The sequence below is a fragment of the Amphiura filiformis genome, chromosome 4, assembly GCF_039555335.1.
Source record: "Amphiura filiformis chromosome 4, Afil_fr2py, whole genome shotgun sequence".
Taxonomy (NCBI): Eukaryota; Metazoa; Echinodermata; class Ophiuroidea; order Amphilepidida; family Amphiuridae; genus Amphiura; species Amphiura filiformis.
Window position 1 is genome coordinate 73,938,728 of NC_092631.1, and position 72,089 is coordinate 74,010,816.

Consider the following 72,089-nt stretch of genomic DNA (forward strand, 5'->3'; position numbering starts at 1 on the left):
TTGAGGAAGTCAATTTAGTGCAGTTGGTAGGGCATCAGGCTGAATTCAGTGCAAGAGGTCCTGGGTTTGAGCCCTGGTGTGATTGGAAAATGTTCTTGTGAAAATAACAGCGCTAACTTAAAATTCCCCTGGATAAGGAACTAGCTTCCAAATTGTGGTCAGTGAAAATCGGTAAAGTGTGCAAGAGGGCATCGTGCATCAAGAGATACGTGTGCTGTATAAATCAACTTACATGACAAGAGTGTTAAACTAAATAAATATATATAGAAGATAATATATTAAAAATTATGGTGTTTCTGAAAATCATCTGAAATTTCTGAAGCCTCTATGGCCTCAAAAATATCATTGAAAAGTCTTGGTGCAAATTTGCAACAGATATGTACGTTGTACACAACCCCTCACATTTTCTGGTCTGAACGCATAGCTACCATTGTTACATACTGATCGCGGTATAGACTTTGTCAACTTACCATATAGTGTCTTCATTCAGGTTGTCCAGAGCATTACCATCCTCATCATAATGGTAATCCAGGGTCAGGTTGCTGTCTGTGTCGTGAGCCGACTCAAAGTTGGTCACAGTACGTGTAGGGACACCCAGGGCCCGCATAACTAGAAAGAAATGACAGAAACGTCATGAAGCATTGCTGACATATGTGACCCGTTCTGACAAAACCAAGAACAAGTCACATTTTTGACATTTAATGATTTGAATACAAATGTAAGCACAGGACAATAACCTTCAAAATGATACCAAAATGATATGCATAGCATCAATACTTTTTAAGATATGGATAATTTGGTAAATGATACCTTGATATTTTTGCCGAACTGCTATTCTGAGAAATTGGATAATTAGTTTCCTGCTTTACACAGGATTGAATAGGGATTATCATAGTTCAACTATCAATTATTGATTAAATAAAGTAACCTCTTTTAATAAGAACTTACAAGGGTTTGAAAGTCCACTCAGTCCCAAGGTCAAATACCATGAAATTAAGAATTCCAAAATTTGATTTTGTTTTTATGGGAATGTCATGTTGGAATGTTTTGTTGGACTGGGAGCTGGTATGTATTTAATGAAGATAAACAAATACAATGCTATGCAAATATGACACTGACAACTGGACATTAATACACCACTTGGGAGTTTTCACCATCCAACCAAAGACACACACACATTGTATTCAATTTACCAATGAACCTTAAAGCTGTTTTGACCATGCAGTGAGGACCCTACATCCCCCAACTGCAGTCGTTGTTTTTAAATTGTTTCCATGCTGTTTTTGATCTTACAGTCCACGGTACTTGTGCGTCTGCTCTTACACAGAGATTTTTCAAGTGTGTCCTCAAATTGGTGTTTACAAAAGCAAATACACCCTACACATACACACTCAATACTTGCAAAGACCTGGGGGTGTGTGGGTGTGTGTAACGTGTTGGGTGTGTGGTTGTGAGGTGAGGAAAGTCAATCTCTTTGCATATATTGTTTGTTGTAGTACTAATTTTGGTAGTTGTAGGTCAATTATTTATTGGTGATATTTGGTGAGTGTGATGGATGTAAGTGGGTGTGAATGTGTGTTGCAGTTGTGTAAATGTGAGTGGCAGCTTGTATGAGCGAGCAAGGAAGGTTATTTGCATTTGATGTGTCTTTGCTTAAAAATATTGTCAATTTATATTTATATGCCATTTATTATTTAGCTTATATATTTTTATATGTGCAATATATGTAATTCAGCCTTTGGCTGCGAAGTGCATTTTTTCTAATAAACCTTGAATAAATAATAATAATGAGGACCCATAACCTTTTTCTATCTAAACGAGGACCTTGCACACCTGGAGCTAGGCTCCAAACCGTTACACTGGCAAATAAGACATGGCTTTACAGGCATTTTTATGTTATTTGCAATATGCTGGTAGGTAAAGGGAACCATGGCCATCCTCTTTTGCTGGGTGTCCTCGGTTACTCTACTATTTTTGATTGTGCATCCTCGTCTACAGGTCTTTACAAATACACCAATTCAACTCACACTAATACTTACTAGTAGTAAAGAGACTTCCAAACACCCAGCATTGAGCATATTCTACTGGTTTTCCAGTCTCCATATATTTCTTGAGGATAGCAATGCTACCAGTCCACAGCGATGGATCCACACCATCCGCATAATCACCGCTCCAACTGCCAACGAGTACACCATCTTCATCCTGACTGTTAAGCTACAGAGGCAAACGCCCAGGACAAACGGTAAATTGATGGTGAAAATCTGCACATTATCACACATTTAATTATTTTTTTAAATGCAGTGTTAGAAGGAAGTCAAGATTTATAAGGGTCCTGAAGTCTAAAAATCAACAGCCCATGTCATTTTAACTGGCTTTTTGTCCGAGAGCCCGCCTTATTACGAATACTATACCTACCAGTGCAGACATGGTGCGAGCTATCATGACAGGATTTCGGCGATGCCGGTAAGCCAGTCCAGATTTTTTGAGCAGATGGAATGCACACTCCAGGACGACATCCTCAAACTACAATGAGAAAAACAAATTAACACATTGCTGTATGACTTCTTACATTGTGCTGAGGCTTGTGGGTGTATGGTTGTGCGTAGTGCACTATATACATCACTGGGCTTTCTGTAATTATTTTGTTTTTTAGATAAGACACTGATTCAGTTATCATTATTATCATTCCTCATTGAGAAAGCTTCATGATGCTGAAAGTTTAGGAATTGTCGTGTTTCACCACCCCATGACGTCATCAATAAATTTGACCTCCTAGTGAAAAAAAAGTAATGAGATAAAATCGCATTGAATGCCCTGTCAGAAATAAAATTTCTCTTAAAAAAGTACAAGTAGCGACCAAGATGATTCATTAGTCTCTATAATACTAATCATGTTTTACCACCAGTTACATATTATCATTGTACGTAGTAAACCTCTGTAAAAAAGTATAGTGACAGGTGGTGAAACACGATTAGTGTCTGGGATAGTATCAAGCTTGATGTTTCATAATTATTAAATAAACACAGTTTAGTCAAAACAAGAATTTATTTATTTTTTTAATTAAAACTATATAACATTCTGTCATATTTTGGTTTATTCTGTATGCATTTCAACTAGGATATTGCTGCATCTCACCTGACCCTGATACCAAGGGAAGTTGCCAATCTTGTACCGGGTGCCTTCATATACAAGGTTGGTCTCATTCATCACATACTCATCTCTCTTAGCTACGTCTGCCATGTATACTCCATCCTCTATGAAAAGAAATACAAAAGCTTTTTATGACTGGAACTAAACATTCTCGTGGTCAGCCTGATGTCTTGAAACAGCGGAAAATGCTCTGAAAACCCTGCATGGGGAATTTCAAGCTAACTCAATATTTTTCACAAGAGCATACTAGGCACCGCCAGAGTTCGAACCTGCAACCTGTCGCACCATAGTCGAACGCCTTAACGAGTTATAGAGTTAATAGAGTTATATATAGTGCAATTTTTAGTCGGTAATCTTTCAATATAATATCGCTGGGTGAGCCAGAGTGATCACACTCTGGTCAAGTTAATTCAATCAAGTTAGTTCAATTAACAAGGCATTCGACTATGGTGCGTGAGGTTGCGGGTTCTATAACCCTGGCGGTGGTTTATTATGATCTCGTGGAAAAAGTTACCTAAGAATTCCCCTGGAAAAGGAACTTACTGCCAATTGTCTTGTTGTAACCCATACGAAACTCAGGGAACTGATCCTAGCTGCGAAGGTCAAATATGGATGTCTATGGTGTGAGCTTCTAAGCAGCAAAGTTCCCGAGTTGTTATAAATGGTATATGGAATGATGTGGGGCCAAATAGTGGTCAGTGACAACCTGGCCTTCACAAAAAAAGGGGTGAATATACCCAATCTGGACCTTTAAAAAACCTTACAATCCAGGGGCTTCTGGGGGCGCTGCCTCCTGGACCCCCGATAAAGTCACCACTGCACCGTACCCATTATGCTACTGCTCTAACTCAGAGAGTCCTCAGGCTCCCTTAACATGTTAGCACTTCATGATCAGTGAAATTTTCCAGTTGGCGCTTCAAATAAACTAGTTGAGAAGACCTGGTCTAGACGTTGTGCCTGTGTGCAGCACACAAAAAATGACTCATAATTTGTGTATTGATATAGAATGGCATGCACACAGTAGGCGCAGTACTTACGCTAGTTGCGTAATGCATGACTAGCATGTGCTTATCTGAATTTACACAAGCATAAATTGGAACCGAATCATTTTCACTTAAGCTGACCAGACTATATATCGTGAATTTGTTTTTATGATAGCAACATCTTGGTTTTGAAGTGAATGAATTGAAAATAAACCTACGTTTGCACCATGGATTGAAGATCATGAACACCTCGGTTGGATGCTCAAACTCAAATTCAATCCCCGATTCAGTGGCGGTGTTGACTTCCAGCTTATATGGCCCAATCAGACTATCAGCTGATGAATACACAGTGAGACAAACTTTACTACCCTCAATGCTTGTGATCTGCAGACCCCAATCCAAGTTGTCTTTAGGGGGTGCATCAACGGCGTAGACTGGGACACGAGTTCCGTGACTGATAATTGGACGGCCACCTGAAAACAAGTAATACAATTGGGATATAAGGGATGAGGATCAGAGAACTATTTGACTCATTTCGTTTTGAAAAGTTGCCCCTTGCATGGGATTGTAAGATTTTAGCAGAATGTGAGTTCTAGTCTAAATTTAATGATACTTACCCATACGGAACTCCAATGAGATCTTGTCTGAATCCTTCATGAAGTCTCGGTGCAATGTGACCTCCATGTCAAATGACCGGCCACGTCTCAGTACCATTTCTTCTGTTTCATACTCATCCGTATGGTGAGCCTCCATGTTCTTCTCCATCAGGACGTCAAGTTGAAGCACCTTTAACTGCTTTTCTGGTAGACAAAAAAACAAAACAATCAGAAATGAAAAAAAAAATAGATTCTATTTTTGACAGTTAAACTTCATCCTTATTCTAACCATAGTCATAAAATTAAACATAACTGTTATCCAAAGTACCTCCCAGTCCCCTGATCATCAAGATATTCCATCTAAATATTCAAAATAAGAGGTCAAAGGTCAACTTTCATTATATACTGACCGACCCTAGTGTGCTTGATGATCTCATCAAATAATGGACTCATTGAATTACTTCATCCAATATCCTTTCATGTAAAGTAAAATGAAATTGTTTCAATGTATCTCACAGGAAGCACTGAATAAAGTGACAATAGTCAAGGGAAGTTTTAGTCATGGACTTGGATATTCGTCTAATCTATATTATATACTTCATTAATATATTCTTGTTCATTGATTGGTTAAAAGTGGATCACATGACCAAAAATAGTTCTACCATCATATCCTTATCCGTAAATAGTACCTCTAAGCCGTAAATAGTATTTTCATACATGTCCCGGATGAGCCGTAAATAGCACATGTACCTCCAAGCCGTAAATAGTACTTTTGACCATGCCTTCCGCATGCGCGCATTCGATGCGACGGAACAGTTCACGCACGCGAAACTGCCATAGCGTCATTTCGCGCTGCTGTAAATGGTTAGCCCGATTTTCGGGCTATTCGATTTTTTGAAGGGTAGGTTATGCTTAAATTGGTCGTGCTGTTCACTCAGGATAGAAGCGGGAGAGTCAAAACGTCGAATGATTTTCTTTTAACAAATCAATGAACAAAGAACATATTAATGAAGTATATAAAACAAATATATACTGCCTTTATTCGAAGTTCTGGTTAAAACTATGGTCCCTCGTTGAGATCAATTAATACTATTTTCCTTAGTACTATTGATCTCACCTCGGGCCCATTATTTTAACCAGAACCTCTCATGGCAGTATATATTTGTACCGTATACACTTTTCGTCATATACAGTACATTTCCAGCTGTTACAAAGCCAACTTTCTTTGAATATCAATCAACCATAATCAACTAACTACTGCTCCTCTGTTAGAAATTCTTACATGTAGGGGACAAACCAAAAGTTTGATGACATCCTATAAATGAAAGTCCTGGGGGTCAGAAAGTCTGATTATGTTTGTAAAAAAATAGTTAAAATATTGGTCAAAGTTGATCTTTTCAGGCTGGAACTTACGTTTGAACAAAACCCAAACTTTTCACCCACTATTGACAGTTCACCTATCATGGTCGTCGGTCGATAGGCAATAGGCATATTCAGAATCATACTTCCAGACATATCCCAATGTCATGAGCAGAGATGAGGGCCCACTATGTAAGTCACATGTATAAACCTCTCCTGATTGAAAATATACCCTTGATTAGTTACCCTCAAGGATATCAACAATCATCATTCTGATGATGCCTATTGACCATGATATGTGAAACCGTCGGAAGTGAGGTATGTGATGTATGAACATCTCAAAGTTCAGTCTTAATATAAAACCATCATATTATTCATAATTGAATTACATGTATTATTCTGTTGATCACCCTAAAGTGGTCAAATAAAATCATTCCTACAATATAGGTCTATTTTACATTGTTTAACCATGAAAGAAAAATAATTTTGAATTATTATATTAATTCACCTTTCTTTGGTGGCTTCTCAATAATGACAGGCTCTTCAGGAACCACTCTGCGTCCCGGTTGGCGAAGCGCCCTCGCAGATACTTGTTGGGAACCAGTTGGGTATGGTTCACCATCTGCATTATAGCCAAAGCGGACTGGCTTATTTCTGGTTCTTGAAGATGAACGAGGCATGTTGAAGTAATGCTGAAATTAGTAGCAAAACACAATTTATGCATAAATAGTTTTATAGCCTACATGCTCATTGATTGGGGAGAATCAAAGATTCTCATAAAATGCTGTTGCCAGAATCCATTTACAGATTCTAGCAGGTGAAACAAACCCCTGCTAAACACGCATTTAAAATAAAAATTAAAAAAAAAAATTGTGCCAGTTTGCCGGAGCTCCATTTCTTTCTTTTTTTTTTAAATCACTAAAAATCACATAATTCACTGTGAATAAATTAATGAAACTTTGCAGCACAGAAGTGATAGAAAACAAAGACTCTCACTGAGTCACTGATGACAGAATGTTAGGGCTCATATTGAAATACCCTACCACGTTTTCACACAGAAAGAAGGCAGGATTCCCCTCGCTAAGCGCGCGCCTCAGGAAAGCTTGGTCATAAAACGGATGGATTATATGCATCAGTGATACACCCTGCCCAGGATTTTAATAAAAGAAGGCTAGCATAGGAAAGCTGCAGGATGGCACACACCTTCCTGTGTAAGGGAATTTCAATATGAGCCCTTAAAATTCATCATTTTTATACAGAAAATATTTGAAACTGAAAGTGATACTTTCCTTTTCACTTTTCTATTGTTCAATACCGTACTTCAATTAAATGTCTGCATGAATAAATAATTTTAGATAAATGTAGTCATGATGAAAGATATTCATGTTATCTTTGTGTAAACAGTAATACAATAAAAGCAACTCCTACATGTAGGGGCAAGTTGCCTTATAATGAACGCCTCCAAAGACTTAGATGTCACCAAGTGTCTCTGTGGTGTGTACGATGTTGATCCCTTCAAATATATCAAGATTAATTTGCGTCATGCAGACACTCTTAAGGGATCTGGAATGGCGTTTCGACAGTATTTTTGTGGGACATGAGAGCACATCAGACATATCGAATTGCATTCTGAATACTGAAGAATGTCTTTCTGATATCAAATAATTTTCATTTTTGAAATTCACAATATAATACAAATTTTATGACAAATTATTAAAATTTGATATTTTTCACATTTTGATATATAACAGTCCTCAAGTAAATTTTATAAATCTAATGACATATTCTTAAAGTGTATGTAGCTGGGAGGAAAAGCCGACAATCAATTGAAAATTTTGACCTTTCATATTGAAAATATGGATTTTTTTCACAAAAAGACCTAATTTTTTTTTGTTTTTTGGAAAAAATCCATATCTTCAATACGAATGGTCAAAATTTTCAATTGATCGTCGGCTTTTCATCCCACCTACATACACTTTAAGTGTAAATCATCAGATTACTGATAAAAATATCAATTTTTAATCATTTGCCATAAAATGTGTACTACATTGCTAATTTCAAAAATGAAAATTATTTGATATCAGAAGGACATTCTTCAGTATTCAGAATGCAATTCGATATGTCTGATGTGCTCTAATGTCCCACAATAAATACTGTCCAAACGTTCATACCCCACCCCTTAAGTTCATCATTCATATGCCAGAACTGACTTTTTTAATTCACTGTTTTCAATAGATTTCCTGTTATTTACCCTCTCATGTCAAGGACCAACTCTTGATGAGTCTTCCTAGTTTTTTACAAGCTACTAAAAATACTTAAATGAAATCAGGTGGCAGGTCCAGAACTAATCCTGGTTTCTTTTTTACCTTTTTGGGTGCAATAACTGTATTTACTTTCTATACTTTTGTTCTTTTTATAGTTTACATAATTTTTATTTTAAATTTTTATATGTTCATCAGTCAGTGGCCATGCACGGAGATACCGCTCTGTTTTGTATGCTACAACTCCGCGTGCACAGGTCATTTACCGGGCGGTCAATTTTTCAGACCTATTTTCATTCAACGAATGTGGCCGATTGTGTTGGTCAGATTTCACAATTTTGGTATCAATTTGAAGGGAAAACATTTTTTACTATGAAATGTTCATAATTTAGTAAAAATCGTGAATTTACTTGCCATTTATGTGAAATATATATCTTGTTATTTACATGACGACGAAAATGTTAATTTCACCATTTCTCGCCATCCAAGCACATCGAAACAAATATCACACTTTTGGTAGAGTTTATACTTCCATATAATTCCATTTTAAACGGTCATAATCTAATCATATGAGCTGCCTGGCCTGGTGGGAGTTTTGCTCTTTCGTCCGGGAGGGGGGTGTCTCTCAGCACTTTTTGTTGTTTGTGTGTTTATTGTAGAGAGCCATAAGGTTAGCCACTTTGAAAGTTGACTTGTCATACGTCACTGTTTGGCTTTCCCTGTCAGGGTTCTCTTGTTTTCCGTCCTGTTTTGTCAATTTCCTGCTCCGAACCACCCTCTTGGGGGGTTGGCATCTGCCCAACAGCCCATGTTGCTCAGTTCCCACTGTATGTAGTGCTTATAAAATACTATTGGTGAATTTTGTTTTGCGGGTCCAGTAGTTTGCTCGCGCTTTGGACGTAACATCGGGAGACGTCATTGGTGATGCGGTGTGGGCTGGCAGCACTCCTACTCTCATTCCGGATTGTGCAGTACTTTGCGGTGGTTGGTCATCATGATGTGGTGAGTGTGTCCCTTCATCGCAGTTGTTGGCGTTGGCTCAGCTCCCTTCCAATCGGTTTCTTGGTTTTGCTACGACGCGGGGTCTGTGATGGCGGCTTGTTTATGAAGGGACATGATCACTAAGTCATGTGTCTGGCTGGCTGCTGCGAGGAGCTGTGCGCTCTGGAGGTGGGAGTGGGGGTGTTGCTGGTTTGTCACGTTGCTGATAGGGTCTTCCGGTCGGGGGACGGGAGTGAATTGTTGGACCTGTGAAGCAGGGTTTGCCAATAGTAGTATGATGATATCTAACAGTCCTGATCATGAACTTATTCAAGGGGCTTATTTAAACATTTCTAAATATCTAAATTGTATTTTGATGTAGTGCTTTTGAATGTGCAATATATGTATTTTATGTTTTCTGGTGAATAAAATGAAATGAAATGAAAGTAATAAATACATAAAAGCATGTCAAAAAATTTTGGTTGTGCCTGACTCGTCGCCCACCCTGCACGCTGTGTCCGTCTATTGATCATAATCGGATAAAGATCAATATAATGGTAAATTGCCGAGCCGGCAGACCTTTGAAACTTCCTATGAGCCCACCTCTTGAAGGGATTATCTTGGATGACTACTTTATTATCATAATTCATATGAAGGGATTACCATACAATACAATTACAAATCAAATACTCAATGGGCAATGAGTCAGGTTTGAACGTGATTATCATGTGATTCATGGCATTATGTCTGTTTAAGCATGGTAGGTATTATAGAAGGAGGTTCCACAGAAAAATCCTAATCCACTCAATAGGCTTAAGCCGATTACGCTATTCAACGCGAGTCATCACTTGAATGGATTTAATCAGTGCAGTCCCTCAAACACGGCCTTTGATGTTTATGATCGTTATGTGACAATATCGATCATCTATTTTAAAATTTAATTTAAACAGACCCCCCCCTAGGTGAACCATTACCGGAAATGGATGGTATTAGTGCCCTTTTGCATCGGTCACATGATCTTCGATTGCGTCATTGTGTTTCCGAGTTCAAGTTGATTTACTAGCGAAAACCTGATCGAATTCCCTCATTTCCTTTTTTTGTTTTTTTTGTTTTTGGTTGATTTGTATGGCGCTTTCAACTACTGAGGTTATTTGCGCCAGTACTCACTCCTTTGTCAAGTTGCACCTGTATAACTCCATTCAGTCACAATACATAATTTTCTGCTTCACTGCATCTTATTTATTTCTATCCTCTTCATGCCTAGCACGTTGATATCTCCTAAGTATCTGCTCGTACACTAAAATCCAGATTGTTCCTCTGTCTGCGTGGTAAAAACCAAACGGTGTCTCTTCAGAGCCACACCAGGCTGAGTCAGCCGAGGAAGGGCTAAAGCGTGGTCAAATTGCTTTGCATGATCCTACGCTAGCTTGACTTCCTCGCATCCAAGCCTGTTCCCCAGAGCCCAAGTTAGCGTTATCCATCCGACACCACGTGGAGGTTTGGGTTGAGTTGCCCGCGAGCAATTACTTTGCCAGCTCTACGGACCTTGCCGGACCCTCATTTCCTTCCAAAGTCACGGTGAATTTATGTATTTTTTCTGATCATGATTAGTAATATGTGGCGGGTGTCTGTGGGACTTTTAAACCAGTGGAAATGATTTGGCAAGGTTTTCCAAGACTGGCAATGTTGTTTCTATGATCCGCCAAGCTTGACCATTTTCCTTTGTTTATGGTCACGTCCACAATGCTTTGTGGGTAAAAATGACGTCATTCTGCTTAGAAGTCGCGATAACGGTGGTTTATAACCGGCCAAGCTCAATAGATAAGAAGCTTAGCAAATCGATAGTGCACAATTCATACCTGATTGCTCAGTATCGACTCATATAACGATCATAGTACAAAGGGAACTGGGTTTGTGAATTCTCCTTCTATACAATAATACCTACCAACCATGGTTTAAGCCTCGATAGACATGTTCACATTCCTTATTATAGAGGGTGACATTCAATCCAAAAAGTTTGGACCAAAGCAGCTCAAAGTCAATGGCTTAACTGTGTAATCCCCATAGGGAAATACAAAAATGTTCAATTTGGACACCAGAAACTTGACGACGCAGTCTAAAAAGTGCCGGTACTTTATATCCTTGAAAAAGAATTAGTCAGCATGCAGTGAAAGTTAGATTTCATAAAATAAATTCGCCTTTGTGTAAAATGGATCGCCGTGGTGAAAAATGATGCATTACATGCTTTTTTTGTACAGTAAGTAATTGTAAGGCATTGTCAATGATGGTCGCAGAAAAGTGCAGTTTTTAAAACAGACATTTGCCCATAACTTCGCTAATTTTTGACCTACAGACATGGTTGACCCCTCATTTTTTAAGTTAAATAATCACCTTTTTAAACAAAATAATTTCGATGTGAAATATCCTACTTGAAAATTTTGTGAACATGCCTAGCCTCGAACTAATACTCATGAACTTTAAAAAACTTATAGATGGCATTCGATACATTAGAAGATTCCATAAAATGTTTGGAGTTTGGACGCATGAAAGCACGTTTGTATTAAGCATGGTCATGAGGTCATGATAGTATACTAAAATGCAGAAAACCTTTGACGAGCGCGTATTGTAAGGATACATGTACATCGCGTATTTACTGCGTTGCACGCACTTGTCTCTGATTGGCTGCTGAGGCGATCTGTTAATTGTTGCCAGTGGAAATTTATGAATGAACTGTGCGCCGACGCGTTGTTAGCGCCGAATTTGCAACATCACGGTAGTCGCGCTCGTAAAAGGTTTTCTGCATTTTAGTATACTATAGTGATGGTATGGTATTACAATGATTAAGCTTACCTGTCCTGGGGGGCAGAAGTGCTGCAGCAATGAGTTACACAGAACAGGTGCTATGGTCTTACCTCTAATATTCGCGTCACGTCACGTCACGTCACGTTCACTTCACATTCACTTTTATTTCGGGTTAGTGACTACAAAAGTTCCAATTTAAAAAGATATGATAATTTTATTGAAAAAGTTATGATAAAATCTTTGAACTCATTTTTTGAAATCCACAGCCTGTCTCCCAGGGCGCACACCACTAAATATAGCTCCTATTGAAATACACGTAAGGGGTGGTGCAATAATTATGTGTAACCCGGTCTGGTGAATTATAGGGGGGGGGGGGGGAGGGGAAAAAAATTTTTTGAGGGTCAAAAGGGGGGTCAAGCGATTTTTGGCGGGTCAAAAGGGGACAGCGATTTTTGGCACAGATATTTGGGCACCATTTCTATCAGTTCTATATTACGCCCCAAAAAGGTGTAGGAAAACGTTAGGAACACATTCAAATATGCAAATTTTCCTGCTCGCTGCGGTCGCATTAGGCCTATATCATAAGACAATTTAAGGTTTTAAATTCAGGTTCCCCAAAATCTTGCATGTGTAAATGGGGGCAAAGAATTTTTGGCACGTCAAAAGGGGGGGGGGCAAAGGTTTTTCGGCACATCAAAAGGGGGCAAAGTTTTTTGGCATGGCCAAAGAGGGCAAGCGATTTTGGCAGACCATTTTGAAAATTCAACACCTGGGGTACACATAATTATTGCATAGCCCTAAATGAAGCGCGATATATAAATGTCTTTATCTTCATTGTTACAGTAATTATTAAAGAGTCTTTTATTGCCTCAACTGGTTTATCTTTTTTTTAGTTCTTTGTATTTTTTTTTTTAACCCAAAAACTCAATACTTTTATTTTACATATTTATTTGGAGTGGTGGTAATGACAGGTTGAAAAAAATTTACTTTGCAATGATTATTCTAGGAAGCACACCACTAAATCAATGCGCCATTTGTGTAACCCTAATGAGTTCCGGTAAAATAATAGAAACTTTTCGAGGTATTTTGGGCTGGTCTTTAGTGTAAAGCCTATGCATAAATTTGAGTCACCAGAAAAGTCGCATTTTTATAATTATGGAGAAAATAGGTCCACGAATTAAAAAAAAAAATAGTAGAAACGGGTTTGCAGTCTTGAGAGCATGTCGAAAACAGTGAGGGTGCTGTTCGCGGCTTCGTAGCGGGGAAATGAGGTGGAAGACTACTCATACATTGAAACATATGTTAAACTTTCATCGATTTGCAATTCACTGGTTATCATAAAATATTTTAAAACAAGCCCAAAAGGCCTCAAAATGAGCAAAGAAAACTGGTGTTTTTACACATATTTCAATGGGGCGATTATTTAGTGGTGTGCGCCCTTCGAATGCTGGCCTTCACATGATGGTTTGGGCAAAGAATTTTCTTGATCTAAATTATGTTTATAGTACAAGGAAGAGTTTGGAAATTATTAAGGTTCTTTCTCAAATTCAGAAGATATATTTTTTGGAAAAAATGCCCACAAATCACCAAGTTGCCATTTCCATAGCAGATTTAATATGCTTCCAGTTAGCCTTTTTTTTGCAATACAGACAATTTCTGCATAAATGTCTTTTGAAGAAGGCATTTTATTAAAAAACATTCTTGATCCAACTTCAATTTGGTTTACTTATCTTATGTGTTCTTTGTGGATACATCATAACATTTTTTCGGGGGGAGGGCATAGGGGCTAAGTGAATTTGGGGGGAGGGCGAAATCGACAAATTTTGCCCAAAATTGCTGCAAAAAGTGGAAATTTACGTAATTTTGGAGGTTTTGCCTCAATAGTGACAAACTGGGGGTGGGGGGAGAGAAAAATATTTGGGGGAGGAAATGCCCCCCTTGCCCCTTTTGTTCAGAACAAAACTACTTCATCTACATGTATATACTATCTACTCTGCTGATACTACTTCATTATCTATCTACTGATGATAACACACTACTTTCCATTATCTAGTCCTGATAGCACACTACCTCATCATCTACTGCCGATAGTTCAATATTTCGACCACTATCTACTACTGAAAACACATTACTTCATTCACTATCTACTGCTGATAGCGCACTTCGTCTTCACCTATTTGTCCCTGACATTCTACTATGTCACAAAAAAGGTGCTGGGTTCAATTTTATACAACCCCATCCCCCAATGTCAAAAAGAAATCTACGCCACTGGCTGATAGCTCTCTATATAGCCTACTTCATCCACTGTCTGCTTCTGCTGTAGACTGGCCCCCAGTCTCGGTTCGGTTCCATCTCTGGATAATGTAACAATAAATAATTACATAATGCCCTATGAAAAAAATATGAAAAGTCCTGTACCCCCCCCCCCCCCCCTTATTTTCTTCAATGCCAAAAACCCATTCCTCTTCATCCACAAATCGGCGCCACTAATTACACCCACCACAGTCAACCATGCAGCAATATAGAAATATACTCGTATTATAAGTGAATGCGAAAGTCCATTGGCGCTGATTCGAGACTGGTCCAATCTGTTAGAGATCTCCTTCCAAATATTTGTTCAACGAAGCACGTTGTTTCCGATGTCACTTACGAAAGCCCCGCCCAGTTTCAATTCAAATATGGTAGCACAAAGCTATGCGCGGGATGTGACGTAAGATCGGATGGGACACTTGTCAACAACTGAGAGGTATTGAGCTCAAGTGGCACGCGTCTGATAGACCCATGGTGCAGCGCAATAATAAAAGGCAACCACTCGACTCGGACTTAGGCCTATTGTCCATATTGCGTGCGGTTATCGCGTGCGGTTTGCAAATGTTTGCACATTATTTAGCTAGGGAAGCCTTTTCAAATATCCCCGCACTGCCAAGCTGCGTTGATTGGTCGGATACAATATCGTTGTTTCAGTCGCTACACAAACGTTAATGTAGTGAAAACATGGATGTGGTATATAGAAAGATTGCGTGACTCCAAATCCGTAAAAGTGAACTCCCAGCATTTTGTGGGAACTTGAAGGCAAATTGCTTACAGACTGGGAGGGTCCATGTATTGGGTTGATTTTTAATGCTATGTAATCTACATTACCAGTCGTTCTCCATGGACCCGAGGGATGGTCTACTTCTGCTGCTGATAGCTCTCTATATAGTCTACTTCATCCACTGTCTGCTGCTGATAGCTCTCTATATAGCCTACTTCATCCACTGTCTGCTGCTGACAGTTCACTACTTCCTCATATCTGCTGCTGATAGCACACTACTTTATCTACTCTCTGCTTCTGCTGCTGATAGTCAACTGCTACAGCACACTGCTAAATCAACTATCTACTGCTGATAGCACACTACTTCATCCACTATCTACTGCTGATAGCACACTACTTAATCAACTATCTACTGTTGAGAGCACACTACTTCATCCACTATCTACTGCTGATAGCACACCACTTTCCCTATCTACTGCTGATAGCACACTACTTCATCCACTATCTACTGCTGATGATAGCACACTACTTCATCCACTATCTACTGCTGATGATAGCACACTACTTCATCCACTATCTACAGCTGATAGCACACTACTTAATCAACTATCTACTGCTGATAGCACACTACTTCATCCACTATCTACTGCTGATAGCACACTACTTCATCCATTATCTACTGCTGATAGCTCACTACTTCATCCACTATCTATTGCTGATAGCACACTACTTCATCCACTATCTACAGCTGATAGCACACTACTTAATCAACTATCTACTGCTGATAGCACACTACTTCATCCACTATCTACTGCTGATAGCACACTACTTCATCCATTATCTACTGCTGATAGCACACTACTTCATCCACTATCTATTGCTGATACTGTGATAGGTATAAATAGCCTACTTCATCCACTATCTGCTTCTGATAGCTCACTTGATCTACTATCTGCTTCTGATAGCTCATTACTTCATCGACTATCTACTGCTGATAGTACTATTTCATCTATACTATCTAATATTGATAGCATACTACTTCATCACCTATCTCAATAATCAACTGCTGATAGCACTCTTCTTATCCACTGCTGATAGCATACTTCTTCATTCACTATTTACTGTTGATAGCATACCACTTCATCCACTATCTAATGCTGATAGCACATTAATTAATCAACTATCTACTGTTGATAGCACACTACTTAATCTACTGTTGATAGCACACTACATCATAATCATGCACTATCTACTGCTGATAGCGCACTACTTCATTGCCTATCTACGGATCGATGATACTTGATAGCTTTGACTTTGTTTTTGTCCTGTTACCTAGGTAACAAAACGCCCGAGATATGGCAAACTGTTCTTTGGTTAAAACGTTTTACAAGCAGAACCATTTGAGACCACTTTGATCAAAATCGGAGCAATTTTGATTTTTTTTACCCCTGTGGACAATGGTGGAGACCAAAATTTGACATTTGATCTTTACGCCTACAACTCAAGAACTGTACATCAGAGATAGGTCAAACTATACTTTTTCTGAATCCAAATGAGAGGAATATAATTAGATGCTTTTCCATCCATATTTGCCCATTTTTAAAATTTGAGCCCTGCATTCGGGGCTATTTTGGATATGCAGGCCTTGCCATCTAGATTTTAATGGCGAGTGGTCAATCACTCGCTAGCATGATGCTAGGCGAGTGGTCGAATCACTCTCTACATTATATGTAGTGGTCGAGGTCTGAAAGATCATTCATACCAATATGAAACAATTACGAGGTGTCGGACCCCCTCTCTTTCGTATTCAGGGATTAAGGCTGATTTATTACAATAAATCAAATATATTGAAAGTGCTGAAACTTGAATGTAAATTGATATTGGATTCAATTTTGGACAATTCGCAGGAAGTGATATTTAGTGTCTATGGCGAGTGGAAAATCGCTCACTAGAAATTAGTTTGGGCGAGCGAGAGCGATCGCTCGCCTCAAACGGCACGGCCTGTATATGCAAATGACCATTTCCCTTTGTACTTTTTGAATATGTTGTTCAAGAGGGTGTTTAGTGTCACTAGTAAGTAAAAGCATTGGTGTTCCAATCTTGTCTATGTGTACCCATTATTTGACTTAAATTGACTCATCTAGTATTAGATGGTTGCTGCTTTTGAGGTTCTTCTTTGGCTTTTCCGGAATAACACTGGGTCACCCTATGACCTGGTTTCTTACAGTAACTGCAAATTAATCGGGGTTTAAATTCAGTCCTACCTTTTGGTTTGTTACCGAAACCCTATGAGGTCCCTTTACAACTAGCTCTTTCTTGTGAATTAGACTGAATTTTCTCTTCTTGGGTACCACCCTGATTTGCTTTAGATTGGTTATATGCTTGTTTGAATAACTTTTGTTATGATTTAATTTAATTGCATTCAAGTTTGAGTAAAGCATCAACTTCTATTTAATTTTGCTAGCACTTTCATCCAAGTGAGTTTTAATGTCAGTGTGGACACATCTTTTGAATTCTTTAACAAGAACCAATTGCCTAAGTTGGCCAAAATCATTTGCACAAATAATCAATTCATTCCAATAAAATACAACATAATACATACAACAACAATCTTGATAAAATATGGAAACTGAATTTTAATTAACAAAGAATTAGTTATAAATATGTTTTTTTAATCATATTTCTAATTTATATCATTGGCAATGTGTCCCAATAATTGTATGTTGATATTGGAAGGATAGTTTAGTACAATGGTCACAAGTATTGTTGAATGACTGTCAGTATCTGTATGATTTTTGATAAAAAATATGCACATTACATGATAAATTAACATTTACATCAGGTGATTTTGGGCATGATGAGTACATATTTATAAAACAAGGTTCAATATTATGCATTCCATAGTTTGATCAGCTCGTAATCGGCGGGCCATATAAAATCACAGATTAATATCAATATATTTTATTGTGAGAACTGTATTGTTACAACTCTCCAGAAGTATCAGAAATTGTTATTTTTAAAGTCATACTTTGCGATATTTTATTTAACACGCACAATATAGACTAGATAGGTCAACAATATTGCTCTTAACCTTGGTCTACTTTTCGGCGTAGTTGTCAAAACATAACAATTCCCGCCGATTACGAGCTGATCAAACTATAGTAACTTAGACACAAGGTTCATGTTTTATTGAAAATTGATTTGCTGCTAAAAAATGTCATGAGTTCGGTGGCCTTAATGGTATTACTGTGAGGTTGCCGTTTCAAACTCTGTCAGGGCCAATGTGTCTATAGTAGAGGTCACTTCTAATCATCCCCAAGTCATATGGTTAAGGAATGTTCTCTGTGATCTGAAGTGACCTCCACTTGAGATGAGTCTGGTATTTATTCCTAGCTATAATGTAAAAAGTGGCACATGTAGCAGCCAATATTATAACACATTAAACCTGTACACATGATTCCTGAATTTGATCACATGATTCCTGAGTTCGATCATATTTCCCATTTGATCTTTATCATATTGTCCACACACTTTAGATTATGCATGCATATCAAACTTGGCACATTCCATCGCTACATCGGTCCACATTTTGCGCACACTGTCAACTTTCATTTCCCATAGGTCTTCTATAATAGGCCAAGAATTTTGTGTCAACAAAAGATAATCATTCCCTGGTTGAATGTATGTGTATGTATAGAGTCCCATTATCAGAGATTGGGCAAACCTTGCAGCTTGACAGATGTGAAGGACCTCTAACTCCTCTGGAGTGAGTGGATTTACATGCTGATACCCGGCTAGGAAGGCAGCAGAAGCATGCAGTGGGTGATTCTCAGCAGGTTTTGATACGGCCATGTACATCATGCTAATTCCAATATCAAACACAAGACAATTGTAATGAGAGTCATCAAAATCTACTGCATTGCTGAGCTTGTAGTTAACTTGGTGTGCCACAGAATTCTCACTGGTTGTAGAATTATCCAAAATGGGGGTGACAAGTACATTTGTATCACTGAAGTCATTGTGTATGATACCTGAAAGAAATTAGAAAAACATATACAATGCAGTTATTAACTTATCAAACTACAATTTTAGACAATGTAAATGTGTGGTTCTTATTACTCAAATGGGACAGGTCTAAGAAAATGTTTAACAACAGGAATCAACATGTGCCTTTGTATTGGGGCACGGGATAAGAAAGTTAAGTTTCTTATCTGTCAACCCAAGGGTTAAGAGAAAAATTATATTAAATAAATGTTTCGTATTTATACAGCGCCTTTCACATGTATCACAGTGCTTTACATTTATCCTGTTATCGTAAGAATATGTCAGCTGCCATACAATGCCCAAGGCATGCTCATATCTGGGGGGGGGGGGGGGCTTAATGGACAATAGTCATTACAGCTCTCCATTTCACCCCTGGGTAGAGAAAGCTAAGTAAGGTAAAGAGCCTTGCCAAAGAGCAAAACACAATGGCACCACTTGGAATAGGATTGTTCGGAGAGGCTTTATTTGCTTCATTCAATTTCTTTACTATTTTTGTTTCTTTTGAATATACAGGCTAACGTGGTTTTTATAGGCTAGCCTGGCATATATGCATTTTATATACATAGGTATAGGTCTCAACCATGGAGTTTCCAAACGTGTGTCCCTTACGGACTAACATACAATGTATAGGCAAATAAACCTGAGACTAATATTTATATTAATATTTCATTTTCAAAACTTCAATAGTAACTTTTTCCAGGAATCAATATCTAAATTATTGGACCATTATAAACTAAAAGTTATGAAAACATCTTACCTTTCCTGAATTGATCTTTTATGGTCAATACTCTGCTTTCAAATGTTTTAACAATATCAACAATAAAATCTCTCCTTTTCTGATCCTTCACTACATGTACATGCTTGAGTATGATACTTAAATTATCCAAGCTCCACTCAAATGTCTTGGCTTTTTCCTTCAAGGCTGTTGTGTCATGGGGATACTTCTGCAAATATGATAGCATATTAGAAGAAAAAGTCAGTTTTAATTCACTTTCACCAATTTAATAGCAAACATCATCAGCTTCTGATGGTAATACAAGAGAAATACATGTACATGTATACACATGTACAAATGGGCGTAGAATGGAGAGGAGATGAGAGATGAAGGAGAATAAGGGGGAAATAAGAAGAGAAAAGGTAAAATTACACCTAACTTAACTGAGTTGGTCCATATGCTTAAAAAGTCTAGCCTAATTAAAAATCAAGTTCAATCAGTGCATACAATTAATAATACAGTCACAAATAACCAATAATAGTGTATAAATATGGCATGGTGCCAGTGTTTCGAAATATGCCTCAAAAAGTTACAGGCCAGCCGGGCTTGATCTTAAAAAGTTACCGGCCAGCCGGGACGGCAACTAGATGCCAGTCAGAAAAGTTACCGGCCAGTCCAAAAGTTACAGGCCAATGGCCGGCTGACCGGCCCTATTTCGAACGCTGCATGGTGCGCCAAATGGCTTCAATTGGGCCTTCATTTCTAAAAACCTTCAGACATCCTCCTCATATATACAGCAAATAATAAATATCACATATTACCTGCAATATTTTGTGCATTTGTGCTAATGACTTTCCTGCTTCGTAGAAAACCTGAGTTGAGTTTGCTGGTACAACACCAACAGAAGTTAAAGAAACACCCGGAAGAAAAGGATAGGCTCGTATCATAAATCTACCACGTACTCTTTGTCCTGCATTAAGGCCATCTGAAAAAAAAAAGAACAATGAATTATGGGTAATAAACATCTCTACAAGAGAATCTTCCAACCAATGTAGTACTCACATTTTCTTCATGTTCAAAGATTAATCACACACAAAAACTCTGTAATATATGTCTTCAGTTGCTTAAGCATAGCTGACAAATTGGGGGAAATTCCCTTAACCCTAACAGGACGGGGTACTACAAAATACTACTTGATATATGCGCTGTTTGTGCGTGCATCCCACATGGTGTGATGACGCAATATATACCCCTAAGTGATATTAAAGTCGCCGACCCAGTGCTTGGCATGCAAGGGGTCTCGGGTTTGAATCCCACCCATAGCAAACAACTTCTTTCTTTGTTTTCTCTCTTTACTCCTTCCTTCTTTCCCTTCCCGTTGACCAAAAAGCCCTTGGGCGGTTAGGGTTAGACCATTTTCTGTTCAGAAATATTAACAAAATGTGAAGGAAACTAAAAAGTTACACCTGTCATTGAGATCACATCCCCTGTTGAGCTCTGTTGCATTTGCACAGAATTCATTATACCCGGGCATAAAGAATTAAGATTTGTTTCTCTTGACATGAAAACACATTGTCTACCTTATTCACTATGGGGTTATTAGTAAATATTATGAAAAAGTGAAAGTGACAAGAATTAGGATTGGCGGATCTCTGAATATCCCTTTAAGAATTGAAAATAGACATTTCAGTGTCAACTATTTTAAGGTATAACTCTCAATAGGAATGAATAATTGAGGAGTGTGTAGTGCTCCTCCAATGTCAGCATGTCACCATGCTGTGTTTAAATTGGTTATTTTTTTACCGGCTGGACGATCACTACATATAGTGTGTAGGAATCCTCTTGATATGGTAGGATTGCCACATGGTGTTTTAGATTTGATAAAAATGACTGAATGACGCCACTAGTGGCATATTACATGGCTGTCTTAGAGAGAGCAAGGGAAAGCATGGCACTTCTTTACCTGCAGGCTGCTTCTTGGTAAATTCTTCAATTTTCATGTCATCCCCATGAATGTTTTGAAGTGGAGCTGCACATGTGTAACCATGGTGTTTGAGGTACTTCTGAATTGAATGAATGGCTCTAAAACCAATTTCATCTTTTGATTCTTCTCCACTCATTATTTTCAAAACATAGCGTTGTGTACAACATTTGGGATCTAAACAAAGGAATAAAAGAGAATATCATTTTAATTATGTTGGAATATTAAACCATGTGACACTTTGTAAAATGTAAAGTTTGTTCTTGGTTGATAATATGGGAATGAGATATTCTAAGCCAATTTATAAAATGTACTTTGTGGGACATACTGGTAAGTCTCCAAGCACATAAATACATTTTGTTACTTTTCATTTCAAGATAAAAGAAGTCCAGAAATAGCATTAAGATGTGAAGATTTCTGCTTTTATACATGTATAAATTCATATCTTCCTAGACACGCTGTGTATAGACCTGTTGACAAAATGTGATGCGATCAAGCAAAATCAGCCGGAACTCGGAAATATTACATTTTCAGTTAGGATAGTAAATAGGATTTGCAAAGCTGCATTTTGCAGAAAACTCCAATGAAATTGAACAACCAGTTCCATAGATATGAGCAATTGAAAAGTTTCCAAAACAACAAGAAACAAAGGGAAATATTGCCTTTGTTTGGCTATATCTTAAAACCAATATTTCAGAGTTCCGACTGATTTTGCTTGATTGCATCAAAAATATATAATCTTTGGCAGCTAAATTGGTGTACGGTAAGTCCCGGGGTAAAGTATACCTAAAGGAGTGAAAATATCAGCATAAATAAATAAGTGGTGTAGACAGCTTTTTATGGCAATGCACTGACGGGCCAAAAATGCCAAAACATTTTGGAAAATGTTGTCCCACAATAAGTTTTAATAACTTATAAAAACTTCTCTTTTTCCAACTGAGGTGAAGGAATTTATATTTATTGAAATAATTTGATATGAGTTTTTAAAAATAGACCTATATGCATAAAATAAACATTTCCCCATTTTTATTTTTGTGGTACCGGTAGATCTGTTGAACAGTATTACTTTTCTTTGTCAAAATGTACTCTTGTATTAATGAGGTTACCGGTAGAAGATGTACCGACAATTAAGCTTTGATATATCAGGCCTTGCCGTCTAGATTTCAAAGGCGAGTGGTCAATCGCTCGCTACCTTGATGCAAGGCGAGTAATCGAATCACTCGCTAGTGGTTGAATCACTCGCTAGTGGTCGAATCACTCGCTAGTGGCCGAATCACTCGCTAGTGGTCGAATCACTCGCTAGTGGTCGAATCACTCGCTAGTGGTCGAATCACTCTCTAGGTCTAAAAGAGAAATCAGTATGACACACTTACGCACTGCTGACACGCTCTCTTTCAGAAATCAAGACTAATTTATTACGATAAATTGAATACATTGGAAGTGCTAAAACTGGAATATAATTTAGATTCAATTTTGGTGATTCGCAGCGAGCGATATTTCTTGTCTATGGTGAGTGGAAAATCGCTCGCTAGAAATTGAGTTTGGGCGAGCGGTGGCGAGCGAGAGCGATCGCTCGCCTCAAACGGCAAGGCCTGATATATTGGTAATTGTGTGGATCAGGGGAAATACTACATGCATGCCTAAAGTACATGTTTAAACCTTACGTAAATCAGATACAGCATTTTCCAATTATTGTGTCTTTTTGGCATCAGAATTACACAAACTTTTATGCAGAATATAAAAAGGCAAACATTTGCTAGCAGCTCCCATAACTGTTCTATAATGATGTTCTTTGAAACTCTGTGTTTGACTTGCCTTGATTTAAATCTTGGTCATCAATTCCAACATGATCAAGATTGATGAGAAAATTTTGCGCATCATATCCATTGAGAGGTTTAACTGAAGTAGCCTTTGGCATGCCATAAAGATGACTGAATAATTCTGCAGCATCATCTACAGTCAAGAATGGCTTCTGTACTTCAATGCACTCTGATGGATTGGATTGTGAGGCCATTTCTGCTGGTCACTGTTGCCTGAAAATAGTACAAATTACAAGGAACAAATGCATTTTATATATGGGCTGTGATTAAATCATTTTAATTTAGGGTATTTTTGGATATCGAATCTTAGCATGCCTGAATGACTTCTAATCTCAGATGTGAACAATTCAATGATTTATATTGTGGGATAGGCTTTTACGACGGGAATTCATAACAATTAGTGGGCGTTTAGCGGGTTCGCCGTCGGACAAGTTTAGAACTGTCAAGCTTTCGTCAGGAGTAGCTCTGACTTCTTCAGGACAAAGTACCTAAGAATGAGACATGTAGACCGCCCCTTGTCTACTGATGACTCTGAAAAGAGCCGTTTGCTGAAGACTGCCCCTTGACAACAGAAACTAGCAGATCTCGCCTATCTGCTAATATAAAGGTTTTGGTGGCTCTGAAAAGAGCCATTTGCTGAAGACTGCCCCTTGTCTACAGAAACAAGCAGATCTCGCCTATCTGCTGAATTTGTAAGTTTTGGTGGCTCTGAAAAGAGCCGATCGGTCCATGAGTGGCCAAACGGTTCCTGGTAAGCCGTATACTTCTATTACAGTATATGCAGTCTACATGTTCTCTGTTGACAAGGGGCAGTCTTCATTGAACAGCTCTTCCTCAGAGCGAACAAACCTTTAATTTAGCAGATAGGCGAGGTCTGCTTGTTTTCTGTTGACAAGGGGCAGTCTTCAGTGAACGGCTCTTTTCAGAGCCACCAAAACTTACAAATTCAGCAGATAGGCGAGATCTGCTTGTTTCTGTAGACAAGGGCAGTCTTCAGCAAACGGCTCTTTTCAGAGCCACCAAAACTTATAAATTCAGCAGATAGGCGAGATCTGCTTGTTTCTGTAGACAAGGGGCAGTCTTCAGCAAACGGCTCTTTTCAGAGCCACCAAAACCTTTATATTAGCAGATAGGCGAGATCTGCTAGTTCTCTGTAGACAAGGGGCAGTCCTCATTGAACGGCTCTTTTCAGAGCCACCAAAACTTACAAAATCAGCAGATAGGCGAGATCTGCTAGTTTCTGTTGACAAGAGTCAGGCTTCAGCAAACGGCTCTTTTCAGAGTCATCAGTAGACAAGGGCGGTCTACATGTCTCATTCTTAGGTACTTTGTCCTGAAGAAGTCAGAGCTACTCCTGACGAAAGCTTGACAGTTCTAAACTTGTCCGACGGCGAACCCGCTAAAAACCCACTAATTGTCAATGATTTATATTCACTGTGAAATTAATGAAAATCACACTGATATCTGAAATGAACACTGAAAATTTACACAATATGCAACACGATCTGGTCCATGGGGCCAAAGGAGGCATTTTTTTAAATTGAGTTACTTTAATTATTACATTATACAATACTATAGGCTATCCAGGGTCAGAAATTCGCAACCAAGTGCGAGAATCCATTTGGATTCTCCCAGTGGTATTTTGCAAGAGTCCATGGATTCTCCCCATATATAAACTTTCTATGAAAAATTGAAATATTTACAAGAATCCATTTAGATTCTTGCAATTTTGTTGACAAGAATCTTTGCGAGAATGGATTCTCGGATTCTCGCCGAATTTCTGACCCTGCTATCATTTACTGAAAACACCAAAGTTCTAGCATACTTGGTTCTAAGATTATGATGTTTTTTGATGTCAATTTTTTTTTGTATTTTATTGTTTTTTACTCCATTATTTTTACCTTTATTTCAGTTTCAAATTTGCCGCACCACTAAAAAGAATGCATGGATTTCTAAATTAGAGCCAAATTAAATTTGTTTAAACCCCTGAAAATTAATATTGCCTTGGCCAATACCAAGCCAAAAGTGCATTTTGTAAAGTCCGTAACAAAATTTTGGAACATTATTGCTCAAAACAGGAGCATTTATTTTAAACTTGCTAATCATGCCTCCATAGATTGATGTCAGACCTACTTCAAGATAGTAAAGAAAAAAATCTGAGGAAGCACCTTGACAGTTTTTTAAAATTGATATGTAAAACGTTACAGACATTACATTTGAGATAAAATGTAACGTCCGTAACACTAAATCAACAGTGTAGGACGATACAGGAGTATTAATTTCAAACTTGCTTTTCATGTTTACATAGAATGGAGTCAGGGCTTGCTCAATATATATAGTTAACAGAAAAAAATAAAACATAGAACTGAATGGAGATTTAAGGATATGTACCATCTGTCAAAAAGGCAGGCACTTTCGCGTAACGTCCGTAACGCTCGTTTCTAATTTCTGTAGCTTAAACTAAGAGAGCCAAAACAAAATTGCTTCATTATATTGAACATTTGAGTGTGTACTAGTATTAGTAGCATACATGTACTAAGAAATAAAGTGTTATCCTAACAGTAAACATGTGTGCTATTCAATTAAAAGTTGTAAGTTGCATGTATCTGTAAACATCCGTAACGGTGGGATTGCCCCTTTTCTTACAGTGTACAATGTAAATACTCGTTGAATGGAACAGTCCATATTATGAAAATATTCTCACCATTGAACTCATATAAAACATTCAATATAAATTTGTATACTATAGACCAGTGGCAGTATCCATTTACAATATTAAACATCTAAAATGTTAAATGAAGATACTGAGTTACAACTTTATACAGTTTATACATGGATATCATATATCATATGTGATTAATTGATATCTAACTGAGCCCAAAAAAATGAGCCCAAAAATGAGCCCACATGTTGTGATATTTCTTATGTGCGATTATCTCATCACAAAAATAAATTATATATATTTGGGTTAAGTGAAGTAGGCCTACTATAGACAACATATATGCAGGTTTCCTTGAAAAATCTTTGTAAAATTTGTATTGTATTTTTGGACGAATTTGGCTGACTAGCAAATGTGTTAACTAAGGTTTGCCTGAATATACCTATATACAATGATTACTGAATAAAAATATCATGATATAAAAATTATAAGGCATAAGGGGTGGTGCAATAATTATGTGTACCCCTGGGGTGGTGAATTGGTGGTCAAAATGGTCTGCCAAAAATCGCTTGCCCCCCCCCCCCCTCTGGCCGTGCCAACAAATCTTTTCCCCCCTTTTGATGTGCCAAAAAACCTTTCCCCCCCTTTTGATGTACCACCAAATCTTTGCCCCCCCCCCCCCTTACCAATGCAAGATTTTTGGGAACCTGAATTTACAACCTTAAATTGCCTTACCATATAATGCGAGCGCAGCGAGCAGAAAATTTTGCATATTTTTGAACGTGTTCCTAACGTTTTCCTACACCTTTTTAGCACATAATATAGAAACGGTGCCCAAAATATCTGCGCCTAAAAATCGCTACCCCCCTTTGACTTGCCAAAAATCGCTTGACCCCCCCCTTCGACCTGCCAAAAATGCTTGCCCCCCCCTTTTGGCCTGCCAAAAGATCTTTGCCCCCCCTATAATTCACCACCCCGGGCGTACACATAATTATTGCACCAACCCTAAGCATGTTTGAAAAACTTTGATAAGCTTACCAATAATTCAATATATGAATGTTCAATGTACTGCAGGTATGTATGCTAGCCTATCCAAGCCCGATGAGAAGCTCCTTACAATGGCCTGACCCTATCTTATGTCTACTGGTCCTATCTATCTGCATGCATGATGCATTGGATGATGGTGATAACATGGATGATAAGCTCACACACAGATGATCTTGCATGCTGGCATGCTTAGTGTGACAATTCGATTGCGCAATATTATTGGTTATGGCTGTCTGTACCAAGTACCCTGTGAGAGCTCGTCACCGTGCAGAATTTGGCAGATTGGCAGCTGATTGCATGATTGGCACTTAAATTGGCACTGACACACTGACACTTGGTAAGATATAATTATTACAGAAACAAATATTTCTTTACATATTCATCTCGTTCATAGTTCAGATGATTTATAAAGCTTAAATAGAAGACATACTGGCATAAGTAAAGCACAATAAATTGGGCGATCTTGACTTTTAGACCACCCTCGGCCTCGCTATATACATACATGTAGGGCTCAAATATTATTATATCCCTCATTAATATATTCTCGTTCATTAATTGGTTAAACGAGTATCATGTGACCAAAAATAGTTTTGCTATTTTGCAAACTTGTTAACAAGCTGATTGATGAGGGAACGGGTACTATTCAAAGTACTATCTCCCGGGAAATAGTTTTACTATCTCCCTCTGGCGCCCCGGAGCGTGTATGACCTCATAACAGCGTCGCAGTTACTAGTGGTCAATGCAACTCGCCACATACGCGGGATATCAGTACCGGCCCGGGGTATTAATGCGTTTTGTCTTATGGCACACAATTAAGCAGCACAGACATGACAGAAGTGCAGCTAAAATACGGCGATTTAATGGCATTACATCAGGATCAGTATCTTAATATTGATGGTGAAATAACAGGGAACATGTTAACATGGTTACTCGTTTCACGGCGGTATTGTAGAGGTTGTCACACATTTTTACGGTAAGCTTTAGCCACTCAACTGTGTGCGTGCTTTGTGCATTCAATCAACATGATCAAAACAAAGCAAGGCCGGCGTAGCCTTGACTAGGCCTAGCCTACATTTATGCCTAGGCCTATGCCTTGTGTTTAATGAACAAAGAATATATATTAATGAAGGATATAAAACAAATATTTACTGCTCTAAATTCGGGATCTGGTTGAATCTATTGGTCCCCTCGGTGAACTGGAGACCGTGAGCCTACTATTTTCCCTCGACCTGGCGGTCTCGGGAAAATAGTAGGCTCACGGTCTCCAGTTCACCTCGGGAACCAATAGATTCCACCAGATCCCTCATGAGCAGTAAATATTTGTATACTATTTCATCAAGGTTTAATATTCTAACAAGCTTAAAAACTAAAAGTTTCATCTAAGGAGTCAAGCTTTAAACTATTAAGCAACAATATCCAACAAGCTAAAACGATTTTTTACCGGTTTTAACAAGCTAAAACCAATTTTTGAAAAGAAGCTTTAACATCAATTTTTTCATTGTAAAAACCATCTAAACAATCTTTAAAAATACATTGACCTACCTAATATTACTAATCTATGTTTCCGATGATATCCAAGAAGCTAAAATATTGTGAAAGAGGGCAGGGCTTTGAGTAATGAGGAAATTACGGGTAAAATACATCACGTTTTTCGAGAAATTCGCCATCTTGAATAAATGCAGAATTGCGTCATGCAGTAAAACGATGTCAAACACGCTTGAAAATGCATGATACGCGAGCGTAAATTACCGTCAAAATGAGCGTACATCAAGCCCGACATCAAGCGCTTGTGCTACGCGAAAACTTCGGAGCTGGCATCACACCGGTTTTGTAACCAGCTCTTTTACGTCAAAAAAAGTTATAAAACGTGAATTTTGGAACAAAATAAAGCTTGTTTGATGGAATAAAAGGTATGTTTGTACAGTTGAAAACATGTTTAACCTTGTTGCGAAAGTTTAATATGATAAATTTGCAATTTGTACCTTATATAGCTCGGGTGGTCTAAAAGTCAGGATCACCATAAATTGTATGTCAATTAAAAATTAATGGTGGACAGCAACGACGCGTACACATGATATTGATAATTGATATGATGCATGAGCATTGACGACTCATCTAGACCATGGACGAAAAAAAGATAACAAATGACCATACTATGCATACATGTACAAGTAGTGACGGGTAAACTGCTGCGCACTTTTCCCGCTATCAAGGACTTACGTAAACAGCGCCCAATTGCTGGTACCGGTGCTGCAATTTGTAGCAAGGCCATCTTTTAATACTTTTTCTCAAAGCCGTTCCAATGTTGAAAACCTAATGAGGAATGCAGGTTTTTTAAGGATTTTTTTACTTTTTTTTTTTTTAATCTATCGGACAAGCTTCTTGACAAGGAGGTTTCACTGTGGTCAAGATGAAGACTTTTATTGAGATTTACGATTTAGGCTATTTTGAGAATTTTGTGTGTTGGATTTGGGAAAAAAAAAGAAAAAAAAATGGAAATTTACCCAATCCAGCGGGAATAGCGCTCAAAAAGCAGGGAATTTTTATTGATGCATGTGGGGGCTTTGAGACATAATATTAAATTAAGACTCTTGTTCTGGAATAAATGGTTGGCATTTTGCTATTGATGCATGTGTAAAATATTCTGTACAGTGGAAATGTATTAACACAAAGTTCCTGATATTAACAAACACAAAATGCCAAGTCCCAAGCATTTTATGCATTATGACACAAAATCTTGTAATCTCAAACTAAAATATGAAGCTCTGACAATTTTGGGTTAAACAAAGTTCTACTCTTTTTTTACATTTTTATGTTTCTGAATATACCATTATTTTAGGATGTGACTCATTTGAAAGATGGAACTCCAGATTGCTGTAACTCCACATCGTCCATTTACCAGGCACAAACAGATCAGCATGGCACAATGTTAGTGGCAACAAAACTTGATCAAGTTGTAGGCTGTGATTACGACAAGATATCACACCTATAAACCTGATGGCTGCAAATGATAGGACCATTGATGTTGTAAGTCAACAAATTTAGAATATGGGACCACCCAAAAACCAGGGAAAAGCAGGCACTTCAATAATTAATTGATACAGGTGTAAAGCTGAAACTTTCCTAAAAAGGGTATTTGGTGACAGAAAATTCAAGTCACAGGTGGGAACACATTAGACATTTGTACAGATTCCAGGATCTTTGGGTAGAGCCTAAAGTACTTTGAATTGCTAGCCTTAAATGCCATTGAAATTGAAAAATAAGGGGTCTTTGGGTGACAGTTCCAAGGAGAAATAACATGAATAAGGGGTCTTTAGGTGACAAGAGCATGGGTTTGAAAAAGTTTGGGGTCTTTGGGTGACAGTGCTCACATCACCTAAAATATTGAAGAGCTCCTCCCCCTGGTTCAAAAACTAATATTCTTGGCTCAAAGAATATGCACAATTTGCTCATTGGTTATTGAGAGGTTGTCATACAATGTATCAGGGAAGTTGTAACACTGTACTGGTGTTACTTGCCCCATAAGCCCTTTCGCAATTTCAGAACAGAGTGCATTGTGGGTAATATCCATGAAAAGAATTGGATATAAAAATGGCGACTCGTGCAGTGTATTTCAACGGGAGTGAACCGTGCACTTTAAAAAAATGCTATAGACATTCTTTGGTCCAGATGTCTGCTCAATATACTAGCAAAGTAATTGATTGAGATTGCTTCAAATGGCTAATCTTGTAAAAGATGTAAAAAATCATGGGGGATTCCCTTTGAGTAGCAGTTCATTCACACGGCCGTCAATGAGGGAGATTGGTTCTGTTTATCTCCAGTAAAGACGATGTCTGAGCATACTCAGTTGCAATTTTCTGAAATTGCGAAAGGGCTTATGGTCTGTAAAAGTTGGCCTTCATCAAGTGGGTGCAGATAGCCATATCAATTTCTAAGTGTTCTTTTACTTTTAGCAAACTCTGAATTTACCTACAACACTAAGCAAAATAAATACATCCATTTTTGGCAAATGCTTTGTTATTTAAAAATAAGCGGTCATTGCTCATTATTTTGATGCTAGTATAGACAATATGAGTATGATCTTTCCAATAAGGATACAAAATGTGAAAAAGAAAATATATGGATCATCGGTCAAATTGACTTTTACAATACTCACTTTGGTCAAAAATTGTGTGTGAATGGCTTGTTTTTACGGTTTTATTGTTTGTGGGATGTCCATGCAAAATCTGCACATTGGTTATTTTTAAGGTGTTATCATTTTGCCTGTTTCTTGTCTCCTATGTGGTTACCTTCAGAATCCCAGGGGCTCACCTGGTTACCTAAGCACTTGTACAAGTTACCCCTCTACCTGGTAAGCAAACAGATATCACTCGAAAGCATTCCCCATTCCAAAAACATGCAAGACAACACATGCATCCATGGATGCAGAATATCAGGGTACAAGTTCAGGCCAATTCCGTTCACTAACACTTACTTACAACATAGAATGTAATTAATGCACACACAACAATCATGATTGTTCTTGCCTTTTGTTCATTTTTAGTCAATCATACTACCTGTGCATAATGCTTCTAAATGGCTTGATGAATGCTTGAACTCTGTCTTGGAGCAGAACTTTGAAGGAACATTTGAATTATCTGCATTCAATGATGCCAGCACGGTAAGCTTAAAATCCAAAGGTAAATGCCCTGTATTTTCCTAATTTTTTTTCTAACAACCATAATTTTAATCTCACTATTGTTTTGCTCACCTCAAGTTTGGTAGTGACATCAATGCCTTTTCACCATTGCGCTGCAAGCATGCCAACAAACTGCTCTTGTATGTGTGCTTGATTTACTTTATGCACTTAGTGAAATGCACACCTACATCACGACAGAACATGAGACAAACCATTGTATAGCTGTCCATCGCATCATGTCATCTGACACAGCCCACAACTTGTACACTTGTGTGACTAAAACCGTGTGAAAAGCATGGAACGTGTGTTCCGTGTTTAGGTTCTTCAAACATCTACTTTCAAGAAAAATGTGTGTCTTTTTATCATGTTTTAGGGTAGGCCATAGTTTGGTTCAAACTTAATGTTTGGGGTTCAAAGTTGTTTAGGGGTTGTTGGATAATGCCAACATTAATGTACTTGGTTATGTCCTTTAATGGATGGGGTATGAACGTTTGGACAGTATTTAATGTGGGACATTAGAGCACATCAGACATATCGAATTGCATTCTGAATACGAAGAATGTCCTGATGATATCAAATAATTTTGATTTTTGAAATTAGCAATGTAATACATTTTATGGCAAATGATTAAAAATTGATATTTTTGATATTTAACAGTACTCGAAGTAAACTTTATAAATCTGATGATTTTTACTTTAAGTGTATGTAGGTGGGATAAAAAGCCGACGATCAATTGGAAATTTTGACCTTTCGTATTGAAGATATGGATTTTTTCCCCAAAACACCAAAAAAAATTAGATCTTTTTGGGAAAAAATCCATATCTTCAATATGAAAGGTCAAAATTTTCAATTGATCATCTGCTTTTCCTCCCAGCTACATACACTTTAAGAATATATCATTAGATTTTCGAGAACTGTTATATATGAAAAATGTGAAAAATATCAAAGTTTAATAATTTGTCATAAAATTTGTATTATATCGTGAATTTCAAAAAATGAAAATTATTTGATATCAGAAAGACATTCTTCGTATTCAGAATGCAATTTAATATGTCTGATGTGCTCTCATGTCCCACAAAAATACTGTCGAAACGCTCATTCCAGATCCCTTAAAAAGGTTTCTATAATTATTATTCTTACAGGATGGATCATTGGACATGTTAAAAAGATGGGAAGAGAAGCTGGAAGCAGCAGATATTCCTGTTACATTGGGTGGTCATCAGGGACAACAGCCAAAGGGAGGTAGGATACAAACATTGCAAAGTGGAGCCAGGGGCTTCAACCTGCTTCATATTCTTACTTGTCTTAGGAAATATGCTAGTAGCATAGCAGCAAATTAGCAACTACAGTCTGCACTAATGTTTTACATCCAATGACTACACCTCACTGGCATCCATAACTTGGGCCTTCCATCTATTTTACATGACGCCAGTATCACAGACGTGCAGCGTTTACCACTCCTTTGATGCGGCGCAAGTGCTACAAGTTCCGATGCGCTCGCGATAGTGGGCGTCTTGGATCGCAATCCAAATGAATAAGATAGTTTGGATGGCCCCCAGCTATGGCCAAATTAATCCTGACCATCACTTAGATCGTCGGATTCGTCTTTACTCAGTTCTTCCTGCCAGGTCCATTGGGCAATGTGCTGTCTCATTGTGCATGACCCAACTGTCACTGAGTGTCTGACATTATAGGGTGGGGGTCTGCCTCCATCAAAAAATGTGATGTGATATAAAATAATAGCTACCGGTACTGAGATGGGTTGAGATATTTGAAGTCATTGTACAAGACCCAACTGCAAGTCACTGACATATCCGACATTATAGGGTGGAGGTCTGCATCCGCCAAAATTTGATACAGTAATGGCTACCGGTACTGGTATGGAATGAGATATAATGTAAAATTCATTCATCTGGTACTAGGTGAGAGTACTATAATCTTTGGAACCTAACATGAACACCAATTATGTTGCTGGTCTTTCAAATAGTGAATGTGAATGTATGTATATTTAAAATTAGAAGCAAAATAATAATATTGCTCCTAATGTTTTCATTGATTTTGACTTCTTTAATGAAATTAATCAAATCCCACTCATTATTATCATTCTTGATTTTTGTTAATGTATTGTTTTTCAGTTGGTTTTGCCAAGAATCAAGCAGTGGCTCAAAGCAGAGGGAGATACCTGTGTTTTCTGGATGCTGTAAGTCAATTTCATTAATGTACTTAGATAATGTGATAAACACCTGCAAGTCCCATAATGTCGCCCATTGAGGATAAAACTCATGGAACCAGACGACGATTTTTTGGTCATGAAAGATGAACAAAAATTGTATTATTGGTATCTGAGAAAAAGGAATATTTTCTCTCAAAATTGAACATTTGTATTTTCAACAAAATGCAATGCCACTTTTACCTAATATGTTACCAACTTTTCTTGTTATTTGCCTTAGGTGTCATAATATTGCAGTATTTTATCTTTTTTACTGGTGTACATGCCAATTGCACTGCCAACCACAATTTTGAATTTTATGGACACTGGACAGTGTTTCTAGATGCTAGTAGTATATCTTTTCTCATAATTTTCATTTTCCCAAAATCATGAAAAAGAGTCCTAGTCAGCCCAAATTGAGTCTTGGTTCCAGGTAAATTCTTATGAACCAAGACTCATATTTTGTGTGTGTTTTTGAGTTGTAGACCTTTTGTTTTGTATTCCTTTTAGGATGATGTGATGGACACCCATAGAATAGAGTTGCAGTATGCAGCATCAGTAGACCGGCAAAATGCAGTAAGTATTACCAAAATCATGGTTGGTTTCACAGTCAAGGTCTGTTAACTATCATTTGTTTCACCTCAAGTTTGGTTGTATGTATGTACGTACATGTATTTTGCTGGTCGTAGGATCGCACACACTAACCATATTCCGCAGAGTGAATATAGGCGCTTGCAAGGACAATTTGCCAGCACGCTTGTGGGGCAATCTCGTAAAAACATGGACATCACTACCAAACTCAAGGTGAAAAGAAATGTGTGTAAAACATATGTAAAACTATGTTAAGGGGTCGGTCACCCACCTATGCACAGTATTTTTGTGGGGCCTGAGAGCAAACCAGACATATCGAATTGCATTCTGAATATGAAGAATGTCCTTCTGATATCAAATAATTTTGATTTTTTGACACAATATCATACAAATTTTATGGCAAATTATTAAAAATTGAAGCCGGATCAAGTCACACATGACATGACATTACTATCTTCAGTTTATAACTAACAGCAGACAGCCTGTTGAAGCCACAAATAGCATAATCTTCAGTGGATAGCAAAAGCCTTATCAAGACACACATATCATTACTATCTTCAGTAGATAGCAAAAGCCTGATCAAGACACACATATCATTACTATCTTCAGATAGATAGCAAAAGCCAGATCAAGACATACATATCATTACTATCTTCAGTAGATAGCAATGGTCTTATCAAGACATACATAGTATTAATATTTTCAGTAGATAGCAAAAGCCTTATCAAGACACACATATCATTACTATCTTCAGTAGATAGCAAAAGCCTTATCTAGACACACATAGCATTACTATCATCAGTAGATAGCAAAAGCCTTATCAAGACACACATAGCATTACTATCTTCAGTAGATAGCAATGGTCTTATCAAGACATACATAGTATTAATATTTTCAGTAGATAGCAAAAGCCTTATCAAGACACACATATCATTACTATCTTCAGTAGATAGCAAAAGCCTTATCTAGACACACATAGCATTACTATCATCAGTAGATAGCAAAAGCCTTATCAAGACACACTATAGCATTATTATCTTCAGTAGATAGCAAAAGCCTTATCAAGACACACATAGCATTACTATATTCAGTAGATAGCAAAAGCCTGATCAAGACATACATAGCATTACTATCTTCAGTAGATAGCACAAGTCAGACCAAGACACATATAGCATTACTATCTTCAGTAGATAGTAAAAACCTTATCAAGACACACATAGCATTACTATCTTCAGTAGACAGCAAAAGCCTGATTAAATACACATAGCATTACTATCTTCAGTAGACAGCAAAAACCTGATTAAAACACACATAGTATTACTATCTTCAGTAGATAGCAAAAGCCTTATCATGACACACATAATAGCATTACTATCTTCAGCAGATAGCAAAAGTCAGACCAAGACACATAATAGCATTGCTATCTTCAGTAGATAGCAAAAACCTTATCAAGACACACATAGCATTACTATCCTCATTAGATAGCAAAAGCCTGATCAAGTCACACATATTATTAATATCTTCAGTAGATAGCAAAAGCCTTATCAAGACACACATAGCATTACTATCTTCATTAGATAGCAAAAGCCTGATCAAGTCACACATAGTATTAATATTTTCAGTAGATAATAAAAGCCTTATCAAGACACACATAGCATTACTATCATCAATAGATAGCAAAAGCCTTATCAAGACACATAACATTACTATCTTCAGTAGATAGCAAAAGCCTTATTGAGACACACATAGTATTACTATCTTCAGTGGATAGCAAAGGACACATATTATTATTATCTTCAGTAGATAACAAAAACCTTATCAAGACACACATAGCATTACTATCTTCAGTAGATAGCAAAAGCCTGATCAAGACACACATAGCCAGGGATGCAAATTGTGCGGGAGCGGGGAGCACCGCTCCTAGGAAATGAGAGTCAAAATTGAGGAAATAATGCCATGGGAAGAAAAAAAAAAAGAGGAAAAAGGAGGGAGAGAGAAGAAAAGAAAAGAGAAGAGGAAGAGGGAAAAAAAGAAAAAAAAGAAGAAGAGTGAGGTACAAGATAATAGGGATGGCTGTGAGGAAGTGAAGCTACTGAATGAAAGAGAGGAAATCTTTAAAGACACCACTGGTTGTGTAAAATTTGGAGGAATTCACATTATTGTTCAAGAAATAAGAGCAAAAAAAAAAGGAAGGTGTTGGTGTTAGAATACTGAAATGGGATATGAGAAAATTTACAATTCATCACCATAGGAGGTATTCAATGTAATTTAACAGGAAAAAAGAAGTTGGATGAAGACAGGTGGAAACAGGGCTCATATCTGAGGAAATTTAGAGAGGCAGCAATCATACCTGAGGAAATTTATAGAGAGGCAGCAATGGGGATTTTATAGGAACAAAAGTTATGAAGGAATTCAGTGTACTTAGTATCAATACTAATGCCACTGAGAAGAGAACAAACTGGAAAATATTGAGGAAATTTAAAAAGAAGGACCATATAAAGCACTAAACAAGTTGTGCTCCAATGACAAAAAATGAAAGTGGAAAGGGGGTAAAGGAAAATAAAAGGGAAAGGAGCTTCTGTCCGACCAAAATTGACCCCAAACTAGTGTAAATACCAAATTTTTGCACGCTACGTGCGCACATTGTCTTCGTAAAGCCTATTTTGGAATCTCGAAGACCTAACATACAGTCGCTCTAAAAATTCACGCTATGTCAACATTCTCATCTTTTGAAGTGCAGAATAAAGCTATTTTATGCATGGTAAGATTGAGGAAATCTTGAGCCTATTACCTTGCTCCTGAGGAAGAAATCACAATTTGCACCCCTGCACATAGCATTACTATCTTCAGTAGATAGCAATGGTCTTATCAAGACATACATAGTATTAATATTTTCAGTAGATAGCAAAAGCCTTATCAAGACACACATATTATTACTATCTTCAGTAGATAGCAAAATTCTTCTTTTTTTTTTATCTTTCTAGCCCATGAGGGTCTTTATTAAAGTGACACAAAAAAACAACAATATACAAACATGTATATTAACAAAAACACACACAAAAATTACATCAGCCAGCAATGATTGTTACATAATACATGACAAAACTTTTCTATAATGGTATTACCAATACATTGGTTCCCATTTCTTGACATGAACACCATATTTATCTTTACTGAAGGCAATATTTTTCTCAACTTTTTCCATAAAGTATAACCACGCCTTGAAATCAGAGAAATTCAGTTTTAATTCTTGAACTCTACACTTGTAAATGTATCTTTTTGCAAAAAGTATAATCATATTTATGAAAACCATATTTATATCATCTTTATAGCATCCAAGACAAATGTCAAAATATGTTAACTGCACATTGATATTTACATCTTTCAGCCATTTCATAATATTGTCTCAAAACCTTGATACACTGTGACAATCCCACATTAAATGTCTCATTGTTTCCTTAGCTTTCTTACAAAATGAGCATCTGTCACTTTCAATTTTTCCAATTTTAAACAAGAATTCATTTGTTGGAAGAATCCTATGGATGAACCTAAATTGAAAATAGTGATCTTTAGTTTCAATTGATAATTTGATTTGATTTCGGACTGTACGGACGTACCTATTTACTGCTCCGTTACACACCAAAACTATGCTATATTGATAAACAGTTAGAGGCAATTCGTTAGGGCCAACTGCCCGGCGGCGCACGGGGACATTCTAGTACTACTACCGCCGATAAATTTGCGGAACATTTTATAGTTAATACAGATTTGATTTGAATTTGCTATACACTACAATTGCTACATGATCTGATGATGGAGGGCTTGGAAGAGAGTGCCGCATCATCTGGCACCAGCACAACATCAAATGCCTTTGTTAATGAACTTATGCTGAATGAGAAGTTTAAACTGTTCTTGAAGGACTTAATGCAGGAGGCAGTGCAAGAAAAAATGAAAACCCTAGTAAGTGATGTGAATGCACTCAGGACTGAGGTGGACGACTTGAAGGAGGACTTGCAGAAATTGAGAGGGGAAAACCACGACCTCTTTTGTAAGCAAGAAAAACTTGAACATGAACGCGAGAAAGATGAAATGTTAAGGGCAGACTTAACGAATCAGCTGCACTCAAGATCAAAAGCAGTGGAAGATCTGCAGCAATACACTCGCAGAAATTGCGTTCTGGTGACTGGTGTGCCTGAAGAAGAGAAAGAAAACACAGATGCAACAATCATCAAATTAGCCAACGAGAGAATGAAAGTACCCTTAAGTGAAGATGATCTAGACAGATCCCACCGGATTGGAAAGCCAACCACAGGAAAAGCACGAGCGATTGTGGTGAAATTTAGTAGATATAATGTGAGAAATAAGTTCATAATGAACAGGACAAACTTAAAAGGAACCAAAATCGCGGTTCATGATCTGCTCACCCGCTCACACAACAACTTCTGAAAAGGGCGCAAGAGCTTGTTGAGCAGTGTCACCGTGAAGGCGGCATGGACATGGGACGGAAGAGTAACAGTCTTGGTAGCAGCAGCTAATGGAAAATCAAGAAAGGTAACTGTAACAAGTCAAGAACAGCTCCACAAGATCTATTCTGAGCAACAGTGAAACAGTAACTCTCTCTGAATCCAGAACTCTATAAAATGACTATGTATACCTATATATTTTTTTTTTAAATCATAATTTGTCAAAATATTATCAAAAGATATGTTAATGACAAGATAATTCCCTGCGGTTAGAAAGGTAAGAGCTGGATTGATCTTGTATTTTGTAATTTGCAATGTTAAAATGTTAAAATGTGTAATTTTTATAATGAATGTTTCCACTCAAAAAACGTTTATCAATGACTACTAAAATGGCGGCGTTATAAATTTCATACCATCTTCTACTGAGCCTATGAAGTCATGCTTACTTTACAGCCTTTACCAAAATTGCAAACATTAGTTACTATCTCAGTATGTGTAAACACTTTTAAGTATTTAAAAATACCATAATTCTTTCATATACCAATACAACGAGAAAATTGTAACAAACAGTATTATTCAGTATTACGAAAACAATCAATTAAGTGGAATGTAGCATACTTATGACTTGCCGTGGCTCAGTAGTCGATACTTGTTAATAATAATCCTTGCTGCCGGTCGTTGGCCTTACGTTACTTTCAGTAGCCTGTTGAAAAATAGCTTAATTTAACTGTTAAAATATTTTCATGATCAAGGGAAACGGTTGATTTATATATATAAACTTTTTCCCTGGTATATTAATAGATTTTTTTTTTTTTTTTAATATACTTTTCGTTTAATGTCTGCTATTTGTGATGATGCTTGTGTGTCTTGCTCAAAAAAAGTTTAAATTGTCATAAAAATATAACATGTAAAATATGCAAAGGAATTGATCATAAAAAATGTACCAAATTGAAACCAAAAGAACTACAGCGTATAAAACACAATGAATGGACTTGTAACAATTGTACGATGGCTCAAAATAAAGACACAAGTTCTGGACGATGATAGCGATGATATAAATATCACACATCATCTTAAAACAGCAGATATTACTGATGCCAACTTTATTAAGAAATACGATGAAATGATTTTCAATCCATTGAAATTTGAAAATAGTACTACAGATAAAGATAATATTACTAATGACAAATGTATCCACCAATGTAACTATGTAACACCAAACCAATGTTCCTTCTTAAAAATGGTAAATTAAATTTTATGAATGTTAACATTAAAAGACTAAAAAAGAACTTTGACAAACTCAAGGAATGTATGAAAGCTATTAACTACGACTTTACCATAATAGGTATTTCTGAAACCCATTTAAGAGATAAGCCACCTGATTTTTACAAAATCGCTGGATATAACTTTGAATGTGTCCACAGAGTTGGAAGACAGAAAGGGGAGTAGGCATGTATATTTCGGACAAACTTAAATACCAGGTACGCAAAGACTTAAGTAAATCAACCCCAAACTTTGAGTCATGCTTTATAGAAATTGAAAATGTAAATAAACGAAATATCATTGTTGGTACTGTATACAGAGCCCATACATCTATTAATGATTTCATAACAGGAATAGATCCTATTTTAAAGACTATTAATGCTGAAAAAAAGCTTACCTATGTTTTAGGCGATTTTAATATAGATCTATTAAAAGTTGAGGAACATAAAGCATACCATGATTATTTAGACCTAATTTATTCCTATTCATTAATGCCAACTATATACAAACCGACTAGAATTACTGAAACAACCGCTACACTAATTGATAATATATTAACGAATAACGAAGCTGTAATTCAGTCTGCTATCATAGTTACAGATGTGAGTGACCACTTTCCAACAATCTTGTCAACAAATCTAGATGTAACTGACATTCCAAGTCCAACGGTGACACATAAAAGGGTTCATAGTAACGAAAATATTTACATGTTAAAGAAAAGATTAGCTGATGTCAAATGGGAAGAATACCTAGATAATATAAATGCAGATGATGACTACAATAAGTTTATCAGTATATTTAATAAAATATATGATGAATGTATTCCTTTAAAGAAATGTTCAAATAAAAGGAAAAGGGATCCGAAATCGCCGTGGATAACCAAAGGGTTACTAAAGAGTATAAACATTAAAAATACTTTATATAAACAGCATTTGCAAAACCCAAGTGCTGAACGCCTTCACAAATTTAAAATATATAGAAATAAACTTCATGCTTTGATACGCAAATCTAAGAGGAAATATTATTTTACCAAGTTTGAGCGTTCTAAAAAATAATATGAAACAAACATGGAAAACAATCAATAATATCATTGGCATTGGTAAAACAAGACAAGCTCAAAAGAAATTTAGAAGTGACAACGGCAATACTATTACCAATCCCCATGATATTTCCAACCTTTCTAACGATTTCTTTGTACATGTAGGTCCTAATCTAGCATCACAAATTCACAAATCAGGTAAAGATTATTTTGATTACCTAAAAAATCCAGCATCTAGCAGTATGTATATGAAGCCAGTTGTTGAAATGGAAATCATTAAAATTATTGATAAATTTAATCAAAATAAAAGTGCTGGTCATGATAATATTGGAAATTTTATTATAAAAAGAGTTGCAAAGGAAATTGTTCAGCCGCTTGCCTCAATCTTTAATCTCTCCATTTCAACCGTGTTGTGACACAAAAGTAAAAATAGCAAAGGTAATACCAATCTATAAAAAAGAAGATTCTGAAGTATTTTCTAATTATCGCCCAATTTCGGTACTACCTTGTTTTTCAAGATACTTGAAAGACTAGTGTTTAATAGATGTATTGCGTATATAGATAGTAATAAAATACTAAATGATAAGCAGTTTGGTTCTCGAAACAACCATTCTACATACATGGCCATAACTCAACTAGTTGACAAAGTTAACTATGCCGTTGAAAGAAACGAAACCACAATTGGAATTTTCTTAGACCTTTCCAAAGCCTTTGACACCATCGACCATAACATATTAATTCATAAATTGGAACACTATGGTTTTCGTGGTATCGTACTTCAGTGGTTCACTAATTATTTAAGCAACAGAAAACAATATGTACATTACAACTCTTGTGAATCAGAACTTAAAGATATTATTTGTGGTGTACCTCAAGGTTCTATACTGGGTCCCTTATTATTCATTCTCTATGTAAACGATATTATCAACACATCAGATGTATTAGACTTTATATTATTCGCAGATGACACTACTATTCTGTACTCACATAAAGATATTGAAAGTAAATATCAATTAATTAATAATGAATTGAAAGAAATTAGTAATTGGTTCAAGTCGAACAAACTATCGGTAAATGCAAGTAAAACAAATTACATGGTTTTGGGTACACCACATATGACATCAAAAATAAACTCAACTGTGTGTGATGTATCTCCTGAGATCATTTTAGATGAGTCAGTTCTGGAACGGGTTACTAATACAAAATTCCTGGGTGTGATTATTGATGAATGTTTGACGTGGAAATACCATATAAACTGTATAGCAAAAAACCATCTCGCTGAAATATTGGAGTTATGAACAAACTTAAATTTTATGTACCTGATCGTATCCTGTATTCTCTATATTGTACTCTTGTTTTACCTTATTTAAATTACGGAATATTGATTTGGGGTGATACGTGTAAAACATACTTGGATAAAATTATGAAATTACAGAAATGGGCTGTGAGGACAATAGCAAATAGTCATTATAGAAGCCACACTGCTCCCTTATTTGCCAAATACAATATTTTAACTCTTGCAGACACCTACAAACTTGAATTGGGGGTATTTATGTACAAGTACAGTAATAATGAATTACGGGCGTATTTGATGGCTTCTTTACACTACGTTCCAATATTCATAATTACCAAACGAGAAACGCAGATAAATTCAACTTAATGAAGAACAACAAAACATTTACTGACCATGCCATTCGTACTGCTGGTCCAATATTATGGAATTCATTGCCAAATTCAATAAAAACAGCAAATTCATTGAAACATTTCCGTAAGATATATAAGCGTGACTTGATCTCAAAATATGATTAATTCTTGAGCATTGTGTTTCTCGTTTGTTTGTTATGCTTTGTTTTGTTTTTACTTTTTTGATGGTAACATTTCTTTGTTAAGGGGTGACTTCCTCTGGCCTTACTGGCCTTCTGGTCATCCCCTCCATAATTCGTTTGTTTGATATTGCCTTTGTTTTTTAAAATATATACTTGTGTGATTTCATGTGAATTATGGGAAAATAAAATATCTTGTATATCTTGTATCTTGTACACCTGTATGGCATTGAAAACACCTGCTTCCAATCAACATCCATCATGCCCCTCTCACAATTAAATTCAATCTCCCATTTATGCTTAGCTGTTGGGATGATTGTGCTTTGCCGACACAGCAATTGATATGCAAATGAGCAAACCTTTTTGGCAGCTCTGAGTTGGTTAATCAACTGTATCTCACGGTCCAACATGCTAGTAGGGGTCAACTGATGTTTATAATGTTTGGAGACTGCATTAATTACACTGAAATACTTTAAAAAGTTACACTTAATACTGTACTTTTTTTGAAATTCTTCATATGTCATAAAATGATTTTCAAAAATTAAGTCTCCAACAAAGTTCACACCTTTTTCACACCATGATTTATAATAAATTGTTTCTCTGTTTATCTTAACATGAGAATGAATGATGCCATAAAATATCATCATTATTTTCATCACAGATATTTCTCAAATTAAACCATGACTTCATAACCTCACACAAAAAGGAGTTATGAATATTCTTATACTTGAAATCATTGACTGACCTTGGTTTACAATACCAAACCCATTCACCACCAACTTTGGAAAGTTCCTTGTAGAAAAGGCTTTTCCATTTTCCTTTATTATCATCATCTAAATATCTCTTTACCCATGTCACTTTTAAGGCATTACAAAAATGAGAAATATTTGTCATTTTTGAACCTCCATTTTCTTTGTTACAGTACATTACATCTCTCTTAACCTTATCTGGTTTACTATTCCAAATAAATTTGAAAATAATTTGCTCCACTTGTTTCATGTATTTTGAGGAGGGGGTAGGTAAAACAGAAAATAAATAAGTTAATTGTGAAAGAGCCAGTGATTTAACAATTGTAATTCTGCCTATTGGGTCAGGTCCTCTGGGACCAGATGTCCAAAACAGTTTTTAACTTCTTTAATTGAGGATCAAAATTTAGCTCAAACAGCTTAGTCTTATCCAAAGAGACATTTATGCCAAGAAATTTAACTGGGCCCTTTGACCACTGATAATTTTCCTCTGGGATTGGATTATCAACATTATCTTTTAAAGAGCCAATTTTGAGAAAAGTGGATTTATCGATATTTAACTTCAAACCAGAAACTGTACCAAAATTTTGTATGATATCAACTGCATTCAAAATTGATTCTCTGGATCCATCTAAAATAAGTGTGGTATCATCTGCAAATTGAGTGATTTTAACATGGTTATCATTAATTACAATACCTTTCACCTTTTTATTTTTACGAATAGAGATACCCATAAGTTCTGCACATAATATGAAAATATAACAACTTAAAGGGCAGCCTTGACGCACTCCGCGAGATAATTGAAAAAAAATTGACATATAACCATTATTTACAACACAACTACTTATTTCTGTATAAAATACTTTGACCCATTTTTTCAGATCTCTTCCAAAACCAAATAATTCAAGACTCTTCTGCACAAAATCCTATTCAAGTTTGTCATATGCTTTTTCAAAGTCGATAAAGAAAAGGGTACCCGGTACATTATACTCTTCTGTATACTCAATGATATCAAGTACTAGCCTAGCATTTTCACCAATATATCTATTTGGCAAAAACCTGTTTGATCACATGATATAATAGAATTCAAATTCTTTTTCATTCGATTGGCAATCACTTTGGCAGCTATTTTGTAGTCAGCATTCAAAAGGAGATCGGCCTCCAGTTTTTAAAATTCTTCATCTTTCCTTCTTTGGGAATCAATGTAATAACACCTCTCACGTTGACTTACTGACAAACAACCTTTATTGAAGGAATAATTAAAAGATTTCACCAAAATAGGCCCAATTTGGTTCCAGAAAATTTTGAAGAATTCTACAGGATAGCCATCAGACCCTGGACTTTTGCCATTTGGCATAGATTTTACAGCATTGAGACACTCACCAATTGTCATAATTCCCTCACATGATTTGGCCTGTTCATTTGACACCTTGGGAATATCATTTAAAGTAATGCCAAGTTTATTGAGAATACTTTCACTATCCTGATTATCAATTGTACTTGTATAAAGTGCAGAGTAGAAATCAACTTCTTCATTCAAAATTGCAGCACTACCAGTAATAACATTACCATGCTTATCATTTAACTTACGAACACTCTTCTTTGTGAAGTGCCGCTTTTCTAAATTTAAGAAGTATTTGGAATTCTTTTCACCTTCTTAGACCCACCTGGCTCTACTGCGTATCATGGCCCCTTTGGCCCTATAATTATACATAGATTCCAATTCCCTTTGTTTAACTTCAATAGATGCCAGTACATCTGGGTTAGAATTTTGTGCATACAACATTTCCAAATTTGTAATTTCATTCTCAAGAGATTTTTGCAAGTTATTTCGCTCTTTAGCTTTTTTAACAGAATATCTTATAGTATTACCTCTTACAACACATTTTATATTCTCCCATAAAATACCGGGATCAGCTTCACTATTCTCCTTTACAATATTGTCAATGTCTGCTTTCACCATGTTTACATAATTAATATCATTCAATAACGAAACATTTAATTTCCAGTACCCTTTACCTGGCTTTTCATAATTGTCATTAAACACAGTAGAAATTAATGAGTGATCTGTTCGATAACCATGGGATATAGCACAATTCTCAACACATGCTTTTAGTGTCTTTGTAATTATAAAATAATCCAAACGACAAAGTATTGGTGGATCACCATTAGATTTCCATGTAAAACATTTTGTATTTGGATTCATATCACGCCAAATATCAATAAGGCATCTTTTTTCCATAAATTTCAAAACCTCCGATCTAGCCTTAAAATTTGTTTGCTTTCTACCACCTTTTTTGTCAAGAACCAAATTAAAAACAAAATTAAAATCGCCACCGTAAATTATTCGATCACATTGGAAATGGTTTAGATTAGTATCAATTTCACGAAAAAATTGAGGGCAATCATCATTCGGAGCATATATATTAACACATGTAAATATTTTATCTGCAATTTTAACATCAACAATAATATACCGTCCATCATTATCAATAACACTGTGTTCAATTGAGTAAGCAAAATTACTGTGAAACAAAATACCAGTACCTTTACTGTTCATAGTACCATGGCTCCACAAGGCTTTTGAGCCCCATTCGTTGGTCCAACACTTAATATCATTTAAAGTGCTATGGGTTTCTTGAAGAAAATACATTGAGAATTTTTATCTCTTAACCATAAAAAGAGTTCATGTCTTTTATTTCGGTCTCGTAGACCTTTGACATTTAAAGAACATATTTTAAAGTCAGTCATTAATAGCAAAATTCTTATCAAGACACACATAGCATTATTATCTTCAGTAGATAGCAAAAGTCAGACCAAGTTAAACACAGCTGTATTACTATCTTCAGTAGATAGCAAAAGCCTTATCGAGACACACAAAGCATTACTATCTTCAATAGATAGCAAAAGCCATATCAAGACACACATAGCATTACTATCTTCAGTAGATAGCAAAAGCCTTATCGAGACACACATAGCATTACTATCATTAGTAGATAGCAAAAGCCAGATGAAGTCACACATATTATTACTATCTTCAGTAGATAGCAAAAGCCTTATCAAGACACACATAACATAACTATCTTCAGTAGATAGCAAAAGCCTTATCGAGACACACATAGCATTACTATCTTCAGTAGATAGCAAAAGCCTCATCGAGACACACATAGCATTACTATCATTAGTAGATAGCAAAAGCCAGATGAAGTCACACATATTATTACTATCTTCAGTAGATAGCAAAAGCCTTATCAAGACACACATAACATAACTATCTTCAGTAGATAGCAAAAGCCTTATCGAGACACACATAGCATGACTCTCTTCAGTAGATAGCAAAAGCCAGATCAAGTCAAACATAGTATTAATATCTTCAGTATATAGCAAAAGCCTTATCAAGACACACATATCATTACTATCTTCAGTAGATAGCAAAAGCCTTATCAAGTCACATATAGCATTACTATAGTAGATAGCAAAGGTCTGATTAAGTTACACATAAAATTACCATCTTCAGTAGATAACAAAAGCCAGATCAAAATATACCACCTGTTGCGTTGTATACAAAAATTGTCGAGACAAAATTTTTTTAATTTTATATATGTTATGAACAAGAAAAAGCTCTGTAAAATCGCGCAAAAAAAATTGGGGGTACCGGACCTTGTTTTCGCGTAAATTGACAAAAATAGGTCAAAAATGCATGTTTTCTGCGACACCATGCGTAGTTGATTGCGCACAAGGATATTTTGGTGCGTACCAACGCGTGGTATACAAGCACGATCTAATGCCGGATTAGCGTTCGTTTACGCATATGGCCACAAAAAAGGAATTGTCTGTTTACGCAGAAAAGTTTTTACTGTAAAAAAGTTGCCTAAAATATACTTCTTAGGCTAAGAAGTGTCCATAATAGGAACATTTATAGTGATGTCGACTATAAAGACGTAATGAAGCCTTAAAATTCTTAGCCTAATTCTAATTTTGTGTATTTTGGTCACAAACGGGTGTAAGAAAGACTCCCATTCTGCAAAGATATTGGGCCAAAGAGTTATGAAGTTACATAAAGTGAGGTATTTTCAGCTTTATGTTCACCTGACTCGAATGACCAAAAAGCGGACTTATTAAACATGTTAAAGCGAAGCGTTTGACACCATGGGCGGAAGTTTTTGACTATATAAAAGGCCTACATTTATTATAGGCATAGGCCTACATAGCATGCTTAGTGTCGTTTACCGAGAGTTAAACTTTATTGGTCACAAAAGCTATAGGCCTACGGAATTATCTCAAGGTGGATATCATCAATGGTTGCAGTTCACTTATAGCAAAGTTAAACACTGGGTTGCCTATAGCTGTAGAAAAACATTTGGCCAATTATGATATCATTTTTGAAAATGTATGACACATTTTTTTGAAACTGAATAGTTTTGATGGTGTTGTCTATATCGCATGCATTATGAATTCAGTGCACGTAGTAGGTCTTTACCCAATAACACAAAATGCTTTAAACATTTAAATGTTGGATTATAAACTTTTAAAACGTTTTAAAAATAACAATCAAAAACAATGTACACTAGCTGCAAAACATATTCTAAGTTGGAACAATGTTGCCAAAATTATATGTCTACAATAACATTTTCACAACATGTTTTTAATTTTGTTGTAGTGTGTTTCATTATGAAACGTTCTACAAATGTATAACTTTTTTTTTTTTTTTTTACGACATGGCATAACTGGGCATTAACAGCAGAGACAAATAAATCATTTAGAAGCTGCTGACGAGGATGCACCCAGAAAGCGATTAACCTCCCTGCTAAAGCTGGCCCTCGATCTAATGGCTGGAATTTGGGCAGGTAGAGAATTCCATAATTGGGCTGTAGATGGTAGAAATGATCTTTCATGGCTGACAAGGTTTGATCTTGGGACTTCCACTGCTAGGTCATGGGATCTCACAGACCGTCGCAACCTGGGGTCATGGACATGGATGTCTGGCATCAGCTGGCATAACAACTCAGGGGCCTCCTTGTAAAACATACGATGGAAGAGGGTGGCTGCTCCAACTGCCCTCACGGTGGCTCAATGGCTGAATACGATGATCTTCATACTCATTTGTTGGCAGACCAATGACACGCTTAGCTCTATTTTGGATGGAGTCAAGCTGAGCTAGTGAGGTGGGAGTTGCACCAGTCCAAGCACTGCTGGCATATTCCATTTTTGATCGTATCATGGCCTTGTAGATGATGGCTCTCTGTGCAGGTAGAATATAGGGTGAAGCTCTTCTGAGGAGTCCCAGTCGCTGACCGGCTGTCTTTGACATTTTGGTGACTACTTGGTTCCAGGACAAGTTGTTATTCAGTGTAAGACCTAGAAGGTCCACGCTTTCAGCTTCTTCAAGAGTTACACCAAAAAAGTGAAGTGGTGGATGGTTGCCATCAGCATCTCTTGGTTGGAGATGGTAGTGGTTTTACATTTGGCAGCACCAAACAGGACATTCCATGTCTTAGCCCATGTCTCGATATTCGCCAAATCCCGGTTGCGAGATGCTGCAGCAGGAAGTCTATCTTCTCTAGATTTGATGAAGGACATAATGGTAGCATCATCTGCGTACAAGATGGACTGATTGTTCAGATCTTGTGAGATGTCGTCAATGAAGATGATAAACAGGAGGGGCCTAGTATGGAGCCCTGGGGTACCCCAGCATTGATTTTTTTCGATCCAGACTCCCTCCCATTCAGGATGACCTTCAGTGATCTATCTTTGAGATAGTCCGTCAGCCAAGCATGAAGAGTACCTGAAAACCCTAGTGCAGAAAGTTTCTCAAGCAGACCAGTGTGCCACACACGGTCAAAAGCTCTGCTGATGTCAAGGCAGACGACCCGTGCTTCTTCTCTGTTGTTGAGTGAGTTGGCAAGACATTGCGAGACATATGTCAAAGCATCTGATGTAGAGTGACCAGCCCTGAAACCAAACTGCCGAGTGGAGATCAGATGATGTTCATCCAGGTGTTTCCACATTTTCTTACTAACAAGCTTCTCCATCACTTTTGACATAATACACAGCAGAGAGATGGGCCTGTAGTTTCCTGGTGTATGTTTATCACCCTTCTTGTAGCATGGGATGACATGCGCACACTTCCACTGAGCTGGCATGTAACCTTTGTCAAAACATAATTGAAAGAGGCGAGCGAGTGGAGTAGCAAGTTCAGGAGCCGCCATCTTCAGGACAAGAGCAGGAACATCATCTGGGCCAGAAGCTTTGTTGATATCTAGCTTCAGTAACTCTTTCTTAACTTTGCTGGGCCAGAACACGACCTTCGAGCAGATGGAGGAAGTCTTAGTGTGCAACTCTGGGATACTTTTGTTGTTGTCTTCTTCAGGGATGGTAGATTTTTCACAGAAAAGGGAAGATAAACATTCTGCCTTGTCTTCTGAAGAGATGTGTGTATTTCCATTTGCCTTCAGTACTGGAATTTCAGACTTTCCACCCTTCCCAGCTAGTTCACGTGCTGTCCACCACCAGCTCTTTGACCCTGTTTTCAGTTCAGTAGTCATCTTCTCTCGCACCCGTATTTTGTGGGAGGATATAGCCTTTCGGGAAATAGAGGTGTAGGTGTTTCGTGCCTGATTATACTCTAGGCGAGACTCAGGTGTTTGAAGCGCCTTCCATCTTCTCCATTTGCCAGTTTTCTTCTTTAAAGCCTCATCACACTCCTCATTCCACCACTCAGGATGATTGACAAAAGAATGGACAGTCTTTTGTGGGATGTTGCTAATGCATCGCTGTCTGGATGGCACTTGTGATGTTAGAGCAAGCAGTCTCCGGTCTTCTTTTGTCAATAGCTCATTCCACGGACGGCAGCCAGGTCATTTCTTAAGTTGTCCCAATCAGCCTTTTTGTACATCCATACATGTCTTGGAGGGATGGTTCAGAGAGAGGAGACACCTCTAAGGCAGTTTTGACAAGGAAGTGGTCTGAGGTACCCACGTTGCACTCAATCTCATTTGGTGTGAATAGGTTTGGTGCATCAGTCATGATGAGGTCAAGACGATTTCCCAGTTGGTGGGTTGGTCCATTGACAATTTGAGTCAGTCCATGAGAATTACACAGATTTAGTGCAATCCTGCCTTCTTCATCAGTTGGAGATCTGCTGCCAAGCCATTCCTGATGGTGACAATTAAAATCACCAGCTAGGATGCAGATGTTGGCCTTCGTTTTGGATAGCAGGCGGTCTAGGTTTTTATCATACCATGCAAGTGATCCTTTTATTTTCTTTTGAGGGCAGTACACCAACGAGAGTAGCACAGTTCCACTTTCAGATTGTATGGAAAACACCATCAGCTCATATAACTTTGGTTCTAAGTTGGTTTCTCTCACTATAGGAAAGCCATTTTTGTAATAGATAAGACAACCGCCCCAACCACCGTCATCGCTCCTGTCTCTACGCATGTGAGAGTAGCCATTGATGTTGATATGTGAGCTATCATCTGGCACAGAGCTGTCAAGTTTTGATTCAGTAATCAAAATTAGATCTGGCTTTGAAGAAGGTGGAGCGAGCTGGATCCTTGCCTGCAGCTGTCCAATGTTTGATCTTAGACCTCTGATGTTTAACAGCCATAAATTCACATTCCTTAATCGTAGTCGTTGGGCGTTTCCAGAGTTAAATGTCGTTGAATCCGTTCCATTTCGAGGCTTATCCTTATAACTTTTAGCGACAAACTATGCAGAAATAGGGATGTCAGCCCTTAAGGAGGTTGTAAAGAAGCACCCTACGGGAAAAACCAGCACAAGATATACAGCACGATTAACACTGCATCTCTACAAACAAGGTTGCCTGTTGCCTTTAATAGGCCTATAATATAGTGCTTACCCAACATTTAGGCCAAAATATTAATAAAACTAATTATATCACTCATACATTATATTATATCACTCAGACAGTTCATTGGTTGATTACCATTTATCATTTTTACTATCACCCTCTCCATGTGATAGTCTTAACCATCATGTGCTCTGCCGTAGTGCGCCTGCGCCAAGCCGTGCGCTGAGCTCTTGGACTCGCCGATTTAGTTATGGGGTGGACCCCAAAATGTGAAGTATATCACGGCAAAACATGGTGTTATGTTGAAAAAAAATGTATTTCCTACCTTAAATATTATTTTAGTAATAGAATTTATGCATGAGTGATATAAAACAAATATTAACTGTCTTATATTCGTGTAATGGTCCAAATATATTCACTCGATGAAAGATGTATTGTTCCATTCCGTTCCGGCTCGTGGAATGGAACAATCCATCTTTCACCTCGTGCTTATATTTCGACCATCACACTCATAGACAGTTAATATTAACCAATTTAACCAACACTCGTTTAGGCCTAATGTTAAAAAAAAACCACCCTGATTCTGTGTTTGTTGGGTAGGCGTATAGCTTCATACCATCTAGACCATGTAGACCTACTTTGGGGAGGGGGTCCAGGTCCGTTGAAGCACGCTGGCAAGATATGGTTTGTACATGTTGTATTTATTAATAGAAGCGGTCACTTTTTTGCGCTCAGCAAACATTGTTTTCATTATTTTGTGGCCCTAGTTATCGCCGCGTCGCGCCAGTGCGCAAAAATAGCATTGACACGCACAACACGCATCGTTCTCTGCGATGTCTGCAACGCAATGCCGAACACGACGCTGCGTACGCACGCGTTGAAAATAGGCGCAATAGCCAAGTGGAATTGGGTGACGACGGACAAACCTTAATCAAGACATATTTCTGCTATCTTCAGTGGACATCAAAAGCTAAGCATTAACATAGAGTACCTTTGATAAAGCTAAAATCTTTCCAAGATACATAACACTGCTATGTTCTTCAGGTTTGTGCAGTTGTCTTACTGTAGATGCGATCCAACTTAATAGCCCTTTAGAAGTACTCCTATACCCCATTACAAGAGCAAGTCCACCTAATGGTTGTGTGATGGGATGTAAAACTGTAGTCAATTTTAAGTTAAGTTGAACAATGATGTCGCTATTTATCTGAAATCTTGTTTGCATCTTTGCAAGGGGTAGACACTAATAAAAATGGTATTAGAACATCAGAAAAAAAGACAAACAAATGGCAAGGAAATTTTCAAAAAACTTTTTATCATGAATTGTAAGGAATAACTCATATTATTTGGCTAATTTAAATTAAAAACATATCTACATATCGTCCCCAATTACCACACAATTGTACAATTTATAGAAAAGAAATTACCACAAAAAACAGAAAAAGATACATAATTTGATATTAGAAATGAAAATCTATTTTAAAATAGCTAAAAAATATATTAGTGTGATAGTTGTTGGTATTGTCCAGGTCTAGAATTGAACATATGTTTTGTTAGAAAATTAGAAATAAATGATCACATAAAACAACAGTGCCCTCAGAGGATTTTACATGGCTCAAAGGATAAGCATATATTTTATGTTTCATTTTAATATTTGTACTCAGATAATAGGTTGCCAGTTTCACCGTGAACCTGCTAACTCAACAGAGCGATATACCCATTGGTGTAACACAATCACAGAAGAGCAGCTATACACACAGGCCTATACATCTCATGGACCAACTGTTATCATGCCAACATGGTTTTGCTCCAGAAAACTATTTGACAGAATAGGAGGATTTGATGAGAAGGGAAAGGTGAATATTTAGTCTACCAATTCTGCTTCCTTGATATTATCTTTAAAAATGGATTATTGTATATTTAAGATTTAGACGGGTGTGTAGCTCTGCTTCTGGACTTAGTACCTCAAACATTGAGTACCAAACAGCAGTATAGTTAGTCTTTAAGTGTAAGGAGGAAAAGCCATCCCCATTGGTCAATTTTTCATCCCAATTTTAGTAATTTTAATGACATGTTACTCTTTGCCATCTCCAGTTTCATCCCTGGAAGTTTCTGTGGGAGAAATCCCCCCGCCCCAGCTGCCCCTTGGCTACAAAATGTGTGAAGTAGGTGAAATTAAAATCTCACCTACTTTTAGTTCAATCTTCAGGGGTAATGTAGGGAGCAAATACATGTAGTTTTAGTAAACAGTAATGCAAGATCAAAGCGACTGTAGGACTGACAAGAGATGATGCCTGGGAATGATGAAACGTTTCAGGAAAGACAACATACACTTTTATTACGCACTCGGTAGGCAAGTTGTTTGAAATTGGTTCTCTTTCTGTGTTTTCTCTTGAGCTAGTTTATCCCAGTTAATCTTAGCTAGCCACCTGACCCGTCCACCCATCATATACCTTTTTGACATATTATAGGTCTAATCTTAAAGGTAGGTGACCCGATTGACATCCTCATCCCCCGCTTTACCCCATCAAATTTTGGTATCAGGTGAAAGCTCATATTTTCACATTAACATACTGAAATTAGGCATTCTAAATCTGTATATTTCTGAAGAAATCATCAAAAAACTGTTGAATTAGTCTTGATGGTGGTATACCACATTTGAGACTAATTCAACAGGTGGATTATAAAATGAGCTCTGATGTATCTGTGTGTCGGTGCAGAAAATGTTTTACCTAATGCAAACAAATGTTAACCGTTGGCTTATTTTGTTGATTTCTCCCACATGCTTATGGATTTTTATGGAATTTGGACACAATGACCCTTGTATATTAGTACATTGGCATCTGTGATGTCAACGGTGTGAGGTCAAAGGTCACCTAGAGGTCACTTGCAGTCATTTTGCAAATGTGTTAATATTTAAATTTTTTACCAACCACAAAGCCTGAGAACCCCCCTTCAGGTTTGGACACATTTTACGCACCTCATAATTTACTAATCTCCTTGTTTTTCAATTACACATGCACATCTTTTTGTCATACAGGGTGTACCAGAAGATCTGATATTTTTCTTGTCACATCTTCATAATGGAGGCAATGTTCATAGAGTAAACCAATGTCTGCTAATGTATAGATATCACCCAGAGGCTGCAACACATTCTGTTCACAAGTAGGTAATTATTTGTAAGACTGTGGGCTTTTCTTTGACCTACTGCCTCTAATTTAATTAAAAAGGAGAAAATATATAACTGTACAAAATAAGGCCAAAAAGTTGCATTGCCCTTAAAGCTCCCAACCAGTTAACTTCAAGGCAATGTTGATGCTATGTTTCTGGCCATAACTGAATGCTAGTTGCAGCAAATGCTACCAGCATTTGATTGACAGCAATTCTATAATCACACATTCCGAGTACTAATATCATGGGCATGAGTCAGACATCCACTGATGTGATTGTGGGTTAATCCTCTTAACTTTTAGTTTAACTAGTCCACTATAGGCAAAATAAGTAATTCTCGATCATGAGAGGATGTACCTTCTTCGTCAGCGTACTTTTATAGAATAACACAATCGGGCGCCCTACATGACAGAACCTTGATCTTGCCTAGCAACAACCGTGTGATTGGTCAATTCTCAAAAGCTGTGTTTTGCTTAGTACGCTCGAAGCAAATACCTGTGCGTAACCAAGTTGGCTCTCATGATGGAGAAAATTAGATATGTTTCCTAAGGTTTACAAACTTTCCTCCTGCTAGTAGTTTATTAGAAAATAATTGTTTATTTAATTGTTTATTCATGTAGAGATACAATATGGACCATTCGCATTGAAGCATTTGAGAAACATGTGTTAAGTCAATGGCCGCTCTTCACCATATGGAATGCTGGAAAACAAGGACGCAGATTCTATAGGTCATTGACCTGTAAAAGTCAGAAAAAGGTAAATATTTGTATTTAATCATGGATATACTGGCCTGGTTCACATGTATTGTATGTCAGCTCATAATAATAACAAAGATTTCATAATTTATTCCATCTTTGACATAAGTGTTGTTAATCAAATTATGGCTCATCTATAGGATGCACACCGACATCGCCTGGCTAATAATTATTTGGTGCAGCAGAGATACTAAAATAAACACCCGGGATCGATACATGTGAATTGCTATGCACAATTTTGATATCAGACGAAAATCTTCGGATACCAGGGTGAAAAATGATGAATATCTCCCGTAAATGATTTCGTCTCAAGAAACCAGATCTGCTCTCATACACTTGAAAATACGTGTTGAACAGATATGATAGTCGTTAGTTTGCGTCTTGAGAAAAGGCCGTGCGTCTTGAACTCAAAATCTGACCAAAATTCTAATTTTATATTGCGTTGGTCCTGTATGGACTACAGCGCGCAGGCTATAGCTGCACTCACTACTCCAGTGGAGGCAGTATGACCATTGACCGCAATGTCGTATACAAGCTTACTCACACAGCGAGAAATCAATTACCCGGCTATTGTCAGTAGCCTTAGTCAGGTCACTTGGCTACTGCGTCTCATATTAAAGGTCGGAATAAAATGGCCATGCGTGGCTGTGGATTCAACCTACCATGGCGATTTCTACCATGAAGATATCGGGGCGATGGCACTGTGGGATGTGTCAGTCACATATTAAACTTGACAACTATGTCTATGTGTAAATCTAGTCCATTGTTTCACAGTGGGGCTGCCAATCACTTTCAGATTCATCACAAGAAAACAGCATCACAATGCACCATGATTTTGCAAAACACTTTAAAACTGGTTCCTGATGCACACAGGTTCCCATTGCCACATGGGAGATCTTTGCAAGAGCAATTATATCACTGGAGCTCTTAGGTTTTAATGGTATTTTTGAGTAACCTCATGTACTCATTATTCAAATTATCCCTGCTTTTGCATAATATTTCTCTGTGTAGGTGGTGGCATTTTGTGATGTAGATGTGAAGAAAATTGACAAAGGAGCTTATATCTATGAAGAATCTCAGGTGAGTGGCATGCTATTCTTTGTTCTTGCCCATTCGAGTTGAAACCAGTTACTGGTGTAGCCAGGTTTTCGGAACCGGGGGACACAACCTTGTAATGTACCAATGGAAATATTTTTTGTTGTGAATTGTTGACCCCATTTTTTAACACACATTTATTACTATTAACTTAGGTAGCAACGTAAACAAGCAGATTTGTATTTTGTTTCTTCACATGCTCATCCAGGTCACTCAAAATTATTGTCTATTGTTGACCAAAAAAACATGGCCTAAGATGAACATATAGGTTCTTCAGTTGATGGAAATCTGTCATAAAACATTGTATTGGAAACTAAACAACATAATGATGATTATGACTTGGAAAAAGGTCAGATGTTATATCTGAAATTAAATGTGATGGAACAATAAAATCTAGTTTTTAAAAATTAATAAAAAAATTTGGCCCAAGAATATTTTTGGTAGGATGTACAAAAAAGAAGTGGGCCAAAAAACAGTATTTTGGGATTTTGACCTCACAGATGAACTTATCAAGTCTTTGCCAATCTAAATATGTATACTTTTATATACTTTAGACCAACAATTTAGCAGTTATGAGGCCTGAAAGTTTCCATAATTCCAGGGTTCAGACCAACCTTAAGCAATAAATATATGGTCAGATATTTTGTTATCAAGATTGCCCTGCTTTTTATTTTTCAGGAAATACCCAAACCACAGGTGGAAATTGTACACTTCAGAGATGCCCACCCTCCATTTGTTATCTGTATGAAACAAGTGAGTATTTGTGTATCCAAAGAAGAAATCAAAGAGAACTGACTCAAGAATTGCCTTTTGCGTATCACTATGGAAAAGCACTATATTGATTGTTTGTAATGCATGGAGACCAAAATATGTGCCTCCGGTATCTATTAGCAAAAGCCTGATATTGAGTGATAATTTGCATCTGTGACCTAGAGTGTTATAAAAGGTTTGCATGCGTAGTACTCGCACAACGCAAAAAAAAAAAAAAAGATAAGTCATTAAATTTGTTTGAAGGGAAAAATTTGGCCAAAACAAGCTAAACACCAATATTGACAAAGTTGAAATCCCATTCAAATACATGTATATAGCTATTTTCATTACTTTAAATAGAGATGTTACAGTTTAATGTAAAATGTCCTATTTTGTCTTTTATACATGGCTTTCAGCTTAACGACTAGCAAGCTATGTTAGCACATCTATGCTACTAACAAAGCTGCAAAAGAAACTGAATTTTGATTATTTTTATGATTTTCCGAATGAGCAAATCACTGAATAGGCCTTAAATTAAAAGTACATACATGTATTTGATGCATCTGACCAACACACAATGCACAAATTATAACTAACAGTACTGCAATTATTTGTCTCTTCATTTATCACAGGATTTGACTGGAGGTGAATTTGAATCCAATCTAGCCTCACTCAACTTAAAAGAAGGCAAGGACTATTATTTCTTCAGCTGACAAAAATGATCTTATTGATAAGCTGATACTGAACCCATCAGGAACTGTTTATGATTGAGGAATTCTCATTATATTATGGAAATGAAAGTTACTGAAAAAGTAACACTGCCCGGTGGCACTGTTTACGAGTCAGTAGTTGAGGAGATTGTAAAGCCTGATAAAACCAAGTCATCTGGAAGAAATGATATAAAAACACAAATTTAGACCATAACAATGAACTTAAAATGAAAAAAAACAAAAACAAAAACAAACATGCTAGCCAGGCATGAAGACCTGTGTCAAAAGATATCACTTTATATATCAAGGTCAAAATTGTATAACTGTTTTATTAGGAGTTTTGGGAAAGGATCCTGCCGACTACACCAATGTAAGAAAAGTTGGGAGGTAGATAAGCCTAAGATCTTTACGACTATGGTTTTCTTTTGGCCTTTCTTCCATGAACCAAAATGACATTTGTAGGACCGGATTAAGCAAACTAGTGGCAAAACTGCCACTGTCTGTTCACCATATTTTCCTCATGAAAAAAAGTTTGGGAAGCACTGCGATGGATTGTGGGAGGTAAAGTAGCATTGCACCAGGTGACAATTACAGACTATATAGCCTATATAGTATTTTCGTGTCATTTATTAATTATTATCATGTTTATCACTACATGTATCATGTTTTGTTTAAGGAGTCGCATAATACTTAATACTTCTAATTAGCCAAAAGTGTGCATCAAATCGCTTCATTTTGGTATCTAATTTTGAAAATTTTCCACTTCTGAGGGGCATGCTGGACATTTCAGAGAGAATCCCATGTTGCATTTGAAAGAGGTAGGCTTTTCAATAAACATCAAAATTGACAGGTACCAATCATTTTGATACACCCTGTAGCAAATTACCCTTAATAAATGAATCTTCAAACATATTCATTCAAACCATGATATTTTCCCATAAAGACACTTGATAAATAAAACAAAGAAAGCCAATCAACTTCATTTGGTCGTTGTAGTTTATTTTGGTCTTTGGTCAGTTATAATAGCCTCTTTTAAAGCATATCAGAGTTACAGAAATATTAAAACTTGGTTACAACTTGGAAATATATTTCAAATTATAGCTGCTCAAAATATTCCATTCTCCCATATTCCAAAGTATTGGGCTATTCGGATGAAATCCATACATCCCTATGGAAGACATGATCTTAATCTTCCACACAGGGAATGTGAATTTTAAATGGGATTACCTGAATGAATTGATGACTTCTTTTGAAATTCACACCCCCTGTGTGGCAGATTAAGGTCATGTCTTCTACAGGGGTGTATGGAACTGGAATAGCCCAATGCTTACTCATAATTCAAAAGCATGTTTAAATTTTTGTGCTTTTAAATCCACCATCACATTCTTTTACTTATTATATATGGGAACATAGTAGATTCACAGTCATTGATCACTGAGTTATTGCAATTTATTATTACTTCATATTATAGTGACACAAAGTGTGGAAGGACAATGATACTCTCCGTTTAACCTGGATGGGATGTGGCATTACTGTCATTATAATATGGTTGTGTACATAATCATCGCCATTACCATTTTACACTACCATTAAATGAGACAGAGAAGGTCAAACATCTTTGACATTCTGGCATATGTGACAGATCAAGGAAACTGTTCAATTTAAATTTTATTTTACATCAGCTAGCCATCGAAAATGCTACATTTTAATCTGATGCAAACCAAATAAAAATTGAACTTTTGGTTACCAAGTTATAGGTAATTAATCAGTTGCTAAAGGTAATCAGAAACAAAAGAATTCAATCACCTTTTTCCCAATAAATTAATATAATTAGCAATGTCCATTAATTCATTCATTCCCCTTGATCACATAATATGGAGTTGCCCTGGCATGACTGATTAAGACCTTTGGTCATTTATCAATTCTTCCTGTATCTGGATTTGTGTGTTGTACATTATAATTTAGACCATAAAATACATTTTCATTTTCTGGACTTGACTGCTTTAATTTATTTAGTACGGTACTCAAACATGAATTGTTTTATTCGAAAATTATTTAAGAAAAAAATACAAAATTGCTTTGCACCAAAAATTAATTTATACTAAACAACTACATACAAAACATGGAAGCAATGTCTTTAAAACAAAATCAATTCTTTATCGAAGTATACGTAAGAAAGTTAAACAAAATATTTCTGGAAGAATTTGGAATCGTTGTACTTGGTAAATTTAAAGATGATTTTAAGAAGACAAACCTTGTGCACTAAATGCATAATATAATAAGAAACATTCTTACAAAAATTTAAACTGAAATTAATATTCTTTGGAGGGAATACATTTTCACACTGGCTATGGTTTGAACTACTAAATGAACTAATCAGAGCCCCATTTTACAAAGAACTATGATACAATAGACTATTTCAAATCAAAGATATCTGAGGGCAGCTTCCATTTGTTTTTGATGACCCAGTTTATAATTCCAGGTCATCAATACTAACACAAACACAACTTTTTAGCTTGAATGCAATCAGCATGAAAGACATGATCAAGTGTGGGGTATGTCTTGTTTCAGAGATTGATGTTTATGTTGAAAAGGGTAAGTAAAACCAAAACTAAGTGCCGAAAAATGACAGACATTTGCAAAATAGCGGAGGTGTTTGTTCAATATGTTAGGAAAATATTTTACCTGATGGCCCATATTGACATTGATTATTAAAATAAGCGGTATTTTCACTCGAAAGGGTACAATTTCATGACATTTCTTGTCCGCCATTTTGTTTAACAGTGGTACCAGTTTTTATCTGGTCGTTACACCAAGTCCCGCACCAAGTTCAATGGTTAATGGTGAAAAAATGGAAGCATAATGACATGGGGCACTAGCTTAACTACTATTGGAGCACATGAACTGATTTTCAAACTTTTCTTATTTTGATTTGAAATAGTCTATAGATACATCACTCATACATGTAAGATACATGGGGGCTTGCCACAAAGAGGCACATACAATTGATACACATCCACAATGGAATTCAAAACAGGAATTTCTCTTGAAGTTACAACTTGTACTTGAAACCGTGTTTTCCTTGTGACATAAATTGAACTTCAGTCAGAATGGCAAATTAATAAAAAGTGTTTGCGTACAATGCGCGACACAGAAATGAATATTTTCGCCCCACCACATCATATGATAGTGTGATTGCATTCATATGCCATTCTCCCTGTAGTTACATCTTTTATCACTACTGTAGAATACAGACACCAATTACAGAACAGAATTACCCTGGCAATACTTTTAACTAAATGTCTACATATAATCTTGCAATAAAATTGCAATCTATTTACATGACATATATCATACCCTGAAGTACGCAAAACACAACTTGAATCTACAGGAAAATGAAGTAATTCTTGGCCAAGCTGGAACATGTGCTTTTGCGTCCATGTAACGTACTAAGCGTGTACGCAATGTAAAGCGCATGTATGCTTTATTTTGTACTGCGCATGTGTTTGTTGCGGAGCCACTAGCGTTCATGTTCAAATTTGGCCAAGAATTACTTAATGTACCTGTAGCTCAGATTGTTTTTCTAATCATACAAATGTAAAGTTCCAATAGTTTACTCACTGAGTCGTCATTCACCAAGGTATTTCAGATTTTCTCTCATTTAAGCTCTTGCTATATAATAGTAATATTTTGACAGTTCAAAATAAAACAAGAAAAGGTCTATTCAATTTCAAAAATATAAGACACTTTTTTTTCATCAATAAATACAAACTGCTCTAAATCGGTGGGTCATTTTGTATAGTTCATTGAAAAAATGCTTCATATTAAGACTGGAAGAATCCATAACAAATCAGTTCTATATTGCCAGTTAGCATGACCTACTAAAAGATTTCACCAAGGAAGTTTATGCTTGTAATGCCATTTGTTGGTATATGAAACTAAAAATGATATATCAACTTATAAACAGAATTTGTTATATTTTCAATGCTTGGTTTTTTAAATACTAATTGGCAATATAAGCAGCACAAATTTATTTGCAAACATATCATAGCTTTACAATACATACGGCCTAACATTATGGCCAACATAAAAAATATTCCAATATATACAAATGCTTGTAAACAAGCAAATTCATATGTACAATCTATATAATCTCTAGTTAAGAACATCAGAGTATCACAGATATGTATATGCACTGGTGGGTTTGGGTATCACTGAATGCACTACACAAACAGATCACAGATAGTTATGCTCACTAATTTGAGCCGAGTTAATATTTACCATGTATGTGGTTTAGAACATCAAACATGTTTTATTAATGGTAAAACATGTTTTAATGATTGTAAAACATGCTTCACACTCACATTAGACAGGATTAGATATATTCACAAGTGGACGAGGTGTATTAGTTCAAACAGTCCGTCCGTGTGTAGACCCACTTGGGTCCTGATGGGACCAGGCTCATGTGTGACGTCAATTTCATGTAACTTCCTCTGCTGTAACCAATCGGTACTTTTCAATCATACCAAATTTATGTCACAAGTTCATGCCCATGACTCCATGTGCCAAAATCTAATCCTGTCTAAGAGAGTATGAGTTATACATGTACTCACTTCCAAAATCCTTCAGAGATTGTCAATGTACTCAACATCATGACTGCCAATGCTAAAAATGGGCAAAGAATGCAGTCCAGAATTTGATTTGCATGTACAGTATTCATTCCAATAAGCGCCCAGGCAGCTTAACAAAGTCATTTTGGGTGGCGCTTATTTTTTACCTGGTTTACCTAATTTTTTTGTGAGGCGATTATTAGAGATGAATTTATGTATGTTATAAAAGGGTCCTGAGGCGTTCTAGTGGCTTTTCTGATGTAGAAACTGTATTGCAAGTTTACACTGGATGTGTAGTCCTCCAGCTATTTCACTATATCAACATCTGTCACTTCAACATTAATGGTACCCTTTAGCAAATTGAATATACCCTGGGTGGGCGCTTATTGGGGCATGGGCGCTTATTGGAATGAATACGGTACTACAACACACCAGTATGTGTTAGCCATTTACTCACCAAAGCATGTACACAAAAAAGCAACCAGTTATTATGACAATATCACTCTCCTGTTCCCTACTCACACTCAACAATAAACTCGGAAGGATTTTTAAGTGTTAAACCTTTAGTCATGGTTACAATAAATTAAATGTGACATGATCAAGGGGAATGAGTCAGATGTCGCTAATATTGTTTTTGAGATATTGGCAAAAACAGTGTTCAAATTCTTTTCTTTTATGTTGTTTTCAGCCATTGATAAATTGCTTGTAACTCGTTAACCAGATGTCCGATTTTGATGGGGTTTGCATCAAAATGTAGCATTGCAAACTGCCAGAAAATGATGAAAAAAGTTTTAATTGAAAATTGCCGACATGTGACTCATTCCCCTTGATCATGTCACAAATAGCAAAAAGTATTTCACAATATTATGTCTACATGAGTAACACGACTTGAAACTTTACAACATGCTGATATGACTGCACCTAATTCAGTACCTATACCAATAATATCTGAAATAATTAAATCTTTAAAAATAAAAACTCCAACCATTTGATAATCTCTACATTTATAAGGTGCATGTCAGTGAACCACCTCATATCATAATGATAATAATGCAAACACAAACATGTGATAGAAGTAGTACCGCAATCTGGTATCTACCACTTTGGTTTGAAATCCAACCTTGCAAATACTGTTGTGCACTGTACATGTTTGGGTCACTAAAATCTCACAAATAATTATAACCCTAGTCGTTATACATGTATAGTTTTCATATACAAATTATTTGGATCTTTTGTTGACTTATGATGTGTCAGACTCATCCATTATCAATGAAAACTGATGGGTACCAATCATTTTGATACAGCTTTTATATGCCCAGAATATGGTTTAAGCTATTTCAAAGGATGCACAAAATTGGTGCCTCCAAGGATCCACAGAACTTTATTGCCAGCCAAAACTTTGTAAGCTTGTATAACAATCATACACTTCCTACTTTTATAGAGATACATATCCCAGTACACATGTTGGTTGGTTGTTAGATTTATACAAGTGCTATGTAATAAACCTCAAAATTTGTTCTGATATAGACTGATTTTGAGATGAAGCATAGAGAAATCGAAACCTATATACATATTCTGCCAACTTTTGCATTCTTTTGAAATGGCTACACAAATTATATTTGCATGGCAGGGTCTCAAACCGGACTTATATGAGAAAGAAACAACACAATACATATATAATTAACACTGAATTGTTATGAACATTTCCACACTGTAATTGCAAGATTCCCACCAAAGAACATGTAGAGCAGAGCTTTAACCTCATGCGTTAATTCAAATCCGTAGCCTTCTCCCACAATGGCATGCCATGAGGACCCAAACTTCTTGTCCATGGTTTCTTTGATCATCTTAGCTGCATTCTGTAAGTGAGAGAGAGAAATAGAGAGCGACATTTGACTTCATGAATTGAAACCGGGAATTGCAAACAGGTCTTTCACCGTTTTTTTGTGTTTTTTCGGCACAGAAAGGGTTATGACTATGCAGTGGATCACAATGCCACTAAAATCACCGCTATGTCATAGACTTTGTACTGCTATTTTAGTTTTACACCAAAAATAATGGTGTCACATGTTATATGAGATGATAGATCCATGACAGCGGCTAAAAACCAATACCTTTATTCTCATTCTTAAACACTTCACTTCAGATAAAAATATTAATCATAGGTATACTTTGATCAAATTAAATCAACATTTTACAAGGAATTACTTAAGGATTAGAATCAACCAGACCTGTTGTTGCTAATGCGCCTCCAATTGGCTCAAATAGCACAATGCATATCACATCGACGCACTGACTTGTGTTATGTGTCATATAACACGGCTTAGAACCAATAAAATTGCAGGAATTTTCTCAAGTGTTTTAGTCTTGTTCAAGACAGGCTCTTATACTATGGCCAGTGAATTTCTTCAGGCCAGGCCGCTTTGTACAGCCAACAAAATAAATGAAATCTCTACACTGATCATTTATATTTCGCAGCGAGCACTCACAGCTATTGGCACTGTCAGTTTTATCTTCACTACATGACGGTACAAACCGCGATCTGGTCGGCGAAGCAGACCATCTTGTACAACCTGTTTAGCTCATTAATGTTTGTATGTAAATGACCCAATGCACTGACGGAATACGCTGTTTGCATTGGTGGTTGTACGATGATTAGACCGCCCATATGCTGTCAATCTTGCGGTCAAAAAAGTTGTTGTTTTTCGAAAAAGCTGTGCTACACATTTATGTGCATGTGCGTGATTGTTTACCTTTGTGGTCAAACAATAAATGACAAACCAGATCTCGGTACATGATTGGATGGCTAAAGTCATGAATATTCAGCGACATCTCATTATTTCCTATATGTGTACATCCATATCAAAAGGATGCACTTGTCAGCTGCTACAAGTGTCTCATTTCACATAATAGCTAGGAATAAATACCAGACTCATCTCAAGTGGAGGTCATTTCAAATCATCCCCAAGTCACATGGTTACTCCTAAACCATGTGACTAAGGGATGATTTAAAGTGACCTCCACTTCAGATGAGTCTGGTATTTATTCCTAGCTATTATGTGAAATGAACACATGTAGCAGCCGACATGCATCCTTTGATATGGATGTACACATATTTGGTAGTCTACATAAAATCTGGAATCTCAGAGATTGTATTTGAGCACCCCCATCAGTACAGATTCTATCACTGTCGTCGGCTGCTACTTACACATATAACATACAGTATGTGGCCCCGGGTGGATACAGGCTTGAATCAAGACTACAAGTACAAGTGTTTAAGAATCTACCACATTAAGGCTAGACAAGGTACTGTTGGTCGAAGCAGCCAAAAAATATTGATTGATTAAAATAACACTTTGATGTTTTGCAAAAGTTCATTCTACAAACCATATACTTTCAAACGTTGCTTGATTTATCGTTGTTTAAAATGAGTTATGTATGTTTATGTAGGTGTTACAGGTGTTTCAGCCCTCCTACAACATAACTCAAGAACCACAGGACCTACAAAAGTATATCTGTGATATTTGAATTCTTCTACACACTCACTATGAAATGAGCGATGTGATTTTTGCCAACTATCATTTGCAAGATGCTGTGAACTACTAAATCGCAACATTTTGAAAATAGTGTCAAATCTTAAGCACCCTTCCGCCTGATAAGTGGCCCAGGCTAGAATACAGGTAGACCAAATAACTTACCTCATTGTTGTTAGCAAATTTCTCACAAGCTGTAACACACAACTCCATGGTTTCTGTTCTCATTTCTTCATTCATATCTGAATGCTGCTGTGAAAAAAATAGCATTGAGCATTTATTTAATGGTGATATTGGGTAATCACACAATCACATTGATTAGAGGTTAGTAACTGTGCATATAGTTGGAGGGCTTTGTGTAAAATCTAAACATTTTGCATTTGGAACTAAGGAATATCCTGGGGGGGTGCAGCCGAGGATATTCTGAGGTCCAAAGCAAAATGTTTAGATTTTTAACAATGCCTGACATATTACCGATGCAAAGTTATAAACCTCATTCATAACCTTCACTTTCATAATAGATCTCTTCATTTACAAACTAACACACAATTTTCCTCAAAAATAAACAATTTTTACGTTTTGCCTGCCCAAAAATCGATCAGACTAAAACACGACGACCAAAACAGAAGTGTGAATCACAATCTGTGCAAATATGGTAGCGCGCAATACGGCGACCAGTGCTCTCATAATTCGTTCAACACACAAGTGACACAACACGATGCGTGTGGAGGTTACTAATATTTATGCTGACGGCGTGGAGGTCCACTGTTGAATATTAGTAACCGCGTTCAGCGTTTGTGTTTTGGCAAATGAATAAAAATGATTGGATCACATAATTATATTGTCTATATTAATGATGTTTTATGGAATAACCTCCGAGCCGGTATGAGATGGTGCGTGTATCACAAAAATGAGCAATTCGATTGGGATGCACATGGTGTGATACACGGAGGTTATGAATGACCAATCTTGAACTGTCTTGTTGGATTACTGATCGGCATGTTCATAAAATTTTCAATTTTAATAAATTCATCTAAAATTGCTTTCATTAAAAAGAGAATCATTTAACTTAAAAAATGAGGGGTCAATCATGTGTGTAGTATTGTAGGCCTACAATTGGTAGGCCTAATGTTATGAGGAAAAGTATGCTCGCCTGAATGTCCCATTTATACCGTATACATGTATTTTATGGCCAAATTTTTGAGCACAAACTTCTGCCATTTTACAAAAATGCGCTAATGTTTCATGAAATGTGGCTTTCACTACTTGATAACACAGCAAATATAAAAAGTCTCCACTAGTTCCATCCCCATTTAATCAGAGTCTGATAAGTGTATGGCAAAATAATTGATATAATAATTTTCTATACACTTTCCTTCAAAGGTTGATACCAAATTTGATATCAAAAGTTTAATCATCGTGAGCAGAGCAGCCGTTGTTTGGAAATTCGTGCAATTTCAAAAATGACAAATTACGAATTGACCACGCAAAATCCAATGCATGGTATCAGCTTATTGGCCTAAAGCAGGCCTTCTCAACTAGTTTATTTGAAGTGCCAACTGGAAAATTTTAGTGATCATGAAGTGCCAACATATATCAAGGGAGGACTCTGCGAGGTAGCGCGTATGCATAGCGGTTAAGGTGCAGTGGTGCTTTATCGGGGTCCAGGGGCCAGCGCCCCCGGAAGCTCATGGATTTTAAGGTTTTTTAAAGGCCCAGATTGGGTATTTTCACCTCTTTTTTGTTCAAGATTTAAGTGAAAAAATTATTAAAATTACTGTGCGCCACTTCATGCGCCACTTCGATTGACTCCAAGCGCCACAAGTGGCGCGCGCGCCGCCAGTTGAGAAGGCCTGGCCTAAAGCAACCCGTTCAGGTATCATTGTACACTTGCCTGCGCACAATTGAAAGAGCGGGGTATTTGATTTGCATTTTGACATGCATGGGTAAACCTTTAACCTGCCGGCCTATTCCTATTGTTGGATTACACAGTTAAGACAGGATCTTGGTGCACAAGAAGCTTTAGCTCGCTCTCACATGTTAAAAATGTGATCATATTTACCATTGATTAGGGGGTTCATTCATGACTATAACGATATGAATGAACCCCATTCATACAAGTATGCAACATTCTGTGTGCTGTTATTTTCCTCCACAACTAAAAAATACTGTCATTCCCTATCCTTCTTTAAAGTTTTTCCATCGCTAATTGTAAGAAAACGTTTACTTGCTCAGTCCACCGTGTTTGGAATGCGCACAAACATTGCGTACGGTACATCATTCACGCTTCGCGTAAAAAGCTCGTGAGCATATCCTACCTACTCGCGAGCGTTGATCGGTTCTAGCGCGGTTTGGTTATGGCCAGGGTTAGCGGTGCCTGGGAAAAACAGGGGGTCCAGTGGAAGCTATTTGGACCCCTTAACCCCACCTTTAGTCTGAAAATAGGGCGTCCAAACCTAAAAACAAAGGGTCCAAAATGCCAAAATCTTTAAAAAAAAAAAAAAAAAATTGAAAATACCAAAAAGTTAATTTAATTTAATTTAATTTAATTTAATTTAATTTAACTTAATTTAATCTAATCTAATCTAATTTAATCTAATTTAATCTAATTTAATCTAATTTAATCTAATTTAATCCAATTTAATCTAATTTAATTTAATTATTTTATTTCATTTTATATTATCTATATATTCCATGTCTACCGCCTGCTGAGGCTGGTCAATAATATACTGCCCTCTATAGGCAGTATATTTCTGTTTATCTTAAAACCAAGATGGTGGACTCGATCTCATAAAGTTCGCGATACGGCCATAAACGGCTAAAGTTACTGTAAATTCTACTTCACAAATCAGTATTACTGTGTGATACATCAATTATTGAAGTAAATTAGTCCATAATTCACCATTTTAGGGGTTCAGTTGCTTGGAAAATGATGTGCATGCAATTTGGGGCCTAGAATGTCGGACTTTCTGAAAGTTTTGGAAGGCTAAAATAATGACCGGCGACGATATGAACTGAAAATTGACGGCGCCCAGCCTTGGATATTCCTAAAAACAACGACTTTTTGTGGCCGATTTTGAAAATTAATGACACATTTATGTAGATAAACAGTTAACATTGTTAAATGGGAGGATTTTTTATTTCTACACAGTAAATTCGGCTGGGATTTGGATGCGTCCAGTTGAGATTTTTTGGACCCCTTAACCTCCTTGGATTTAGAAATTCAGTGCGTTCATATTTACCCATTTTCAAAATTTTGCGTCCAGGACGCAATGACGCATTAAAACGCGAACCCTGGTTATGGCCGGAAAGCCAGGCATAAACGTTATTTATGCCCGCATATCGACCAATCCATGGATCACGCATGCTGAAATATAATATAGTGCGTATATGAACAGCCAATGAATCAGCATGATTGTCATATCAACATAGGCCCCTTATATATTATTATAACGCAACGTAAGTGTAATAAAGTTGTGTTTATGCTCATGTAAGCTCATTTTAAAGGTTAATACAGGCAGACACAACAATTCTAAGTCATGGACACTTCTACTTCTACGTGATAATCAGCAGAGTCCAAAAGTCTGGATTTGATGCCGATGACTGGTGTAGGCACATGTGCGGAAACCAAAGGTGCAGGTGCGAGTAAAAAAGGCGCCAAGGCTTAGATGTGACTTGCAACCGCTCCCTTGAAGACCTCTGGTGAAGGCGAGGTCAAGATGTTATCAGGGAGGGTATTCCACCAGGCGACAGTCCTTGGGAAGAATGAGTATTGGTAGACTTGTACCCTTGCTGGAATAATCTGGTACTTGCTTGGATGGAATGACCGGGTGGCACTAGGCTGCATCGCTGTTAAGTAGTTGTTGGGATTGATGGCGATGAGTTGATTGTGGATCTTGTACATCATTTGCAAACTGGCTGCCTGTCTTCGCTTCTCAAGAGATGTCCATTCCAGTTCCCGAGATCATGGCAGTCACACTCTCTCTTTGATGGTAATTACTGAGGACAAATCTGGCAGCGCGACGTTGTATGTTTTCAACCTAGTGATGAGTTTCTTGGTATGAGGGCTCCACACGGTGCAGCAGTATTCCAGGTGTGGTCGGACTAAGGTGAATACGCCTGTTGTTTCAGCTTTTGAGGACTGGCTCTGAGATTCCTCTGAATGAGGCCGAGCATTCTATTGGCACGAGTGGTGATGTTGTTAATGTGCTTCTGCCAGGAGAGGGTGTTTGTCATTGTCCAGCCCAGGTACGGATACTCAGATACTACGGATAGAACACTTCCTCCAAGATGGTAATTGGTTTCGATTAAGGCTGCCATTTTCGGGCGGGGGAAAGGGTACGCGCCGCAGATTACATTACCCGGGTAGGAAATACCCTGCCCGGGTACCCGAAATTTAATTTTTTTTTTTTTTAAATTTTTTTTTCTTTTTCGGTTACCGGTATTGTAGTGTCCCTGGACCTAGACCTAAATGCTAGGATCATTCGTGGTTGACCTAAAAAATAAATATTAATGATTTCAAAATGCATTGAATTTGAATGCATTTTGAAATCATTAATAGAGTATGACATGAATACAAAGTATCAATTTTCATATTAAAAATACAAAATATCTTGACATTTTTTTTTTTTTTTTTTTAGGTCAACCATGAATGATACTAGCAATTTTTTTTTTTTTTTTTTTTTGCAATTTGGTACCGGGTTACCCGCCTGAAAAATGCGCTGGTACCGGTACAAAATTACCGAAAATGCCAGGCCTAGTTTCGATGACATTCCGACGCAGGGTGATGATTCTCATGGTGTAACAAATCTGTATTGAATTGCATCTGCCATTTGGACGACCAGTGATGGAGTGTAGAAAGATCTTGGAGAGCTTGCGAGTCACTGACGGATGATATGGATCTATAAATCAGACAGTCGTCTGCGAACAAGCGAATCTTGGATGATATACCAGATGGAAGGTCATTTATAAAAGCCAAGAATAACAGTGGCCCAGGACACAAGCGGCTAGGGGACGCAGGGGTAACCTTGTCAATCAATGGTTGTTCTATTGTCCACCAAAGTTAAGCTTGTGACATCACCAATACGTTTATATCCATGATCAATCCAATTGATAGGCAATTATGCCCAGAGGACCACTGTGCGAAATTTACCCAGTTTAACGTGCGCGCATTTAAATCTGCATGGAATAAAAGTTAAATAATTGTAAAATATTACAATTTGAAATGAAATAAAAATTTATAATAATAATGAAAAATCATCACAATGTTATAAATAATGATAATAATAATAACTTTTAGGCCCTATATTAAATCATTATAAAGCTACCAAGTAATCTATATTTTAATGTGAAGGTCTGAAAGGCCATCCCGGCAAACACAAATCATTTTTGGGTTTTGGTTTTGGTAAAAA

General features: G+C 36.9%; 4 protein-coding genes across 5 annotated transcripts in view; 1 reads left to right on the plus strand and 3 right to left on the minus strand.

The window, feature by feature from the left end:
• The window catches only part of LOC140151402 (protein-glutamine gamma-glutamyltransferase K-like), a 22,109-nt gene extending 9,733 nt beyond the window's left edge, over positions 1–12,376 (minus strand). The window contains exons 1-8 of the mRNA XM_072173729.1: positions 12,243–12,376; positions 6,597–6,780; positions 4,751–4,933; positions 4,352–4,606; positions 3,136–3,254; positions 2,416–2,523; positions 2,040–2,214; positions 471–609 (exon numbers count right to left, since the gene is read on the minus strand). Of these exons, the coding sequence (XP_072029830.1) occupies positions 471–609; positions 2,040–2,214; positions 2,416–2,523; positions 3,136–3,254; positions 4,352–4,606; positions 4,751–4,933; positions 6,597–6,768 (1,151 nt within the window). The 5' untranslated portion in view covers positions 6,769–6,780; positions 12,243–12,376. The remainder of the gene's footprint in view (positions 1–470; positions 610–2,039; positions 2,215–2,415; positions 2,524–3,135; positions 3,255–4,351; positions 4,607–4,750; positions 4,934–6,596; positions 6,781–12,242) is intronic.
• A 6,137-nt stretch (positions 12,377–18,513) lies between these two features.
• Positions 18,514–23,937, minus strand: LOC140151404 (hydroxylysine kinase-like). The gene is made up of 5 exons (XM_072173731.1): positions 23,722–23,937; positions 21,889–22,083; positions 20,747–20,910; positions 19,968–20,154; positions 18,514–19,197 (listed from the first exon to the last, which is right to left on the minus strand). The coding sequence occupies exons 1-5, from the start codon at positions 23,918–23,920 to the stop codon at positions 18,704–18,706; spliced, it is 1,239 nt and encodes a 412-aa protein (XP_072029832.1). The 5' UTR covers positions 23,921–23,937; the 3' UTR covers positions 18,514–18,703.
• A 3,672-nt stretch (positions 23,938–27,609) lies between these two features.
• Positions 27,610–59,620, plus strand: LOC140151405 (queuosine-tRNA galactosyltransferase-like). Its single transcript, XM_072173733.1, has 12 exons — positions 27,610–27,769; positions 30,272–30,459; positions 31,976–32,092; positions 33,253–33,352; positions 34,246–34,310; positions 34,830–34,895; positions 53,719–53,910; positions 55,095–55,219; positions 55,846–55,981; positions 56,992–57,060; positions 57,754–57,828; positions 58,458–59,620. The coding sequence occupies exons 2-12, from the start codon at positions 30,430–30,432 to the stop codon at positions 58,536–58,538; spliced, it is 1,056 nt and encodes a 351-aa protein (XP_072029834.1). The 5' UTR covers positions 27,610–27,769; positions 30,272–30,429; the 3' UTR covers positions 58,539–59,620.
• A 3,702-nt stretch (positions 59,621–63,322) lies between these two features.
• The window catches only part of LOC140151406 (dynein axonemal light chain 4-like), a 10,420-nt gene continuing 1,653 nt past the window's right edge, over positions 63,323–72,089 (minus strand). The window contains exons 2-3 of one of the 2 annotated variants that reach the window (XM_072173734.1): positions 66,844–66,930; positions 63,323–65,004 (exon numbers count right to left, since the gene is read on the minus strand). In XM_072173734.1, coding sequence (XP_072029835.1) covers positions 64,840–65,004; positions 66,844–66,930 — 252 coding nt within the window. In that variant the 3' untranslated portion in view covers positions 63,323–64,839. The remainder of the gene's footprint in view (positions 65,005–66,843; positions 66,931–72,089) is intronic. The other variant, XM_072173735.1, reaches the window with a different exon arrangement.

What these genes read in the sequence shown, in the direction of transcription:
- LOC140151404 (XM_072173731.1), bottom strand. Translation starts at nt 23,920, where the DNA reads ATGGCCTCACAATCCAATCCATCAGAGTGCATTGAAGTACAGAAGCCA. An exon ending in TGACCAAGATTTAAATCAAG is followed by an intron (nt 22,084 to 23,721) that starts GCAAGTCAAACA and finishes TCCTTTGTTTAG; the next exon opens with ATCCCAAATGTTGTACACAA. An exon ending in AAAAGATCAATTCAGGAAAG is followed by an intron (nt 19,198 to 19,967) that starts GTAAGATGTTTT and finishes AATTTCTTTCAG; the next exon opens with GTATCATACACAATGACTTC.
- LOC140151405 (XM_072173733.1), top strand. Translation starts at nt 30,430, where the DNA reads ATGGCTGCAAATGATAGGACCATTGATGTT. An exon ending in CATTCAATGATGCCAGCACG is followed by an intron (nt 32,093 to 33,252) that starts GTAAGCTTAAAA and finishes TTATTCTTACAG; the next exon opens with GATGGATCATTGGACATGTT. An exon ending in GCAACACATTCTGTTCACAA is followed by an intron (nt 55,220 to 55,845) that starts GTAGGTAATTAT and finishes TTATTCATGTAG; the next exon opens with AGATACAATATGGACCATTC.